At 33.0% G+C, this 72,089-nt stretch overlaps 1 protein-coding gene and 1 long non-coding RNA gene across 2 annotated transcripts; one reads left to right on the forward strand and one right to left on the reverse strand.

Moving 5' to 3' along the window:
* Nucleotides 1–4,889: 4,889 nt before the first annotated feature.
* LOC125779966 (uncharacterized) lies at nucleotides 4,890–7,917 on the reverse strand. Its single transcript, XR_007423480.1, has 3 exons — nucleotides 7,146–7,917; nucleotides 6,824–6,979; nucleotides 4,890–6,491 (listed from the first exon to the last, which is right to left on the reverse strand). It is a non-coding gene; the product is annotated as an uncharacterized LOC125779966 (long non-coding RNA).
* Nucleotides 7,918–26,956: 19,039 nt separating this feature from the next.
* LOC125779968 (uncharacterized) lies at nucleotides 26,957–28,942 on the forward strand. Its single transcript, XM_049461274.1, has one exon. The coding sequence runs from the start codon at nucleotides 26,957–26,959 to the stop codon at nucleotides 28,940–28,942; it is 1,986 nt and encodes a 661-aa protein (XP_049317231.1).
* The last annotated feature ends 43,147 nt before the right edge of the window (nucleotides 28,943–72,089 follow it).

The following is a 72,089-nucleotide window of genomic DNA, read 5'->3' on the forward strand; positions in this document are numbered from 1 at the left end:
CTGTCGTTATGGCTATGTGACATCTCCAATAACCTCAAAACAGCTAATTAGCATAAATATATATAGTTCATATTTTTACGCAACTTGGTATCGATTTCTTGGTGCATATGTACTACAAAATCGATCCTACACCTTAATATAAGATTGTGAAATTTTTCCTAACGCACTGTCGTTATGGCTATATGACATCTCCAATAACCTCAAAACAGCTAATTAGCATAAATATGTATAGTTCATATTTTTACGCAACTTGGTATCGATTGCTTAGTGCATATGTAATAAAAAATCGATTCTACACCTTAATATAAGATTGTGAAATTTTTCCAAATACACTGTCGTTATGGCTATATGACAACTCCAATAACCTCAAAACGGTTAATTAGCATAACTATGTATAGTTCATATTTTTACGCAACTTGGTATCGAGTGCTTAGTGCATATGTACTAAAAAATCGATTCTACACCTTAATATAAGATTGTGAAATTTTTCCAAATACACTGTCGTTACGGCTATATGACATCTCCAATAACCTCAAAACGGTTAATTAGCATAAATATGTATAGTTCATATTTTGACGCAACTTGGTATCGATTGCGTAGTGCATGTGTACTAAAAAATCGATTCTACACCTTAATATAAGATTGTGAAATTTTTCCAAATACACTGTCGTTATGGCTATATGACATCTCCAATAACCTCAAAACGGTTAATTAGCATAAATATGTATAGTTCATATTTTTACGCAACTTGGTATCGATTACTTAGTGCATATGTACTAAAAAATCGATTCTACACCTTAATATAAGATTGTGAAATTTTTCCAAATGCACTGTCGTTATGGCTATATGACAACTCCAATAACCTCAAAACGGTTAATTAGCATAAATATGTATAGTTCATATTTTTACGCAACTTGGTATCGGTTACTTAGTGCATATGTACTACAAAATCGATTCTACGCCTTAATATAAGATTGTGAAATTTTTCCAAATACACTGTCTTTATGGCTATACGACAACTCCAATAACCTCAAAACGGTTAATTAGCATAAATATGTTTAGTTCATATTTTTACGCAACTTGGTATCGATTGCTTAGTGCATGTGTACTAAAAAATCGATTCTACACCTTAATATAAGATTGTCAAATATTTCCAAATACAATGTCGTTATGGCTATAGGACAACTCCAATAACCCCAAAACAGCTAATTAGCATAAATATGTATAGTTCATATTTTTGCGCAACTTGGTATCGATTGCGTAGTGCATGTGTACTAAAAAATCGATTCTACACCTTAATATAAGATTGTGAAATTTTTCCAAATACACTGTCGTTATGGCTATATGGGAACTCCAATAACCTCAAAACGGTTAATTAGCATAAATATGTATAGTTCATATTTTTACGCAACTTGGTATCGAGTGCTTAGTGCATATGTACTAAAAAATCGATTCTACACCTTAATATAAGATTGTGAAATTTTTCCAAATACACTGTCTTTATGGCTATATGACAACTCCAATAACCTCAAAACGGTTAATTAGCATAAATATGTATAGTTCATATTTTTACGCAACTTGGTATCGATTGCTTAGTGCATATGTACTAAAAAATCGATTCTACACCTTAATATAAGATTGTGAAATTTTTCCAAATACACTGTCGTTATGGCTATATGACAACTCCAATAACCTCAAAACGGTTAATTAGCATAAATATGTATAGTTCATATTTTTACGCAACTTGGTATCGATTACTTAGTGCATATGTACTAAAAAATCGATTCTACAACTTAATATAAGATTGTGAAATTTTTCCAAATACACTGTCGTTATGGCTATATGACAACTCCAATAACCTCAAAACGGTTAATTAGCATAAATATGTATAGTTCATATTTTTACGCAACTTTGTATAGATTGCTTAGTGCAAATGTACTAAAAGATCGATTCTACACCTTAATATAAGATTGTGAAATTTTTCCAAATACACTGTCGTTATGGCTATATGACAACTCCAATAACCTCAAAACGGTTAATTAGCATAAATATGTATAGTTCATATTTTTACGCAACTTGGTATCGATTGCTTAGTGCATATGTACTACAAAATCGATTCTACGCCTTAATATAAGATTGTGAAATTTTTCCAAATACACTGTCGTTATGGCTATATGACAACTCCAATAACCTCAAAACGGTTAATTAGCATAAATATGTATAGTTCATATTTTTACGCAACTTGGTATCGATTGCTTAGTGCATATGTACTAAAAAATCGATTCTACACCTTAATATAAGATTGTGAAATTTTTCCAAATACACTGTCGTTATGGCTATATGACAACTCCAATAACCTCAAAACGGTTAATTAGCATAAATATGTATAGTTCATATTTTTACGCAACTTGGTATCGATTGCTTAGTGCATATGTACTAAAAAATCGATTCTACACCTTAATATAAGATTGTGAAATTTTTCCAAATACACTGTCGTTATGGTTACATGACAACTCCAATAACCTCAAAACGGTTAATTAGCATAAATATGTATAGTTCATATTTTTACGCAACTTGGTATAGATTGCTTGGTGCATATGTACTAAAAAATCGATTCTACACCTTAATATAAGATTGTGAAATTTTTCCAAATACACTGTCGTTATGGCTATATGACATCTCCAATAACCTCAAAACGGTTAATTAGCATAAATATGTATAGTTCATATTTTTACGCAACTTGGTATCGATTGCTTAGTGCATATGTACTAAAAAATCGATTCTACACCTTAATATAAGATTGTGAAATTTTTCCAAATACATTGTCGTTACGGCTATATGACATCTCCAATAACCTCAAAACGGTTAATTAGCATAAATATGTATAGTTCATATTTTTACGCAACTTGGTATCGATTGCTTAGTGCATATGTACTAAAAAATCGATTCTACACCTTAATATAAGATTGTGAAATTTTTCCAAATACACTGTCGTTATGGCTATATGACAACTCCAATAACCTCAAAACGGTTAATTAACATAAATATGTATAGTTCATATTTTTACGCAACTTGGCATCGATTGCTTAGTGCATGTGTACTAATATAAGATTGTGAAATTTTTCCAAATACACTGTCGTTATGGCTGTATGGCAACTCCAATAACCTCAAAACAGCTTATTAGCATAAATATGTATAGTTCGTATTTTTACGCAGCTTGGTATAGATTACTTAGTGCATATGTACTAAAAAATCGATTCTACAACTAAATATAAGATTGTGAAATTTTTCCAAATACACTGTCGTTATGGCTATATGACGACTCCAATAACCTCAAAACGGCTAATAAGCATAAATATGTATAGTTCATATTTTTGCGCAACTTGGTATCGATTGCTTAGTGCATCTGTACTAAAAAATCGGTTCTACACCTTAATATAAGATTGTGAAATTTTTCCAAATACACTATCGTGACGGCTATATGACATCTCCAATAACCTCAAAACGGTTAATTAGCATAAATATGTTTAGTTCATATTTTTACGCAACTTGGTATCGATTGCTTAGTGCATATGTACTAAAAAATCGATTCTACACCTTAATATAAGATTGTGAAATTTTTCCAAATACACTGTCGTTACGGCTATATGACAACTCCAATAACCTCAAAACGGTTAATTAGCATAAATATGTATAGTTCATATTTTTATGCAACTTGGTATCGAGTGCTTAGTGCATGTGTACTTAAAAAATCGATTCTACACCTTAATATAAGATTGTGAAATTTTTCCAAATACACTGTCGTTATGGCTATATGACAACTCCAATAACCTCAAAACGGTTAATTAGCATAAATATGTATAGTTCATATTTTTACGCAACTTGGTATCGATTGCTTAGTGCATCTGTACTAAAAAATCGATTCTACACCTTAATATAAGATTGTGAAATTTTTCCAAATACACTGTCGTTATGGCTATATGACAACTCCAATAACCTCAAAACGGTTAATTAGCATAAATATGTATAGTTCATATTTTTACGCAACTTGGTATCGATTTCTTAGTGCATATGTACTAAAAAATCGATTCTACACCTTAATATAAGATTGTGAAATTTTTCCAAATACACTGTCGTTATGGCTATATGACATCTCCAATAACCTCAAAACGGCTAATTAGCATATATATGTATAGTTCATATTTTTACGCAACTTGGTATCGATTGCTTAGTGCATATGAACTAAAAAATCGATTCTACACCTTAATATAAGATTGTGAAATTTTTCCAAATACACTGTCGTTACGGCTATATGACATCTCCAATAACCTCAAAACGGCTAATTAGCATAAATATGTATAGTTCATATTTTTACGCAACTTGGTATCTCAGGCATAATTAACATATATGAACTAAAAAATCGATTCTACACCTTAATATAAGATTGTGAAATTTTTCCAAATACACTGTCGTTATGGCTATATGACAACTCCAATAACCTCAAAACGGTTAATTAGCATAAATATGTATAGTTCATATTTTTACGCAACTTGGTATCGGTTGCTTAGTGCATATGTACTAAAAAATGGATTCTACACCTTAATATAAGATTGTGAAATTTTTCCAAATACACTGTCGTTACGGCTATATGACATCTCCAATAACCTCAAAACAGCTAATTAGCATAAATATGTATAGTTCATATTTTTACGCAACTTGGTATCGATTGCTTAGTGCATATGTACTACAAAATCGATTCTACACCTTAATATAAGATTGTGAAATTTTTCCAAATACACTGTCGTTATGGCTATATGACAACTCCAATAACCTTAAAACGGCTAATTATCATAAATATGTATAGTTCATATTTTTACGCAACTTGGTATCGATTGCTTAGTGCATATGTACTACAAAATCGATTCTACACCTTAATATAAGATTGTGAAATTTTTCCAAATACACTGTCGTTATGGCTATATGACAACTCCAATAACCTCAAAACGGTTAATTAGCATAAATATGTATAGTTCATATTTTTACGCAACTTGGTATAGATTGCTTAGTGCATATGTACTAAAAAATGGATTCTACACCTTAATATAAGATTGTGAAATTTTTCCAAATACACTGTCGTTATGGCTATATGACAACTCCAATAACCTCAAAACGGTTAATTAGCATAAATATGTATAGTTCATATTTTTACGCAACTTGGTATCGAGTGCTTAATGTATATGTACTAAAAAATGGATTCCACACCTTAATATAAGATTGTGAAACTTTTCCAAATACACTGTCGTTACGGCTATATGACATCTCCAATAACCTCAAAACGGGTAATTAGCATAAATATGTAAAGTTCGTATTTATACGCAACTTGGTATAGATTGCTTAGTGCATCTGTACTAAAGAATCGATTCTACACCTTAATATAAGATTGTGAAATTTTTCCAAATGCACTGTTGTTGTGGCTATATGACAACTCCAATAACCCCAAAACAGCTAATTAGCATAAATATGTATAGTTCATATTTTTACGCAAATTGGTATCGATTGCTTAATGTATATGTACTAAAAAATCGATTCTACACCTTAATATAAAATTGTAAAATTTTTTCAAACGCACTGTCGTTATGGCTATATGACAACTCTAATAACCTCAAAACAGCTAATTAGCATAAATATGTATAGTTCATATTTTTACGCAACTTGGTATCGAGTGCTTAGTGCATCTGTACTACAAAATCGATTCTACACCTTAATATAAGATTGTGAAATTTTTCCAAATACACTGTCGTTACGGCTATATGACATCTCCAATAACCTCAAAACGGGTAATTAGCATAAATATGTAAAGTTCGTATTTATACGCAACTTGGTATAGATTGCTTAGTGCATCTGTACTAAAAAATCGATTCTACACCTTAATATAAGATTGTGAAATTTTTCCAAATGCACTGTTGTTGTGGCTATATGACAACTCCAATAACCCCAAAACAGCTAATTAGCATAAATATGTATAGTTCATATTTTTACGCAACTTGGTATCGATTGCTTAATGTATATGTACTAAAAAATCGATTCTACACCTTAATATAAAATTGTGAAATTTTTTCAAACGCACTGTCGTTATGGCTATATGACAACTCCAATAACCTCAAAACGGTTAATTAGCATAAATATGTATAGTTCATATTTTTACGCAACTTGGTATAGATTGCTTAGTGCATCTGTACTAAAAAATCGATTCTACACCTTAATATAAGATTGTGAAATTTTTCCAAATACACTGTCGTTATGGCTATATGACATCTCCAATAACCTCAAAACGGTTAATTAGTATAAATTTGTAAAGTTCATATTTTTACGCAACTTGGTATCGGTTACTTAGTGCATATGTACTAAAAAATCGATTCTACACCTTAATATAAGATTGTGAAATTTTTCCAAATACACTGTCGTTACGGCTATATGACAACTCCAATAACCTCAAAACGGTTAATTAGCATAAATATATATAGTTCATATTTTTACGCAACTTCGTATCGGCTACTTAGTGCATATGTACTAAAAAATGGATTCTACACCTTAATATAAGATTGTGAAATTTTTCCAAATACACTGTCGTTACGGCTATATGATATCTCCAATAACCTCAAAACGGTTAATTAGCATAAATATATATATTTCATATTTTTACGCAACTTGGTATCGGCTACTTAGTGCATATGTACTACAAAATCGATTCTACAACTTAATATAAGATTGTGAAATTTTTATAAATACAGTGTCGTTACGCCTATATGACAACTCCAATAACCTCAAAACGGTTAATTAGCATAAATATATATAGTTCATATTTTTACGCAACTTGGTATCGGTTACTTAGTGCATATGTACTAAAAAATCGATTCTACGCCTTAATATAAGATTGTGAAATTTTTCCAAATACACTGTCGTTATGGCTATGTGACTACTCAAAATGGTTAATTAGCATAAATATGTATAGTTCATATTTTTACGCAACTTGATATAGATTGCTTAATGTATATGTACTAAAAAATGGATTCTACACTTTAATATAAGATTGTGAAATTTTTCCAAATACACTGTCGTTACGGCTATATGACATCTCCAATAACCTCAAAACGGTTAATTAGCATAAATATATATAGTTCATATTTTTACGCAACTTGGTATCGGCTACTTAGTGCATATGTACTAAAAAATCGATTCTACACCTTAATATAAGATTGTGAAATTTTTCCAAATACACTGTCGTTACGGCTATATGACATCTCCAATAACCTCAAAACGGTTAATTAGCATAAATATGTATAGTTCATATTTTTACGCAACTTGGTATCGATTGCTTAGTGCATATGTACTAAAAAATCGATTCTACACCTTAATATAAGATTGTGAAATTTTTCCAAATACACTGTCGTTACGGCTATATGACAACTCCAATAACCTCAAAACGGTTAATTAGCATAAATATGTATAGTTCATATTTTTACGCAACTTGGTATCGGTTACTTAGTGCATATGTACTAAAAAATCGATTCTACGCCTTAATATAAGATTGTGAAATTTTTCCAAATACACTGTCGTTATGGCTATATGACAACTCCAATAACCTCAAAACGGTTAATTAGCATAAATATGTATAGTTCATATTTTTACGCAACTTGGTATCGATTGCTTAGTGCATGTGTACTAAAAAATCGATTCTACACCTTAATATAAGATTGTGAAATTTTTCCAAATACACTGTCGTTATGGCTATATGACAACTCCAATAACCTCAAAACGGTTAATTAGCATAAATATGTATAGTTCATATTTTTACGCAACTTGGTATCGATTGCTTAGTGCATATGTACTAAAAAATCGATTCTACACCTTAATATAAGATTGTGAAATTTTTCCAAATACACTGTTGTTATGGCTATATGACAACTCCAATAACCTCAAAACGGTTAATTAGCATAAATATGTATAGTTCATATTTTAACGCAACTTGGTATCGATTGCTTAGTGCATATGTACTAAAAAATCGATTCTACACCTTAATATAAGATTGTGAAATTTTTCCAAATACACTGTCCTTATGGCTATATGACAACTCCAATAACCTCAAAACGGTTAATTAGCATAAATATGTATAGTTCATATTTTTACGCAACTTGGTATAGATTGCTTAGTGCATCTGCACTAAAAAATCGATTCTACACCTTAATATAAGATTGTGAAATTTTTCCAAATACACTGTCGTTATGGCTATATGACAACTCCAATAACCTCAAAACGGTTAATTAGCATAAATATGTATAGTTCATATTTTTACGCAACTTGGTATCGATTGCTTAGTGCATATGTACTAAAAAATCGGTTCTACACCTTAATATAAGATTGTGAAATTTTTCCAAATACACTGTCGTTATGGCTATATGACAACTCCAATAACCTCAAAACGGTTAATTAGCATAAATATGTATAGTTCATATTTTTACGCAACTTGGTATAGATTGCTTAGTGCATATGTACTAAAAAATCGATTCTACACCTTAATATAAGATTGTGAAATTTTTCCAAATACACTGTCGTTATGGCTATATGACAACTCCAATAACCTCAAAACGGTTAATTAGCATAAATATGTATAGTTCATATTTTTACGCAACTTGGTATCGATTGCTTAGTGCATATGTACTAAAAAATCGATTCTACACCTTAATATAAGATTGTGAAATTTTTCCAAATACACTGTCGTTATGGCTATATGACAACTCCAATAACCTCAAAACGGTTAATTAGCATAAATATGTATAGTTCATATTTTTACGCAACTTGGTATCGATTGCTAAGTGCATATGTACTAAAAAATCGATTCTACACCTTAATATAAGATTGTGAAATTTTTCCAAATACACTGTCGTTATGGCTATATGACAACTCCAATAACCTCAAAACGGTTAATTAGCATAAATATGTATAGTTCATATTTTTACGCAACTTGGTATCGATTGCTTAGTGCATATGTACTATAAAATCGATTCTACACCTTAATATAAGATTGTGAAATTTTTCCAAATACACTGTCGCTATGGCTATATGTCAACTCCAATAACCTCAAAACGGTTAATTAGCATAAATATGTATAGTTCATATTTTTACGCAACTTGGTATCGATTGCTTAGTGCATATTTGCTAAAAAATCGATTCTACACCTTAATATAAGATTGCGAAATTTTTCCAAATGCACTGTCGTTATGGCTATATGACAACTCCAATAACCTCCAAACGGATAATTAGCATAAATATGTATAGTTCATATTTTTACGCAACTTGGTATGGTATCGATTGCTTAATGTATATGTACTACCTTAATATAAGATTGTGAAATTTTTCCAAATACACTGTCGTTATGGCTATATGACAACTCCAATAACCTCAAAACGGGTAATTAGCATAAATATGTATAGTTCATATTTTTACGCAACTTGGTATCGATTGCTTAGTGCATATGTACTAAAAAATCGATTCTACACCTTAATATAAGATTGTGAAATTTTTCCAAATACACTGTCGTTATGGCTATATGACAACTCCAATAACCTCAAAACGGTTAATTAGCATAAATATGTATAGTTCATATTTTTACGCAACTTGGTATCGGTTACTTAGTGCATATGTACTAAAAAATCGATTCTACACCTTAATATAAGATTGTGAAATTTTTCCAAATACACTGTCGTTACGGCTATATGACAACTCCAATAACCTCAAAACGGTTAATTAGCATAAATATGTATAGTTCATATTTTTACGCAACTTGGTATCGATTGCTTAGTGCATATGGACTAAAAAATCGATTCTACACCTTAATATAAGATTGTGAAATTTTTCCAAATACACTGTCGTTATGGCTATATGACAACTCCAATAACCTCAAAACGGTTAATTAGCATAAATATGTATAGTTCATATTTTTACGCAACTTGGTATCGATTGCTTAATGTATATGTACTAAAAAATCGATTCTACACCTTAATATAAGATTGTGAAATTTTTCCAAATACACTGACTTTATGGCTATATGACAACCTCAAAACGGTTAATTAGCATAAATATGTATAGTTCATATTTTTACGCAACTTGGTATCGAGTGCTTAGTGCATATGTACTAAAAAATCGATTCTACACCTTAATATAAGATTGTGAAATTTTTCCAAATACACTGTCGTTATGGCTATATGACAACTCCAATAACCTCAAAACGGTTAATTAGCATAAATATGTATAGTTCATATTTTTACGCAACTTGGTATCGAGTGCTTAGTGCATATGTACTAAAAAATCGATTCTACACCTTAATATAAGATTGTGAAATTTTTCCAAATACACTGTCGTTATGGCTATATGACAACTCCAATAACCTCAAAACGGTTAATTAGCATAAATATGTATAGTTCATATTTTTACGCAACTTGGTATAGATTGCTTAGTGCATATGTACTAAAAAATCGATTCTACACCTTAATATAAGATTGTGAAATTTCTCCAAATACACTGTCGTTATGGCTATATGACAACTCCAATAACCTCAAAACGGTTAATTAGCATAAATATGTATAGTTCATATTTTTACGCAACTTGGTATCGATTGCTTAGTGCATCTGTACTAAAAAATCGATTCTACACCTTAATATAAGATTGTGAAATTTTTCCAAATACACTGTCGTTATGGCTATATGACATCTCCAATAACCTCAAAACGGTTAATTAGCATAAATATGTATAGTTCATATTTTTACGCAACTTGGTATCGATTGCTTAGTGCATATGTACTAAAAAATCGATTCTACACCTTAATATAAGATTGTGAAATTTTTCCAAATACACTGTCGTTATGGCTATGTGACAACTCAAAACGGTTAATTAGCATAAATATGTATAGTTCATATTTTTACGCAACTTGGTATCGGCTACTTAGTGCATATGTACTAAAAAATCGATTCTACACCTTAATATAAGATTGTGAAATTTTTCCAAATACACTGTCGTTATGGCTATATGACATCTCCAATAACCTCAAAACGGTTAATTAGCATAAATATGTATAGTTCATATTTTTACGCAACTTGGTATAGATTGCTTAGTGCATATGTACTAAAAAATCGATTCTACACCTTAATATAAGATTGTGAAATTTTTCCAAATACACTGTCGTTACGGCTATATGACAACTCCAATAACCTCAAAACGGTTAATTAGCATAAATATATATAGTTCATATTTTTACGCAACTTGGTATCGGTTACTTAGTGCATATGTACTAAAAAATCGATTCTACACCTTAATATAAGATTGTGAAATTTTTCCAAATACACTGTCGTTATGGCTATATGACAACTCCAATAACCTCAAAACGGTTAATTAGCATAAATATGTATAGTTCATATTTTTACGCAACTTGGTATCGATTGCTTAGTGCATATGTACTAAAAAATCGATTCTACACCTTAATATAAGATTGTGAAATTTTTCCAAATACACTGTCGTTATGGCTATATGACAACTCCAATAACCTCAAAACGGTTAATTAGCATAAATATGTATAGTTCATATTTTTACGCAACTTGGTATCGGTTGCTTAGTGCATATGTACTAAAAAATCGATTCTACACCTTAATATAAGATTGTGAAATTTTTCCAAATACACTGTCGTTATGGCTATATGACAACTCCAATAACCTCAAAACAGCTAATTAGCATAAATATGTATAGTTCATATTTTTACGCAACTTGGTATCGGCTACTTAGTGCATATGTACTAAAAAATCGATTCTACACCTTAATATAAGATTGTGAAATTTTTCCAAATACACTGTCGTTACGGCTATATGACATCTCCAATAACCTCAAAACGGCTAATTAGCATAAATATGTATAGTTCATATTTTTACGCAACTTGGTATCGATTTCTTAGTGCATATGTACTACAAAATCGATTCTACACCTTAATATAAGATTGTGAAATTTTTCCAAATACACTGTCGTTATGGCTATATGACAACTCCAATAACCTCAAAACGGTTAATTAGCATAAATATATATTGTTCATATTTTTACGCAACTTGGTATCGACTGCGTAATGTACATGTACTAAAAAATCGATTCTACACCTTAATATAAGATTGTGAAATTTTTCCAAATACACTATCGTTACGGCTATATGATATCTCCAATAACCTCAAAACGGCTAATAAGCATAAATATGTATAGTTCATGTTTTTACGCAACTTGTTATCAATTTCTTAGTGCATATGTACTAAAAAATGGATTCTACACCTTAATATAAGATTGTGAAATTTTTCCAAATACACTGTCGTTATGGCTATATGACAACTCCAATAACCTCAAAACGGCTTATAAGCATAAATATGTATTGCTCATATTTTTACGCAACTTGGTATCGATTTCTTAGTGCATATGCACTACAAAATCGATTCTACACCTTAATATAAGATTGTGAAATTTTTCCAAACGCACTGTCGTTACGGCTATATGACATCTCCAATAACCTCAAAATGGCTAATAAGCATAAATATGTATAGTTCATATTTTTACGCAACTTGGTATCGACTGCTTAATGTATATGTACTAAAAAATCGATTCTACACCTTAATATAAGATTGTGAAATTTTTCCAAATACACTATCGTTACGGCTATATGACATCTCCAATAACCTCGAAACAGCTAATTAGCATACATATGTATAGTTCATATTTTTACGCAACTTGGTATCTAGTGCTTATTGTATATGTACTAAAAAATGGATTCTACACCTTAATATAAGATTGTGAAATTTTTCCAAATACACTGTCGTTATGGCTATATGACAACTCCAATAACCTCAAAAGGGTTAATTAGCATAAATATGTATAGTTCATATTTTTACGCAACTTGGTATCGGCTACTTAGTGCATATGTACTAAAAAATCGACTCTACACCTAAATATAAGATTGAGAAATTTTTCCAAATTTACTGTCGTTACGGCTATATGACAACTCCAATAACCTCAAAACGGCTAATTAGTATACATTTGTAAAGTTCATATTTTTACGCAACTTGGTATCGAGTGCTTAGTGCATCTGTACTACAAAATCGATTCTACACCTTAATATAAGATTGTGAAATTTTTCCAAATACACTATCGTTACGGCTATATGACATCTCCAATAACCTCAAAACGGCTAATAAGCATAAATATGTATTGTTCATATTTTTACGCAACTTGGTATCGATTTCGTAGTGCATATGTACTAAAAAATGGATTCTACACCTTAATATAAGATTGTGAAATTTTTCCAAATACACTGTCGTTATGGCTATATGACAACTCCAATAACCTCAAAAGGGTTAATTAGCATAAATATGTAAAGTTCATATTTTTACGAAACTTGGTATCTAGTGCTTATTGTATATGTACTAAAAAATGGATTCTACACCTTAATATAAGATTGTGAAATTTTTTCAAACGCACTTTCGTTATGGCTATATGACAACTCTAATAACCTCAAAACAGCTAATTAGCATAAATATGTATAGTTCATATTTTTACGCAACTTGGTATCGAGTGCTTAGTGCATCTGTACTACAAAATCGATTCTACACCTTAATATAAGATTGTGAAATTTTTCCAAATACACTATCGTTACGGCTATATGACATCTCCAATAACCTCAAAACGGCTAATAAGCATAAATATGTATAGTTCATATTTTTACGCAACTTGGTATCGATTTCTTAGTGCATATGTACTACAAAATCGATTCTACACCTTAATATAAGATTGTGAAATTTTTCCAAATACACTGTCGTTATGGCTATATGACAACTCCAATAACCTCAAAACGGTTAATTAGCATAAATATGTATAGTTCATATTTTCACGCAACTTGGTATCGATTGCTTAGTGCATATGAACTAAACAATCGATTCTACACCTTAATATAAGATTGTGAAATTTTTCCTAATGCACTGTCGTTATGGCTATATGACAACTCCAATAACTTCAAAAAGGCTAATTAGCATAAATATGTCTAGTTCATATTTTTACGCAGCTTGGTATAGATTGCTTAGTGAATCTGTACCAAAAAATTGATTCTACACCTTATTATAAGATTGTGAAATTTTTCCAAATACACTATCGTTACGGCTATATGACATCTCCAATAACCTCAAAACGGTTAATTAGCATAAATATGTATAGTTCATATTTTTACGCAACTTGGTATCGAGTGCTTAATGTATATGTACTAAAAAATGGATTCTACACCTTAATATAAGATTGTGAAATTTTTCCAAATACACTGTCGTTATGGCTATGTGACAACTCAAAATGGTTAATTAGCATAAATATGTATAGTTCATATTTTTACGCAACTTGGTATCGGCTACTTAGTGCATATGTACTACAAAATCGATTCTACACCTTAATATAAGATTGTGAAATTTTTCCAAATTCACTGTCGTTACGGCTATATGACATCTCCAATAACCACAAAACGGTTAGTAAGCATAAATATGTATTGTTCATATTTTTACGCAACAAGGTATCGATTTCTTAGTGCATATGTGCTACAAAATCGATTCTTCGCCTTAATATAAGATTGTGAAATTTTTCCAAACGCACTGTCGTTATGGCTATATGACAACTCCAATAACCTCAAAACGGTTAATTAGCATACATATGTATAGTTCATATTTTTACGCAACTTGGTATCGACTGCTTAATGTATATGTACTAAAAAATGGATTCTACACCTTAATATAAGATTGTGAAATTTTTCCAAATACACTGTCGTTACGGCTATATGACATCTCCAATAACCTCGAAACAGCTAATTAGCATACATATGTATAGTTCATATTTTTACGCAACTTGGTATCTAGTGCTTATTGTATATGTACTAAAAAATGGATTCTACACCTTAATATAAGATTGTGAAATTTTTCCAAATACACTGTCGTTATGGCTATATGACAACTCTTATAATCTCAAAACGGTTAATTAGTATAAATATGTATAGTTCATATTTTTACGCAGCTTGGTATAGATTGCTTAATGTATATGTACTAAAAAATGGATTCTACACCTTAATATAAGATTGTGAAATTTTTCCAAATACACTGTCGTTATGGCTATATGACAACTCCAATAACCTCAAAAGGGTTAATTAGCATAAATATGTATAGTTCATATTTTTACGCAACTTGGTATCGGCTACTTAGTGCATATGTACTAAAAAATCGACTCTACACCTAAATATAAGATTGAGAAATTTTTCCAAATTTACTGTCGTTATGGCTATATAACATCTCCAATAACCTCAAAACGGTTAATTAGCATAAATATGTATAGTTCATATTTTTACGCAACTTGGTATAGATTGTTTAGTGCACATGTACTAAAAAATCGATTCTTCGCCTTAATATAAGATTGTGAAATTTTTCCAAATACACTGTCGTTATGGCTATATGACAACTCCAATAACCTCAAAACGGTTAATTAGCATAAATATGTATAGTTCATATTTTTACGCAGCTTGGTATAGATTGCTTAGTGAATCTGTACCAAAAAATTGATTCTACACCTTATTATAAGATTGTGAAATTTTTCCAAATACACTATCGTTACGGCTATATGACATCTCCAATAACCTCAAAACGGTTAATTAGCATAAATATGTATAGTTCATATTTTTACGCAACTTGGTATCGAGTGCTTAACGTATATGTACTAAAAAATGGATTCTACACCTTAATATAAGATTGTGAAATTTTTCCAAATACACTGTCGTTATGGCTATGTGACAACTCAAAATGGTTAATTAGCATAAATATGTATAGTTCATATTTTTACGCAACTTGGTATCGGCTACTTAGTGCATATGTGCTACAAAATCGATTCTACACCTTAATGAAAGATTGTGAAATTTTTCCAAATACACTGTCGTTATGGCTATATAACATCTCCAATAACCTCAAAACGGTTAATTAGCATAAATATGTATAGTTCATATTTTTACGCAACTTGGTATAGATTGCTTAGTGCACATGTACTTAAAAATCGATTCTTCGCCTTAATATAAGATTGTGAAATTTTTCCAAATACACTGTCGTTATGGCTATATGACAACTCCAATAACCTCAAAACGGTTAATTAGCATAAATATGTATAGTTCATATTTTTACGCAACTTGATATCGATTGCTTAATGTATATGTACTAAAAAATCGATTCTACACCTTAATATAAGATTGTGAAATTTTTCCAAATACACTGTCGTTATGGCTATATGACAACTCCAATAACCTCAAAACAGCTAATTAGTATAAATTTGTAAAGTTCATATTTTTCTGCAACTTGGTATCGGTTACTTAGTGCATATATAATACAAAATCGATTCTACGCCTTAACATAAGGTTGCGCAATTTTTCCAAATACATTATCGTTACGGCTATATGACATCTCCAATAACCTCAAAACACCTAATTAGCATAAATATGTATAGTTCATATTTTTACGCAACTTGGTATCGGCTACTTAGTGCATATGTACTACAAAATCGATTCTATACCTTAATATAATATTGTGAAATTTTTCCAAATGCACTGTCGTTATGGCTATATGATAACTCCAAAAACCTTAAAACGGCTAATTAGCATATATATGTATAGTTCATATTTTTACGCAACTTGGTATAGATTGCTTAGTGCATCTGTACTAAAAAATGGATTCTACACCTTAATATAAGATTGTGAAATTTTTCCAAATACACTGTCGTTACGGCTATATGACATCTCCAATAACCTCAAAACAGCTAATTAGCATAAATATGTATAGTTCATATTTTCACGCAACTTGGTATCGATTTCTTACTCCATATGTACTATAAAATCGATTCTACACCTTAATATAAGATTGTGAAATTTTTCCAAATACACTGTCGTTACGGCTATATGACATCTCCAATAACCTCGAAACAGCTAATTAGCATAAATATGTATAGTTCATATTTTTACGCAACTTGGTATCGGCTACTTAGTGCATATGTACTACAAAATCGATTCTACACCTTAATATAAGATTGTGAAATTTTTCCAAACGCACTGTCGTTATGGCTATATGACAACTCCAATAACCTCAAAACGGTTAATTAGCATAAATATGTATAGTTCGTATTTTTACGCAGCTTGGTATAGATTGCTTAGTGCATGTGTACTAAAATATCGATTCTCCGCCTTAATATAAGATTGTGAAATTTTTCCAAATACACTGTCGTTACGGCTATATGATAACTCCAAAAACCTTAAAACGGTTAATTTGCATATATATGTATAGTTCATATTTTTACGCAACTTGGTATCGATTGCTTAATGTATATGTACTACAAAATCGATTCTACACCTTAATATAAGATTGTGAAATTTTTCCAAATACACTGTCGTTATGGCTATATGACAACTCTTATAATCTCAAAACGGTTAATTAGCATAAATATGTATAGTTCATATTTTTACGCAACTTGGTATCGGCTACTTAGTGCATATGTACTACAAAATCGATTCTACACCTTAATATAAGATTGTGTAATTTTTCCAAATACACTGTCGTTACGGCTATATGACAACTCCAATAACCCCAAAACAGCTAATTAGCATAAATATGTATAGTTCATATTTTTACGAAACTTGGTATCGAGTGCTTAATGTATATGTACTAAAAAATAGATTCTACACCTTAATATAAGATTGTGAAATTTTTCCAAATACACTGTCCTTATGGCTATATGACATCTCCAATAACCTCAAAACAGCTAATTAACATAAATATGTATAGTTCATATTTTTACGCAACTTGGTATAGATTGCTTAATGCATCTGTACTAAAAAATGGATTCTACACCTTAATATAAGATTGTGAAATTTTTCCAAATACACTGTCGTTATGGCTATACGACAATTCTTATAATCTCAAAACAGTTAATTAGCATAAATATGTATAGTTCATATTTTTACGCAACTTGGTATCGAGTGCTTAATGTATATGTACTAAAAAATCGATTCTACACCTTAATATAAGATTGTGAAATTTTTCCAAATACACTGTCGTTACGGCTATATGATAACTCCAAAAACCTGAAAAGGGCTAATTAGCATATAACGGGTGATTTTTTTGAGGTTAGGATTTTCATGCATTAGTATTTGACAGATCACGTGGGATTTCAGACATGGTGTCAAAGAGAAAGATGCTCAGTATGCTTTGACATTTCATCATGAATAGACTTACTAACGAGCAACGCTTGCAAATCATTGAATTTTATTACCAAAATCAGTGTTCGGTTCGAAATGTGTTTCGCGCGCGTGTTTTGTTCAGCGATGAGGCTCATTTCTGGTTGAATGGCTACGTAAATAAGCAAAATTGCCGCATTTGGGGTGAAGAGCAACCAGAAGCCGTTCAAGAACTGCCCATGCATCCCGAAAAATGCACTGTTTGGTGTGGTTTGTACGCTGGTGGAATCATTGGACCGTATTTTTTCAAAGATGCTGTTGGACGCAACGTTACGGTGAATGGCGATCGCTATCGTTCGATGCTAACAAACTTTTTGTTGCCAAAAATGGAAGAACTGAACTTGGTTGACATGTGGTTTCAACAAGATGGCGCTACATGCCACACAGCTCGCGATTCTATGGCCATTTTGAGGGAAAAGGACAACAATTCATCTCAAGAAATGGACCCGTAAGTTGGCCACCAAGATCATGCGATTTAACGCCTTTAGACTATTTTTTGTGGGGCTACGTCAAGTCTAAAGTCTACAGAAATAAGCCAGCAACTATTCCAGCTTTGGAAGACAACATTTCCGAAGAAATTCGGGCTATTCCGGCCGAAATGCTCGAAAAAGTTGCCCAAAATTGGACTTTCCGAATGGACCACCTAAGACGCAGCCGCGGTCAACATTTAAATGAAATTATCTTCAAAAAGTAAATGTCATGAACCAATCTAACGTTTCAAATAAAGAACCGATGAGATTTTGCAAATTTTATGCGTTTTTTTTTTTAAAAAAGTTATCAAGCTCTTAAAAAATCACCCTTTATATGTATAGTTCATATTTTTACGCATCTTGGTATAGATTGCTTAGTGCATCTGTACTAAAAAATCGATTCTACACCTTAATATAAGATTGTGAAATTTTTCCAAATACACTGTCGTTACGGCTATATGACATCTCCAATAACCTTAAAACAGCTAATTAGCATAAATATGTATAGTTCATATTTTCACGCAACTTGGTATCGATTTCTTACTCCATATGTACTATAAAATCGATTCTACACCTTAATATAAGATTGTGAAATTTTTCCAAATACACTGTCGTTATGGCTATACGACAACTCTTATAATCTCAAAACGGTTAATTAGCATAAATATGTATAGATCATATTTTTACGCAACTTGGTATCGAGTGCTTAATGTATATGTACTAAAAAATCGATTCTACACCTTAATATAAGATTGTGAAATTTTTCCAAATACACTGTCGTTATGGCTATATGACAACTCCAAAAACCTCAAAACGGCTAATTAGCATAAATATGTATAGTTCATATTTTTACGCAACTTGGTATAGATTGCCTAGTGTACTAAAAAATGGATTCTACACCTTAATATAAGATTGTGAAATTTTTCCAAATACACTGTCGTTACGGCTATATGACATCTCCAATAACCTCAAAACAGCTAATTAGTATAAATATGTATAGTTCATATTTTTACGCAACTTGGTATCGATTTCTTACTCCATATGTACTACAAAATCGATTCTACACCTTAATATAAGATTGTGAAATTTTTCCAAATACACTGTCGTTATGGCTATATGACATCTCCAATAACCTCGAAACGGTTAATTAGCATAAATATGTATAGTTCATATTTTTACGCAACTTGGTATCGGCTACTTAGTGCATATGTACTAAAAAATCGATTCTACACCTTAATATAAGATTGTGAAATTTTTCCAAATACACTGTCGTTATGGCTATATGACAACTCCAATAACCTCAAAACGTTTAATTAGCATAAATATGTATAGTTTATATTTTTACGCAACTTGGTATCGATTGCTTAATGTATATGTACTAAAAAATGGATTCTACACCTTAATATAAGATTGTGAAATTTTTCCAAATACACTGTCGTTATGGCTATATGACAACTCCAATAACCTCAAAACGGTTAATTAGCATAAATATGTATAGTTCATATTTTTACGCAACTTGGTATCGATTGCTTAGTGCATATGTACTAAAAAATCGATTCTACACCTTAATATAAGATTGTGAAATTTTTCCAAATACACTGTCGTTACGGCTATATGACAACTCCAATAACCTCAAAACGGTTAATTAGCATAAATATGTATAGTTCATATTTTTACGCAACTTGGTATCGGCTACTTAGTGCATATGTACTAAAAAATCGATTCTACACCTTAATATAAGATTGTGAAATTTTTCCAAATACACTGTCGTTATGGCTATATGACAACTCCAATAACCTCAAAACGGTTAATTAGCATAAATATGTATAGTTCATATTTTTACGCAACTTGGTATAGATTGCTTAGTGCATATGTACTAAAAAATCGATTCTACACCTTAATATAAGATTGTGAAATTTTTCCAAATACACTGTCGTTATGGCTATATGACAACTCCAATAACCTCAAAACAGCTACTTAGCATAAATATGTATAGTTCATATTTTTACGCAACTTGGTATCGGCTTCTTAGTGCATATGTACTAAAAAATCGATTCTACACCTTAATATAAGATTGTGAAATTTTTCCAAATACACTGTCGTTATGGCTATATGACAACTCCAATAACCTCAAAACGGTTAATTAGCATAAATATGTATAGTTCATATTTTTACGCAACTTGGTATCGATTGCTTAGTGCATATGTACTACAAAATCGATTCTACACCTTAATATAAGATTGTGAAATTTTTCCAAATACACTGTCGTTATGGCTATATGACAACTCCAATAACCTCAAAACGGTTAATTAGCATAAATATGTATAGTTCATATTTTTACGCAACTTGGTATCGGCTACTTAGTGCATATGTACTACAAAATCGATTCTACACCTTAATATAAGATTGTGAAATTTTTCCAAATACACTGTCGTTATGGCTATATGACAACTCCAATAACCTCAAAACGGTTAATTAGCATAAATATGTATAGTTCATATTTTTACGCAACTTGGTATCGATTGCTTAGTGCATATGTACTAAAAAATCGATTCTACACCTTAATATAAGATTGTGAAATTTTTCCAAATACACTGTCGTTATGGCTATATGACAACTCCAATAACCTCAAAACGGCTAATTAGCATAAATATGTATAGTTCATATTTTTACGCAACTTGGTATAGATTGCTTAATGCATCTGTACTAAAAAATGGATTCTACACCTTAATATAAGATTGTGAAATTTTTCCAAATACACTGTCGTTATGGCTATATGACAACTCCAATAACCTCAAAACAGTTAATTAGCATAAATATGTATAGTTCATATTTTTACGCAACTTGGTATCGAGTGCTTAATGTATATGTACTAAAAAATCGATTCTACACCTTAATATAAGATTGTGAAATTTTTCCAAATACACTGTCGTTATGGCTATATGACAACTCCAAAAACCTCAAAACGGCTAATTAGCATATATATGTATAGTTCATATTTTTACGCAACTTGGTATCGATTGCTTAGTGTACTATAAAATCGATTCTACACCTTAATATAAGATTGTGAAATTTTTCCAAATACACTGTCGTTACGGCTATATGACATCTCCAATAACCTTAAAACAGCTAATTAGCATAAATATGTATAGTTCATATTTTCACGCAACTTGGTATCGATTTCTTACTCCATATGTACTATAAAATCGATTCTACACCTTAATATAAGATTGTGAAATTTTTCCAAATACACTGTCGTTATGGCTATATGACATCTCCAATAACCTCGAAACGGTTAATTATCATAAATATGTATAGTTCATATTTTTACGCAACTTGGTATCGGTTACTTAGTGCATATGTACTACAAAATCGATTCTACACCTTAATATAAGATTGTGAAATTTTTCCAAATACACTGTCGTTATGGCTATATGACAACTCCAATAACCTCAAAACGGTTAATTAGCATAAATATGTATAGTTCATATTTTTACGCAACTTGGTATCGATTGCTTAATGTATATGTACTAAAAAATCGATTCTACACCTTAATATAAGATTGTGAAATTTTTCCAAATACACTGTCGTTATGGCTATATGACAACTCCAATAACCTCAAAACGGTTAATTAGCATAAATATGTATAGTTCGTATTTTTACGCAACTTGGTATAGATTGCTTAGTGCATGTGTACTAAAAAATCGATTCTACACCTTAATATAAGATTGTGAAATTTTTCCAAATACACTGTCGTTACGGCTATATGACAACTCCAATAACCTCAAAACGGTTAATTAGCATAAATATGTATAGTTCATATTTTTACGCAACTTGGTATCGATTGCTTAATGTATATGTACTACAAAATCGATTCTACACCTTAATATAAGATTGTGAAATTTTTCCAAATACACTGTCGTTATGGCTATATGACAACTCCAATAACCTCAAAACGGTTAATTAGCATAAATATGTATAGTTCATATTTTTACGCAACTTGGTATAGATTGCTTAGTGCATGTGTACTAAAATATCGATTCTACGCCTTAATATAAGATTGTGAAATTTTTCCAAATACACTGTCGTGACGGCTATATGATAACTCCAAAAACCTCAAAACGGTTAATTAGCATACATATGTATAGTTCATATTTTTACGCAACTTGGTATCGAGTGCTTAATGTATATGTACTAAAAAATGGATTCTACACCTTAATATAAGATTGTGAAATTTTTCCAAATACACTGTCGTTATGGCTATATGACAACTCTTATAATCTCAAAACGGTTAATTAGCATAAATATGTATAGTTCATATTTTTACGCAACTTGGTATCGGCTACTTAGTGCATATGTACTACAAAATCGATTCTACACCTTAATATAAGATTGTGAAATTTTTCCAAATACACTGTCGTTACGGCTATATGACATCTCCAATAACCTCAAAACACCTAATTAGCATAAATATGTATAGTTCATATTTTTACGCAACTTGGTATCGAGTGCTTAATGTATATGTACTAAAAAATCGATTCTACACCTTAATATAAGATTGTGAAATTTTTCCAAATACACTGTCGTTATGGCTATATGACAACTCCAATAACCTCAAAACGGCTAATTAGCATAAATATGTATAGTTCATATTTTTACGCAACTTGGTATCGATTGTTTAGTGCATATGGACTAAAAAATCGATTCTACACCTTAATATAAGATTGTGAAATTTTTCCAAATACACTGTCGTTATGGCTATATGACAACTCTTATAATCTCAAAACAGTTAATTAGCATAAATATGTATAGTTCATATTTTTACGCAACTTGGTATCGGCTACTTAGTGCATATGTACTACAAAATCGATTCTACACCTTAATATAAGATTGTGAAATTTTTCCAAATACACTGTCGTTACGGCTATATGACATCTCCAATAACCTCAAAACACCTAATTAGCATAAATATGTATAGTTCATATTTTTACGCAACTTGGTATCGAGTGCTTAATGTATATGTACTAAAAAATCGATTCTACACCTTAATATAAGATTGTGAAATTTTTCCAAATACACTGTCGTTACGGCTATATGACAACTCCAATAACCTCAAAACGGCTAATAAGCATAAATATGTATAGTTCGTATTTTTACGCAGCTTGGTATAGATTGCTTAGTGCATGTGCACTAAAATATCGATTCTACACCTTAATATAAGATTGTGAAATTTTTCCAAATACACTGTCGTTACGGCTATATGACATCTCCAATAACCTCAAAATGGCTAATAAGCATAAATATGTATAGTTCATATTTTTACGCAACTTGGGATCGGTTACTTAGTGCATACGTACTAAAAAATCGATTCTACGCCTTAATGTAATATTGTGAAATTTTTCCAAATACACTGTCGTTACGGCTATATGATAACTCCAAAAACCTTAAAACGGTTAATTTGCATATATATGTATAGTTCATATTTTTACGCAACTTGGTATCGATTGCTTAATGTATATGTACTACAAAATCGATTCTACACCTTAATATAAGATTGTGAAATTTTTCCAAATACACTGTCGTTATGGCTATATGACAACTCTTATAATCTCAAAACGGTTAATTAGCATAAATATGTATAGTTCATATTTTTACGCAACTTGGTATCGGCTACTTAGTGCATATGTACTACAAAATCGATTCTACACCTTAATATAAGATTGTGAAATTTTTCCAAATACATTATCGTTACGGCTATATGACATCTCCAATAACCTCAAAACACCTAATTAGCATAAATATGTATAGTTCATATTTTTACGCAACTTGGTATCGAGTGCTTAATGTATATGTACTAAAAAATCGATTCTACACCTTAATATAAGATTGTGAAATTTTTCCAAATACACTGTCGTTATGGCTATATGACAACTCCAATAACCTCAAAACGGCTAATAAGCATAAATATGTATTGTTCATATTTTTACGCAACTTGGTATAGATTGCTTAATGCATCTGTACTAAAAAATGGATTCTACACCTTAATATAAGATTGTGAAATTTTTCCAAACGCACTGTCGTTATGGCTATATGACAACTCCAATAACCTCAAAACGGTTAATTAGCATAAATATGTATAGTTCGTATTTTTACGCAACTTGGTATAGATTGCTTAGTGCATGTGTACTAAAATATCGTTTATCCGCCTTAATATAAAATTGTGAAATTTTTCCAAATACACTGTCGTTACGGCTATATGATAACTCCAAAAACCTTAAAACGGTTAATTTGCATATATATGTATGTGGGATTGCAACCATGAACTGCGCACGCATGCAACTCTGAATATACACCTTGACTGAACGGACTCAACGGACAAACATATGAACTGCGCACGCATGCAACTCTAAACATACACCCTAAATGAACGGACTCAACGAATAGCCATGAACGCCGACAGCGACAGTTAGAATAACATTGAGAGCAAATTGGTCGTTAAACCAATTATTTAATATTACCCTTGTATTTAACCCTACGTTCATAACCGGTGTAATCCAATAAATCGTTTTATATACATACATTAAAGCAAACTAAGACGTTTAATTTAAAAAAAAAAACAATAGCCTACAAAGTGGTGTCAGAAGTGGGATGCAAATCCCTTCGCGAATAAAAGTGACAAAAGTGTCGGAAAGTGGCAGAAGTGCCGAGTAGTCTGAATTTTGTGAACTATAGAAAGATTGTCCGGGTGAACAAAGAGCGAAAATTTTGTGTTTTTGAAAAATAGCTTTCTAAAAGTGGCAGAAGTGTCGTGGCAGAAGTGCCAAGTAATTCGAATTTTGTGAACTTTAAAAGGATTGTCCGGGTGAACAAGGAGCGAGATTGTACTCGTTCGTACGTTCTAGAAAGTGGCAGAAGTGTCGTGGCAGAAGTGCCAAGTAATTCGAATTTTGTGAACTATAAAAGATTATCCGAGTGAACAAGGAGAGGCCTTGATTATACTGTGGTTTTTGAGAAATAACGTTCTGGAAAGTGGCAGAAGTGTCGTGGCAGAAGTGCCGAGTAATTTCAACTTTGTGAACCATATAGAATTTGTGAAGCGATCTTGGGTCTACCGTTCTTTTTAAATAAAAAAAACAACAACATACACGTTCTAGAAATTGCCAGAAGTGACCGGTGTCGACCGTTAAGGGCACCGTTAACTTATAAGACCATACGAAGAATTTGTAAAAAGGGTACAGTATCAGGTACTCTGATATTTGCGTAAAGTGACCGGTGTTGACCATTAAGCGCACCGTTAACTTATAAGCAAAGTGCACAAACAGACTTGTTGTTAAAAGAACTTTCTAGAATTTCGCAAAGGGTACAGTGCCGGGTACACTCGACTTGGCGTGGCGTGACCTGTGTCTCCGTTAAGGGCACCGTTAACTCAAACCGTTGTGACGCTGATTCGGCGTCGTCAAGCGCAGTCGAGAGTGAGCAGCATCTGAGAGATTTTGCGGTAGCAGAGAGTGAGCAGCACCTGAGTGATTTTGCGGTAGCAGAGAGTGAGCAGCGATCCAGATTTTGCGGTAGCAAAGAGTAAGCAGCGATCCAGATTTTGCGGTAGCAAAGAGTAAGCAGCGATCCATATCTTGCGGTAGCAAAGAGTAAGCAGCGGAGCGGAGCAGTTCAGCGTATGTATGTGTAGAGTAAGCATATAACAGGTATGTGTTAAACATTAACTAATTGTAATCTTTTGGTAAAGTTATCGATAATATTGTATGAATTTTTTTTGTATCGATAACCTATAAGTAAACTCGAAAACAAAATTCAAAATATGTAATGGAATTTATATTCTAAATTTGTATTATTATTAGAATTGTAAATCAAATTGTAAGTTAATTCAAATGAGCTTTGAATTAAACAAAATTGAACTAAGTTTCAAAAAGATAAATTCTGAAAATTAATTGTCTTAAATTTAAATTTAAATCATAAGAATTAATTCTGTATTCAAGTTGTTATACAAAAGAAAAATTGTTAACGTATACTTTAAAGTTTACTTTTACTTATTATAGTTATATTAAATACCTCAATTGTATTCTGAATTATATACCATTTGCATTTGATAACAGTTGACATGGATAGGCAACAGATTTTTTTACTGACAGTGAACGGGTTAAAGGAAAAATTGTTGGCACTGGGTTTATCGACAAATGGCCGTAAAGCCACGTTACAGGACAGACTTTGTGAGCATTTTGGACTGACTGTAGATGCTGAAGAGGACAGCTCGGACAGTGAAACAAGCTCAGTGCAAAACAACATGTTACCGGCGATGGGGTCCGGGTCTCCAGTCTTCACCCTACGCGATCTTGAGGAATCTCTTACAACTTTTAGTGGTACGGGGCAACACGCAGTCGAGGAGTGGCTCGATGAGTTTGAATCAAACGCCATGGCAGTTCGTTGGGGAGATTTACAAAAGTTTATATACGGGAAACAATTATTGAAAGGTGCCGCGAAAATTTTCGTTCGCAGTCAACGGGACATAACTAGTTGGAGTGCACTTAAACAATGTTTGCAAAAAGAATTCGGAGTAGTAACATCGTCAATCGAAGTGCATCGGGCACTTAAGAATCGGCGAAAGCGCCCAAACGAAGATTATCGCGAGTATCTTTATAGCCTTATGGACTTAGGTAGGCCAATAAAGCTAGACGAAAGAAGTCTCATCGAATATTTTGTAGAGGGAATCCCAGATTCCAGACCAAACAAAGCTAACTTGTATCAGGCTAGTTCGATAGAAGAATTAAAAGCTCAGATCCTTGTTTATGAAAAAGTTCGCTCGGGGCGTCAACCCAATGTGAGTACATTTCAAAACAAGCGTGAAGACAATAATTCTGTGACTAAAGATCAGGGACCCAGTAGGAAAATTTGTTATAGGTGTGGAGAAGCGGGTCATTTGGCGAATACCTGCAAACAGCAACGACTATCAAAGTGTTTTGGGTGTAATCAGCCAGGGCATCGTATTGCAGACTGCCCAAAGAAGAGAACGGAGGTAAAAAGCGAGGGGACAAGGGTAAATACGCTTGAAATGATGCGTATGGCGTCCCTTGGCAGCGTAGTTTACAAAGAATTAATTATTAACGGGTTTACGTTGTCAGCATTGCTGGACACTGGTTGCGATCTGTGCCTCATGCGTTACGATGTGTTGATGAAATTAGGAAGGATTGATTTGTCCAATGATATAAATCACCTTCGTGGAATAGGAAACAGTATACTTACAACTATTGGCAGTTTCATAATCAAAGTTAGCGTAGATGGAGTCAAAGTGGATATCAATTTCCATGTTGTGCGTGAACGCGACCTTATTTACGAGGCAATAATCGGGAATAGTGTATTGAAACAGGTTGACTTGGTTATAAAGGAAGGCGAGGTAGAATTTAAAGCAAAGGTGAAGGAAACGAATGTTCAAAACCCCATGGTAGAGAAAAATGAAGGTAAAATAGAAGTTCTTAATGAGTTCGAAGATATGTGTATGGCCGCGGAAGTAATGTCAGGGAAAACTTTACAGGTAGATTTGTCGCATCTCAGAGGAGAACAAGAAAAGGCAATAGAAGCCATTGTTTGTGATTACTCGCCTAGTAAGCAGCATGATTCCCCGGTTTCTATGAAAATTTGTTTGACGGATGATACTCCGGTATTCCAAGGGCCAAGACGAATGTCGTACTCCGATAAGTGCATTGTCGATAAACAGATTGCAGAATGGATGGAGTATGCATCGCCGATCGTATTGGTGGGAAAAAAAGACGGAACCAAACGTCTGTGTTGCGACTACCGACGTTTGAACGAGAAAATCATGAGGGATAATTTTCCAATGCCACTCATAGATGACGTTATAGAGAGATTACAAGGCGCAAAAGTATTTACAACGTTAGATTTACGGAATGGGTTTTTCCATGTGCCGATAGAAGCAGGTTCGCGGAAATATACGTCATTTGTGACCCATCAAGGTCAATACGAATTCATTTACGTTCCTTACTTCCAATTCCCCAGCAGTGTTCACTCGATACATTTTCGCAGTGTTTCGAGACTTAGTGAAGGATGGCATCGTGGTAACTTACATGGATGATCTTATAATTCCTTATATTAGTTATGACGAGGGTATATATAAGTTGAAAGCTGTGTTGAACAGGGCGGCATGTTATAACATAAGGATTAAGTGGGAGAAATGCCAGTTCCTGAAGACGACTGTTGATTTTCTGGGGTATATTATAGAATGTGGTACAATAAGGCCATCTGAAGCAAAAACGCAGGCAGTAAGGAATTTTCCGATACCTATGGATAAGAAAGCGGTGCAAATATTCTTAGGGCTTACTTCTTATTTTCGCCGTTTCATAGAAGGGTATGCAGTAGTCGCTAAACCACTGTCTGACCTGTTGCGTAAGGATGTAGCTTTTGTGTTTGGGATCGAACAGCAAGCCTCGCTGCAGCAATTAAAGGCAGCTCTGGCTAGTTCACCAGTGTTACGGTTGTACAATCCGAAGGCTCTAACTGAAGTGCATACGGACGCCTCGATACATGGAAAAGGACAGCGAAGATTTGCATTTTCACCCAATCCAGTACATGAGTCGGAAGACAAAGCCAGCAGAAGAAAAGTACCATTCGTATGAGTTAGAGGTGTTAGCGATTGTTGAAGCACTTAAGAAGTGAAGAGTATATCTTTTAGGATTGCATTTCAGAATCGTTACTGATTGCAACGCGTTCGCAATGACAATGAAAAAGAAGGATATTCCGCTAAGAGTGTCTCGTTGGGCGTTGCTATTACAAGATTTTGACTATGAAATAGAACATCGAAATGGTTCCAAGATGCGTCACGTCGATGCGTTAAGCAGAGTAGCGTGTCTTATGTTGGAAGATTCTTTGCTGCATAGGCTGAGGCAAGCTCAGCAACAGGACGAATGGATTCGGACAGTGTGCAAAGTCTTGGAAGCAACTGAATACGAAGATTTCTACTTGAAGCATGGGCTACTACATAAGGATCCAATAAGAGGGCTTATAGTAGTTCCATCGCTGATGGAGGATGAAATAATTCGGACGGCACATAAACAGGGACACTTCTCAGCAAATAAGACGCAGTTAGCAATTCAAAAGACATTTTTTATTCCTCGGTTAGGCCAAAAGTAATTAGAATTGTGAATAGTTGTATCGAATGCATCATGACAGATTCAAAGATAGGAAGGAAAGAAGGTTTATTAAATCCAATACCTAAGGAAGATCAGCCATTAAGCACTTTTCACTTAGATCATGTCGGTCCCATGGAACAAACCAAGAAGGCGTATAACTATATTCTTGTTGCGGTAGATGCTTTTTCAAAGTTTGTGTGGTTGTACCCGGTTAAAAACACTGGAGCCGAGGCAGTCGTTGATCGACTCGGGAAACAAGCCGCTGTTTTCGGTAATCCACGGCGTATTATAACGGATAGAGGTGTTGCGTTCACGGGAAATCTCTTTAAAGATTATTGTGTGAGGGAAGGTATAGAGCATTTGGTAATAGCTACAGGTGTCCCACGGGGCAACGGACAAGTTGAACAGATACATCAAATTGTAGTACCGATTATTTCTAAGATGTGTCGAGAAGAGCCTGGGAATTGGTATAGGCACGTAAATAGGGCACAACAAATTATTAACAACGCGTAGTACCAAGTTTTCTCCATTTTAAATTTTAACTGGCATAGAGATGAGGATTTCGGGTACGACAGAAGTAAATGAGTTGATAGAAAACGCCGCCTTGAATGAATTAGATTCAGACCGACAAGGGACAAGGGATCAGGCCAAGCGAAATATTGCACTGATACAAAAGGAAAACAAACAAAATTTTGACAGAAAAAGGAAGGAATCAACAAAGTACAAACTGGACGAATTAGTCGCCATTAAGCGAACTCAGTATGGGAGCGGGCTTAGGTTGAGGCCTAAATATTTTGGTCCATATAAGATTTCGAAGGTTTTAGGACGAGATAGGTATGAGGTCGAGAAGGTAGGCGAGGGTGAGGGTCCTGGTTACACGACCACCATCGCCGAATTCATGAAGAGGTGGAGACCTTCGTTCGAGCCGAACGAATAAGTCAGGAAGGCCGAATGTGGGATTGCAACCATGAACTGCGCACGCATGCAACTCTGAATATACACCTTGACTGAACGGACTCAACGGACAAACATATGAACTGCGCACGCATGCAACTCTAAACATACACCCTAAATGAACGGAATCAACGAATAGCAATGAACGCCGACAGCGACAGTTAGAAATACAGACACTTGATTTTGAAACGCTATACCACACGGACGTGCACGCTAAATAACATTGAGAGCAAATTGGTCGTTAAACCAATTATTTAATATTACCCTTGTATTTAACCCTACGTTCATAACCAGTGTAATCCAATAAATCGGTTTATATACATACATTAAAGCAAACTAAGACGTTTAATTTAAAATAAAAAACAATAGCCTACATGTATAGTTAATATTTTTACGCAACTTGGTATCGAATGCTAAGTGCATATGTACTAAAAAATCGATTCTACACCTTAATATAAGATTGTGAAATTTTTCCGAACGCACTGTCGTTATGGCTATATGGCAACTCCAATAATCTTAAAACGGTTAGTTAGCATAAATATGTATAGTTCATATTTTTACGTAACTTGGTATAGATTGCTTAGTGCATATGTACTAAAAAATCGATTCTACACCTTAATATAAGATTGTGAAATTTTTCCAAATACACTGTCGTTATGGCTGTATGGCAACTCCAATAATCTCAAAACGGTTAATTAGCATAAATATGTATAGTTCATATTTTTACGCAACTTGGTATCGATTGCTTAGTGCATATGTACTAAAAAATCGATTCTACACCTTAATATAAGATTGTGAAATTTTTCCAAATACACTGTCGTTATGGCTATATGACAACTCCAATAACCTCAAAACGGTTAATTAGCATAAATATGTATAGTTCATATTTTTACGCAACTTGGTATCGGTTACTTAGTGCATATGTACTAAAAAATCGATTCTACGCCTTAATGTAATATTGTGAAATTTTTCCAAATACACTGTCGTTATGGCTATATGACAACTCCAATAACCTCAAAACGGTTAATTAGCATAAATATGTATAGTTCATATTTTTACGCAACTTGGTATCGATTGCTTAGTGCATATGTACTAAAAAATCGATTCTACACCTTAATATAAGATTGTGAAATTTTTCCAAATACACTGTCGTTATGGCTATACGACAACTCCAATAACCTCAAAACGGTTAATTAGCATAAATATGTATAGTTCATATTTTTACGCAACTTGGTATCGATTGCTTAGTGCATATGTACTAAAAAATCGATTCTACACCTTAATATAAGATTGTGAAATTTTTCCAAATACACTGTCGTTATGGCTATATGACAACTCCAATAACCTCAAAACGGTTAATTAGCATAAATATGTATAGTTCATATTTTTACGCAACTTGGTATCGATTGCTTAGTGCATATGTACTAAAAAATCGATTCTACACCTTAATATAAGATTGTGAAATTTTTCCAAATACACTGTCGTTATGGCTATATGACAACTCCAATAACCTCAAAACGGTTAATTAGCATAAATATGTATAGTTCATATTTTTACGCAACTTGGTATCGATTGCTTAGTGCATATGTACTAAAAAATCGATTTTACACCTGAATATAAGATTGTGAAATTTTTCCAAATACACTGTCGTTATGGCTATATGACAACTCCAATAACCTCAAAACGGTTATTTAGCATAAATATGTATAGTTCATATTTTTACGCAACTTGGTATCGATTGCTTAGTGCATATGTACTAAAAAATCGATTCTACACCTTAATATAAGATTGTGAAATTTTTCCAAATACACTGTCGTTATGGCTATATGACAACTCCAATAACCTCAAAACGGTTAATTAGCATAAATATGTATAGTTCATATTTTTACGCAACTTGGTATCGATTGCTTAGTGCATATGTACTACAAAATCGATTCTACACCTTAATATAAGATTGTGAAATTTTTCCAAATACACTGTCGTTATGGCTATATGACAACTCCAATAACCTCAAAACGGTTAATTAGCATAAATATGTATAGTTCATAGTTTTACGCAACTTGGAATAGATTGCTTAGTGCATATGTACTAAAAAATCGATTCTACGCCTTAATATAAGATTGTGAAATTTTTCCAAATACACTGTCGTTATGGCTATATGACAACTCCAATAACCTCAAAACGGTTAATTAGCATAAATATGTATAGTTCATAGTTTTACGCAACTTGGTATAGATTGCTAAGTGCATATGTACTAAAAAATCGATTCTACACCTAAATATAAGATTGTGAAATTTTTCCAAATACACTGTCGTTATGGCTATATGACAACTCCAATAACCTCAAAACGGTTAATTAGCATAAATATGTATAGTTCATATTTTTACGCAACTTGGTATCGATTGCTTAGTGCATATGTACTAAAAAATCGATTCTACACCTTAATATAAGATTGTGAAATTTTTCCAAATACACTGTCGTTATGGCTATATGACAACTCCAATAACCTCAAAACGGTTAATTAGCATAAATATGTATAGTTCATATTTTTACGCAACTTGGTATAGATTGCTTAGTGCATATGTACTAAAAAATCGATTCTACACCTTAATATAAGATTGTGAAATTTTTCCAAATACACTGTCGTTATGGCTATATGACAACTCCAATAACCTCAAAACGGTTAATTAGCATAAACATGTATAGTTCATATTTTTTTCGCAACTTGGTATCGATTGCTTAGTGCATATGTACTAAAAAATCGATTCTACACCTTAATATAAGATTGTGAAATTTTTCCAAATACACTGTCGTTATGGCTATATGACAACTCCAATAACCTCAAAACGGTTAATTAGCATAAATATGTATAGTTCATATTTTTACGCAACTTGGTATCGATTGCTTAGTGCATATGTACTAAAAAATGGATTCTACACCTTAATATAAGATTGTGAAATTTTTCCAAATACACTGTCGTTATGGCTATATGACAACTCCAATAACCTTAAAACAGCTAATTAGCATAAATATGTATAGTTCATATTTTTACGCAACTTGGTATCGATTGCTTAGTGCATATGGACTAAAAAATCGATTCTACACCTTAATATAAGATTGTGAAATTTTTCCAAATACACTGTCGTTATGGCTATATGACAACTCCAATAACCTCAAAACGGTTAATTAGCATAAATATGTATAGTTCATATGTTTACGCGCCTTGGTATCGATTGCTTAATGTATATGTACTAAAAAATGCATTCTACACCTTAATATAAGATTGTGAAATTTTTCCAAATACACTGTCGTTATGGCTATATGACAACTCCAATAACTTCAAAAAGGCTAATTAGCATAAATATGTTTAGTTCATATTTTTACGCAACTTGGCATCGGCTACTTAGTGCATATGTACTAAAAATCGATTCCACACCTTAATATAAGATTGTGAAATATTTCCAAATACACTGTCGTTATGGCTATATGACAACTTCAATAACCTCAAAACAGCTAATTAGCAAAAATATGTATAGCTCATATTTTTACGCAACTTGGTATCGTTTGCGTAGTGCATATGTACTAAAAAATCGATTCTACACCTTAATATAAGACTGTGAAATTTTTCCAAATACACTGTCGTTACGGCTATATGACATCTCCAAAAACCTCAAAACAGCTAATTAGCATAAATATATATAGTTCATATTTTTACGCAAATTGGTTTCGATTGCTTAGTGCATATGTACTAAAAAATCGATTCTACACCTTAATATAAGATTGTGAAATTTTTCCAAATACACTGTCGTTATGGCTATATGACAACTCCAATAACCTCAAAACGGTTAATTAGCATAAATATGTATAGTTCATATTTTTACGCAACTTGGTATCGATTGCTTAGTGCATATGTACTAAAAAATCGCTTCTACACCTTAATATAAGATTGTGAAATCTTTCCAAATACACTGTCGTTATGGCTATATGACAACTCCAATAACCTCAAAACGGTTAATTAGCATAAATATGTATAGTTCATATTTTTACGCAACTTGGTATCGATTGCTTAGTGCATATGTACTAAAAAATCGATTCTACACCTTAATATACGATTGTGAAATTTTTCCAAATACACTGTCGTTATGGCTATATGACAACTCCAATAACCTCAAAACGGTTAATTAGCATAAATATGTATAGTTCATATTTTTGCGCAACTTGGTATCGACTGCTTAGTGCATATGTACTAAAAAATCGATTCTACACCTTAATATAAGATTGTGAAATTTTTCCAAATACACTGTCGTTATGGCTATATGACAACTCCAATAACCTCAACACGGCTAATTAGCATAAATATGTATAGTTCATATTTTTACGCAACTTGGTATCGATTGCTTAGGTCATATGTACTAACAAATCGATTCTACACCTTAATATAAGATTGTGAAATTTTTCCAAATACACTGTCGTTATGGCTATATGACAACTCCAATAACCTCAAAACGGTTAATTAGCATATATATGTATAGTTCATATTTTTACGCAGCTTGGTATCGATTGCTTAGTGCATATGTACTAAAAAATCGATTCTACACCTTAATATAAGATTGTGAAATTTTTCCAAATACACTGTCGTTATGGCTATATGACAACTCCAATAACCTCAAAACGGTTAATTAGCATAAATATGTATAGTTCATATTTTTACGCAACTTGGTATCGATTGCTTAGTGCATATGTACTAAAAAATCGATTCTACACCTTAATATAAGATTGTGAAATTTTTCCAAATACACTGTCGTTATGGCTATATGACAACTCCAAAAACCTCAAAACGGTTAATTAGCATAAATATGTATAGTTCATATTTTTACGCAACTTGGTATCGATTACTTAGTGCATATGTACTAAAAAATCGATTCTACACCTTAATATAAGATTGTGAAATTTTTCCAAATACACTGTCGTTATGGCTATATGACAACTCCAATAACCTCAAAACGGTTAATTAGCATAAATATGTATAGTTCATATTTTTACGCAACTTGGTATAGATTGCTTAGTGCATATGTACTAAAAAATCGGTTCTACACCTTAATATATAATTGTGAAATTTTTCCAAATACACTGTCGAGTGCTTAATGTATATGTACTAAAAAATTTTCCAAATTTTCCAAATACTTTTTTTTGTTTTTTTCCAAATACACTGTCGTTATGGCTATATGACAACTCCAATAACCTCAAAACAGCTAATTAGTATAATTTTGTAAAGTTCATATTTTTCTGCAACTTGGTATCGGTTACTTAGTGCATATGTACTAAAAAATCGATTCTACACCTTGATATAAGATTGTGAAATTTTTCCAAATGCACTGTTGTTATGGCAATATGACAACTCCAATAACCTCAAAACAGCTAATTAGCATAAATATGTATAGTTCTTCTTTTTTCTGCAACTTGGTATCGGTTACTTAGTGCATATGTACTAAAAAATCGATTCTACATCTTAATATAAGATTGTGAAATTTTTCCAAATACACTGTCGTTATGGCTATATGACAACTCCAATAACCTCAAAACGGTTAATTAGCATAAATATGTATAGTTCATATTTTTACGCAGCTTGGTATCGATTGCTTAGTGCATATGTACTAAAAAAGGGATTCTACACCTTAATATAAGATTGTGAAATTTTTCCAAATACACTGTCGTTATGGCTATATGACAACTCCAATAACCTCAAAACGGTTAATTAGCATAAATATGTATAGTTCATATTTTTACGCAACTTGGTATAGATTGCTTAGTGCATATGTACTAAAAAATCGATTCTACACCATAATATAAGATTGTGAAATTTTTCCAAATACACTGTCGTTATGGCTATATGACAACTCCAATAACCTCAAAACAGCTAATTAGCATAAATATGTACAGTTCATATTTTTACGCAACTTGGTATAGATTGCTTAGTGCATATGTACTAAAAGATCGATTCTACACCTTAATATAAGATTGTGAAATTTTTCCAAATACACTGTCGTTATGGCTATATGACAACTCCAAAAACCTCAAAACAGCTAATTAGCATAAATATGTACAGTTCATATTTTTACGCAACTTGGTATCGATTGCTTAGTGCATATGTACTAAAAAATCGATTCTACACCTTAATATAAGATTGTGAAATTTTTCCAAATACACTGTCGTTATGGCTATATGACAACTCCAATAACCTCAAAACGGTTAATTAGCATAAATATGTATAGTTCATATTTTTACGCAACTTGGTATCGAGTGCTTAGTGCATATGTACTAAAAAATCGATTCTACACCTTAATATAAGATTGTGAAATTTTTCCAAATACACTGTCGTTATGGCTATATGACAACTCCAATAACCTCAAAACGGTTAATTAGCATAAATATGTATAGTTCATATTTTTACGCAACTTGGTATAGATTGCTTAGTGCATATGTACTAAAAAATCGATTCTACACCTTAATATAAGATTGTGAAATTTTTCCAAATACACTGTCGTTATGGCTATATGACAACTCCAATAACCTCAAAACGGATAATTAGCATAAATATGTACAGTTCATATTTTTACGCAACTTGGTATCGAGTGCTTAGTGCATATGTACTAAAAAATCGATTCCACACCTTAATATAAGATTGTGAAATTTTTCCAAATACACTGTCGTTATGGCTATATGACAACTCCAATAACCTCAAAACGGATAATTAGCATAAATATGTATAGTTCATATTTTTACGCAACTTGGTATCGGTTACTTAGTGCATATGTACTACAAAATCGATTCTACGCCTTAATATAAGATTGTGAAATTTTTCCAAATACACTGTCGTTATGGCTATATGACAACTCCAATAACCTCAAAACGGTTAATTAGCATAAATATATATAGTTCATATTTTTACGCAACTTGGTATAGATTGCTTAGTGAATATGTACTAAAAAATCGATTCTACACCTTAATATAAGATTGTGAAATTTTTCCAAATACACTGTCGTTATGGCTATATGACAACTCCAATAACCTCAAAACAGCTAATTAGTATAAATATGTATAGTTCATATTTTTACGCAACTTGGTATCGATAGCTTAGTGCATATGTACTAAAAAATGGATTCTACACCTTAATATAAGATTGTGAAATTTTTCCAAATACACTGTCGTTATGGCTATATGACAACTCCAATAACCTCAAAACGGTTAATTAGCATAAATATGTATAGTTCATATTTTTACGCAACTTGGTATCGATTGCTTAGTGCATATGTACTAAAAAATCGATTCTACACCTTAATATAAGATTGTGAAATTTTTCCAAATACACTGTCGTTATGGCTATATGACAACTCCAATAACCTCAAAACGGTTAATTAGCATAAATATGTATAGTTCATATTTTTACGCAACTTGGTATCGATTGCTTAGTGCATATGTACTAAAAAATCGATTCTACACCTTAATATAAGATTGTGAAATTTTTCCAAATACACTGTCGTTATGGCTATACGACAACTCCAATAACCTCAAAACGGTTAATTAGCATAAATATGTACAGTTCATATTCTTACGCAACTTGGTATCGATTGCTTAATGTATATGTACTAAAAAATGGATTCTACAGCTTAATATAAGATTGTGAAATTTTTCCAAATACACTGTCGTTATGGCTATATGACAACTCCAATAACCTCAAAACGGTTAATTAGCATAAATATGTATAGTTCATATTTTTACGCAACTTGGTATCGATTTCTTAGTGCATATGTACTAAAAAATCGATTCTACACCTTAATATAAGATTGTGAAATTTTTCCAAATACACTGTCGTTATGGCTATATGACAACTCCAATAACCTCAAAACGGTTAATTAGCATAAATATGTATAGTTCATATTTTTACGCAACTTGGTATCGATTGCTTAGTGCATATGTACTAAAAAATGGATTCTACACCTTAATATAAGATTGTGTAATTTTTCCAAATACACTGTCGTTATGGCTATATGACAACTCCAATAACCTCAAAACGGTTAATTAGCATACATATGTATAGTTCATATTTTTACGCAACTTGGTATAGATTGCTTGGTGCATATGTACTAAAAAATCGATTCTACACCTTAATATAAGATTGTGAAATTTTTCCAAATACACTGTCGTTATGGCTATATGACAACTCCAATAACCTCAAAACACCAAATTAGCATAAATATGTATAGTTCATATTTTTACGCAACTTGGTATCGATTGCTTAGTGCATATGTACTAAAAAATCGATTCTACACCTTAATTTAAGATTGTGAAATTTTTCAAAATACACTGTCGTTATGGCTATATGACAACTCCTATAATCTCAAATCGTTTAATTAGCATATATATGTATAGTTCATATTTTTACGCAACTTGGTATCGATTGCTTAGTGCATATGTAAAAAATCGATTCTACACCTTAATATAAGATTGTGAAATTTTTCCAAATACACTGTCGTTATGGCTATATGACAACTCCAATAACCTCAAAACGGTTAATTAGCATAAATATGTATAGTTCATATTTTTACGCAACTTGGTATCGATTGCTTAGTGCATATGTACTAAAAAATCGATTCTACACCTTAATATAAGATTGTGAAATTTTTCCAAATACACTGTCGTTATGGCTATATGACAACTCCAATAACCTCAAAACGGTTAATTAGCATAAATATGTATAGTTCATATTTTTACGCAACTTGGTATCGATTGCTTGGTGCATATGTACTAAAAAATGGATTCTACACCTTAATATAAGATTGTGAAATTTTTCCAAATACACTGTCGTTATGGCTATATGACAACTCCAATAACCTCAAAACGGCTAATAAGCATAAATATGTATAGTTCATATTTTTACGCAACTTGGTATCGGTTACTTAGTGCATACGTACTAAAAAATCGATTCTACACCTTAATATAAGATTGTGAAATTTTTCCAAATACACTGTCGTTATGGCTATATGACAACTCCAATAACCTCAAAACAGCTAATTAGCATAAATATGTACTGTTCATATTTTTACGCAACTTGGTATAGATCGCTTAGTGCATATGTACTTAAAAAATCGATTCTACACCTTAATATAAGATTGTGAAATTTTTCCAAGTGCACTGTCGTTATGGCTATATGACAACTCCAATAACCTCAAAACGGTTAATTAGCATAAATATGTATAGTTCATATTTTTACGCAACTTGGTATCGATTGCTTAGTGCATGTGTACTAAAATATCGATTCTACACCTTAATATAAGATTGTGAAATTTTTCCAAATACACTGTCGAGTGCTTAATGTATATGTACTAAAAAATTTTCCAAATTTTTCCAAATACTTTTTTTTGTTTTTTTTCCAAATACACTGTCGTTATGGCTATATGACAACTCCAATAACCTCAAAACAGCTAATTAGCATAAATATGTATAGTTCATATTTTTACGCAACTTGGTATCGATTGCTTAGTGCATATGTACTAAAAAATCGATTCTACACCTTAATATAAGATTGTGAAATTTTTCCAAATACACTGTCGTTATGGCTATATGACAACTCCAATAACCTCAAAACGGTTAATTAGCATAAATATGTATAGTTCATATTTTTACGCAACTTGGTATCGATTGCTTAGTGCATATGTACTAAAAAATCGATTCTACACCTTAATATAAGATTGTGAAATTTTTCCAAATACACTGTCGTTATGGCTATATGACAACTCCAATAACCTCAAAACGGTTAATTAGCATAAATATGTATAGTTCATATTTTTACGCAACTTGGTATCGATTGCTTAGTGCATATGTACTAAAAAATCGATTCTACACCTTAATATAAGATTGTGAAATTTTTCCAAATACACTGTCGTTATGGCTATATGACAACTCCAATAACCTCAAAACGGTTAATTAGCATATATATGTCTAGTTCATATTTTTACGCAACTTGGTATCGATTGCTTAGTGCATATGTACTAAAAAATCGATTCTACACCTTAATATAAGATTGTGAAATTTTTCCAAATACACTGTCGTTATGGCTATATGACAACTCCAATAACCTCAAAACGGTTAATTAGCATAAATATGTATAGTTCATATTTTTACGCAACTTGGTATCGATTGCTTAGTGCATATGTACTACAAAATCGATTCTACACCTTAATATAAGATTGTGAAATTTTTCCAAATACACTGTCGTTATGGCTATATGACAACTCCAATAACCTCAAAACGGTTAATTAGCATAAATATGTATAGTTCATATTTTTACGCAACTTGGTATCGGCTGCTTAGTGCATATGTACTACAAAATCGATTCTACACCTTAATATAAGATTGTGAAATTTTTCCAAATACACTGTCGTTATGGCTATATGACAACTCCAATAACCTCAAAACGGTTAATTAGCATAAATATGTATAGTTCATATTTTTACGCAACTTGGTATCGATTGCTTAGTGCATGTGTATTAAAAAATCGATTCTACACCTTAATATAAGATTGTGAAATTTTTCCAAATACACTGTCGTTATGGCTATAAGATAACTCCAATAACCTCAAAACGGTTAAGTAGCATAAATATATATAGTTCATATTTTTACGCAACTTGGTATCGGCTACTTAGTGCATATGTACTAAAAAATGGATTCTACACCTTAATATAAGATTGTGAAATTTTTCCAAATACACTGTCGTTATGGCTATATGAAAACTCCAAAAACTTCAAAAAGGCTAATTATCATAAATATGTATAGTTCATATTTTTACGCAACTTGGTATAGATTGCTTGGTGCATATGTACTAAAAAATCGATTCTACACCTTAATATAAAATTGTGAAATTTGTCAAAATACACTGTCGTTATGGCTATATGACAACTCCAATAACCTCAAAACGGTTAATTAGCATAAATATGTATAGTTCATATTTTTAAGCAACTTGATATAGATTGCTTAGTGCATCTGTACTAAAAAATCGATTCTACACCTTAATATAAGATTGTGAAATTTTTCCAAATACACTATCGTTATGGCTATATGACAACTCCAAAAACCTCAAAACGGTTAATTAGCATAAATATGTATAGTTCATATTTTTGCGCAACTTGGTATCGAGTGCTTAATGTATATGTACTAAAAAATCGATTCTACACCTTAATATAAGATTGTGAAATTTTTCCAAATACACTGTCGTTATGGCTATATGACAACTCCAATAACCTCAAAACGGTTAATTAGCATAAATATGTATAGTTCGTATTTTTACGCAACTTGGTATAGATTGCTTAGTGCATATGTACTAAAAAATCGATTCTACACCTTAATATAAGATTGTGAAATTTTTCCAAATACACTGTCGTTATGGCTATATGACAACTCCAATAACCTCAAAACGGTTAATTAGCATAAATATGTATAGTTCATATTTTTACGCAACTTGGTATCGATTGCTTAGTGCATATGTACTAAAAAATCGATTCTACACCTTAATATAAGATTGTGAAATTTTTCCAAATACACTGTCGTTATGGCTATATGACAACTCCAATAACCTCAAAACGGTTAATTAGCATAAATATGTATAGTTCATATTTTTACGCAACTTGGTATCGGTTACTTAGTGCATATGTACTACAAAATCGATTCTACACCTTAATATAAGATTGTGAAATTTTTCCAAATACACTGTCGTTATGGCTATATGACAACTCCAATAACCTCAAAACGGTTAATTAGCATAAGTATGTATAGTTCATATCTTTACGCAACTTGGTATCGATTGCTTAGTGCATGTGTACTAAAAAATGGATTCTACAACTTAACATAAGATTGTGAAATTTTCCCAAATACACTGTCGTTATGGCTATATGACAACTCCAATAACCTCAAAACGGTTAATTAGCATAAATATGTATAGTTCATATTTTTACGCAACTTGGTATCGATTGCTTAGTGCATATGTACTAAAAAATCGATTCTACACCTTAATATAAGATTGTGAAATTTTTCCAAATACACTGTCGTTATGGCTATATGACAACTCCAATAACCTCAAAACGGTTAATTAGCATAAATATGTATAGTTCATATTTTTACGCAACTTGGTATCGATTGCTTAGTGCATATGTACTAAAAAATCGATTCTACACCTTAATATAAGATTGTGAAATTTTTCCAAATACACTGTCGTTATGGCTATATGACAACTCCAATAACCTCAAAACGGTTAATTAGCATAAATATGTATAGTTCATATTTTTACGCAACTTGGTATCGATTGCTTAGTGCATATGTAAAAAATCGATTCTACACCTTAATATAAGATTGTGAAATTTTTCCAAATACACTGTCGTTATGGCTATATGACAACTCCAATAACCTCAAAACGGTTAATTAGCATAAATATGTATAGTTCATATTTTTACGCAACTTGGTATCGATTGCTTAGTGCATCTGTACTAAAAAATCGATTCTACACCTTAATATAAGATTGTGAAATTTTTCCAAATACACTGTCGTTATGGCTATATGACAACTCCAATAACCTCAAAACGGTTAATTAGCATAAATATGTACAGTTCATATTTTTACGCAACTTGGTATCGATTGCTTAGTGCATATGTACTAAAAAATCGATTCTACACCTTAATATAAGATTGTGAAATTTTTCCAAATACACTGCCGTTATGGCTATATGACAACTCCAATAACCTCAAAACGGTTAATTAGCATAAATATGTATAGTTCATATTTTTACGCAACTTGGTATCGATTGCTTAGTGCATATGTACTAAAAAATCGATTCTACACCTTAATATAAGATTGTGAAATTTTTCCAAATACACTGTCGTTATGGCTATATGACAACTCCAATAACCTCAAAACGGGTAATTAGCATAAATATGTATAGTTCATATTTTTACGATACTTGGTATCGATTGCTTAGTGCATATGTACTACAAAATCGATTCTACACCTTAATATAAGATTGTGAAATTTTTCCAAATACACTGTCGTTATGGCTATATGACAACTCCAATAACCTCAAAACGGTTAATTAGCATAAATATGTATAGTTCATATTTTTACGCAACTTGGTATCGATTGCTTAGTGTATATGTACTAAAAAATCGATTCTACACCTTAATATAAGATTGTGAAATTTTTCCAAATACACTGCCGTTATGGCTATATGACAACTCCAATAACCTCAAAACGGTTAATTAGCATAAATATGTATAGTTCATATTTTTACGCAACTTGGTATCGATTGCTTAGTGCATATGTACTAAAAAATCGATTCTACACCTTAATATAAGATTGTGAAATTTTTCCAAATACACTGTCGTTATGGCTATATGACAACTCCAATAACCTCAAAACGGTTAATTAGCATAAATATGTATAGTTCATATTTTTACGCAACTTGGTATCGATTGCTTAGTGCATATGTACTAAAAAATCGATTCTACACCTTAATATAAGATTGTGAAATTTTTCCAAATACACTGTCGTTATGGCTATATGACAACTCCAATAACCTCAAAACGGTTAATTAGCATAAATATGTATAGTTCATATTTTTACGCAACTTGGTATCAATTGCTAAGTGCATATGTACTAAAAAATCGATTCTACACCTTAATATAAGATTGTGAAATTTTTCCAAATACACTGTCGTTATGGCTATATGACAACTCCAATAACCTCAAAACGGTTAATTAGCATAAATATGTATAGTTCATATTTTTACGCAACTTTGTATAGATTGCTTAGTGCATATGTACTAAAAAATCTATTCTACAACTTAATATAAGATTGTGAAATGTTTCCAAATACACTGTCGTTATGGCTATATGACAACTCCAATAACCCCAAAACGGTTAATTAGCATAAATATGTATAGTTCATATTTTTACGCAGCTTGGTATCGAGTGCTTAGTGCATCTGTACTAAAAAATCGATTCTACACCTTAATATAAGATTGTGAAATTTTTCCAAATACACTGTCGTTATGGCTATATGACAACTCCAATAACCTCAAAACGGTTAATTAGCATAAATATGTATAGTTAATATTTTTACGCAACTTGGTATAGATTGCTTAGTGCATCTGTACTAAAAAATCGATTCTACACTTTAATATAAGATTGTGAAATTTTTCCAAATACACTGTCGTTATGGCTATATGACAACTCCAGTAACCTCAAAACGGTTAATTAGCATAAATATGTATAGTCCATATTTTTACGCAACTTGGTATCGATTGCTTAGTGCATATGTACTAAAAAATCGATTCTACACCTTAATATAAGATTGTGAAATTTTTCCAAATACACTGTCGTTATGGCTATATGACAACTCCAATAACCTCAAAACAGCTAATTAGCATAAATATGTATAGTTCATATTTTTACGCAACTTGGTATCGACTGCTTAATGTATATGTACTAAAAAATGGATTCTACACCTTAATATAAGATTGTGAAATTTTCCAAATACACTGTCGTTACGGCTATATGACAACTACAATAACCCCAAAACGGTTAATTAGCATAAATATGTATAGTTCATATTTTTATGCAATTTGGTATCGAGTGCCTAATGCATATGTACTAAAAAATGGATTGTACACCTTAATATAAGATTGTGAAATTTTTCCAAATACACTGTCGTTATGGCTATATGACAACTCCAATAACCTCAATACAGCTAATTAGCATACATATGTATAGTTCATATTTTTACGCAACTTGGTATCGACTGCTTAATGTATATGTACTAAAAAATCGATTCTACACCTTAATATAAGATTGTGAAATTTTTCCAAATACACTGTCGTTATGGCTATATGACAACTCCAATAACCTCAAAACGGTTAATTAGCATATGTATGTATAGTTCGTATTTTTACGCAGCTTGGTATCGGTTACTTAGTGCATATGTACTAAAAAATCGATTCTACACCTTAATATAAGATTGTGAAATTTTTCCAAATACACTGTCGTTATGGCTATATGACAACTCCAATAACCTCAAAACGGCTTATTAGCATAAATATGTATAGTTCATATTTTTACGCAACTTGGTATCGATTGCTTAGTGCATATGTACTAAAAAATCGATTCTACACCTTAATATAAGATTGTGAAATTTTTCCAAATACACTGTCGTTATGGCTATATGACAACTCCAATAACCTCAAAACAGCTAATTAGCATAAATATGTATAGTTCATATTTTTACGCAAATTGGTTTCGATTGCTTAGTGCATATGTACTAAAAAATCGATTCTACACCTTAATATAAGATTGTGATTTTTTTCCAAATACGCTGTCGTTATGGCTATATGACAACTCCAATAACCTCAAAACGGTTAATTAGCATAAATATGTATAGTTCATATTTTTACGCAACTTGATATCGATTACTTAGTGCATATGGACTAAAAAATCGATTCTACACCTTAATATAAGATTGTGAAATTTTTCCAAATACACTATCGTTACGGCTATTTGACAACTCCAATAACCTCAAAACGGCTAATTAGCATGAATATGTATAGCTCATATTTTTACGCAACTTGGTATCGATTGCTTAGTGCATATGTACTAAAAAATCGATTCTACACCTTAATATAAGATTGTGAAATTTTTCCAAATACACTGTCGTTATGGCTATTTGACAACTCCAATAACCTCAAAACGGCTAATAAGCATGAATATGTATAGCTCATATTTTTACGCAGCTTGGTATCGATTTCTTAGTGCATATGGACTAAAAAATCGATTCTACACCTTAATATAAGATTGTGAAATTTTTCCAAATACACTGTCGTTACGGCTATATGACATCTCCAATAACCTCAAAACGGTTAATTAGCATAAATATGTATAGTTCATATTTTTACGCAACTTGGTATAGATTGCTTAGTGCATGTGTACTAAAAAATCGATTCTACACCTTAATATAAGATTGTGAAATTTTTCCAAATACACTGTCGTTATGGCTATATGACAACTCCAATAACCTCAAAACGGTTAATTAGCATAAATATGTATAGTTCATATTTTTACGCAAATTGGTATCGATTGCTTAGTGCATATGTACTAAAAAATCGATTCTACACCTTAATATAAGATTGTGAAATTTTTCCAAATACACTGTCGTTATGGCTATATGACAACTCCAATAACCTCAAAACGGTTAATTAGCATAAATATGTATAGTTCATATTTTTACGCAACTTGGTATCGATTGCTTAGTGAATATGTACTAAAAAATCGATTCTACACCTTAATATAAGATTGTGAAATTTTTCCAAATACACTGTCGTTATGGCTATATGACAACTCCAATAACCTCAAAACAGCTAATTAGCATAAATATGTATAGTTGATATTTTTACGCAACTTGGTATCGATTGCTTAGTGCATATGTACTAAAAAATCGATTCTACACCTTTATATAAGATTGTGAAATTTTTCCAAATGCACTGTCGTTATGGCTATATGACAACTCCAATAACCTCAAAACAGTTAATTAGCATAAATATGTATAGTTCATATTTTTACGCAACTTGGTATCGATTGCTTAGTGCATATGTACTAAAAAATCGATTCCACACCTTAATATAAGATTGTGAAATTTTTCCAAATACACTGTCGTTATGGCTACATGACATCTCCAATAACCGCAAAACGGCTAATAAGCATAAATATGTATTGAAAAAGTTTCAAGTGTTTTTGAAACACGATAAATAGTTAGGGATGCGCAATTTTAAATCACCCCAATTACCTGTCGCGAAAAATACTTATAAATTGTCCGGTAACGAAAAAGCGTGCGTTCGGTTCAACGGTTCTGATACAATAGCATCTTTATTTTATTTCATTTAGTTGCTTAGCCTAAATCTTAAACTAACGGCTTAAACTAGTGGTAATGTTCATATGTATAAAAAAGGGGTAAATATAATTATCTTCAACTTTTCGTTAACTATTGTAATAGATTATGGTAAGTATTAAGGTAAGTAGTAGATTAGTAGAATGAATGCATAATTAAGGTAAGTATACAATAATTTAAATAATTCAATATTTTATAATTTTTTATGATTCATTTTTCTTAATTTTAATTTCAGGTTTAAATATACATATATATCATGTCGCTTGACGCAACACCGGCCACCTTGACACGATCAGATTCCTTCAATATCCAGTGGAAGGACAGCCAGTTTGTGGATGGGGCGCTTAATCGTGCCCGCCTTAGTCGTCACGTCTGCGACTCGCACCTTGCCGTCTTGCCCTTCGACGGTGGCGACGACGCGGCCGAGTACCCACTGCTGTGGCGGCACGTTGTCCTCGTGGACGAGGACGAGGTCGTTGAGCTGCAGATTGCGAGTGGGGTGCAGCCACTTGTTGCGTTCCTGAAGGCCCGTCAGATATGTTTTGGACCACTGTCGCCAAAACAGTTGCTTGAGAGAGCAAACAAGTTGCCATCTCTCGCAACAACGAACCGGATCCACTGGCATCTTCTCTGGGGGTAAAGCCCGCAGGGAGCATCCTATTAGTAGATGCGCTGGGGTTAGTGCCTCGCCGTCGTTGGGGTCCTGGCTCAACGGTGTTAGGGGGCGAGAATTGAGGATGGCCTCCACTTCTGCCAGTAGTGTTGACAGTTCCTCTGCGGTCAGTAGCGCGTTGCCGATTACGCGAACGACGTGATGCTTGGCGGACTTCACCGCGGCTTCCCATAACCCGCCGAAGTGCGGCGCCCGCGGTGGTATAAAGGTGAAGCTGCACCCTTCGTCTGCTGCGAATCTCTGCAGTTCTGGGCCCATTGCAAGAAATGCCTCCTTCAATTCGCGCAGCTTGCGATCGGCGCCGACGAAATTGGTGGCGTTGTCGCTGAATATCTTCGTCGGCATCCCTCGGCGTCCAATGAACCTTTTTAGGGCGAGAATAAATGAATTAGAAGATAGGTCCGAAACTAATTCTAAATGTACTGCTTTTGAAGTGAAGCAAACGAAAACTGCAATATATGTTTTTACGGGTGGTCGACCGCGTATTTTTAGAGTTGTGTATATCGGACCACAAAAATCTACGCCACATATAAGAAAGGGCCGTAGTGCTCGAAGTCTTTCGACTGGCAAATTTCCCATTATTTGGTTTTGCAACTTCGGCTTGTAATGGAAACAATGTATACAGTTTCTTACGGTTCTACTGCAAGCTTCTCGGGCATTAATTAGCCATATGCGTTCTCGAAGAAGCGCAACCAACGCTTTAGCCCCAGCGTGGTGATTTCGAATATGCAGGAACCGTAAGTACGTTATAACGAAGTGCGAACTTTTATTTAATAAAAGCGGAAATTTGGCATCGTATGGGAGAGGTGCATTTAATAAGCGACCTCCTACTCGGATTAATTTGAATGACAGCGACATATCCGAGTATTCATGCAAAAACGGGTTGAGTTTTTGCAAGTTTGCGGGTAGGGTGGTGCCTTTATGCAATTTTTGAATAACATCCGAAAATTCTGAATGTTGGACCACCTGTGCAATTTTTAGAAAGCTCAAGTTTAGCTCTTCTGAAGTCAGATCTTGGCCTCTGGAGGATTTTGGTGGTCGCCTGATCCATCGTAATATATATGCGACCACACGAAGCAATTTTTTATGAGAAGAAAATTTTTCAATAAGGTCCAATATTGAATTTTTCTCAGTAGTCGAAAGTAATGTAAATGTATTTTTCTTCTTCTCTAATGCTTCGTCTTCTGGTGAGAGCTGGAAGTGGTTATTAATTGGCCATAATGCAGGGTCTTCTAGGAGGAACTGTGGACCGCCAAACCATATTGAATTATTCAATTCATCCACATTACAACCCCGAGACACTTGATCCGCAGGATTTTGTTTCGTTGGCACATGTCGCCAATGTACTTTGTCAGTCAACTCTTGGATTTCGGACACTCTGTTTGCGACGAAGGTTTGTAGTGAAGATGGATGTGTTTTAATCCAATGTAAAACGATTTCAGAGTCTGTCCAAAATGTAATATTTTCGAAATGTCGACTCAACATAGGCGCTACTCTTGACCATAATTTCGAAAGAAGATGTGCTGCCGAGAGCTCAAGACGCGGAAGAGATTTGGTCTTCAGCGGAGCCACTCTAGACTTTGCAGTAAGCAGCATGCATTTAATACCACTAGCAGATTGGCTTCGTATGTATATGCAGCATCCGTACGCCCTTATTGAGGCGTCGGAGAAGCCATGTATTTGGCAGATGGCACTCGACTGAACGTTTACGTAACGAGGAATGCTTATTGATGAGAGCTGCATTAGGTTGGCTTTAAAGTTCTGCCAGCTAGTGTCAAGGCGCAATGGAATCGACTCATCCCAATCTAGTTTTTGGATCCAAAGCTCTTGCAATAAGATTTTTGCTTTGGTAACTAGTGGGGCTAGTAATCCAAGAGGATCAAAAAGGCGAGCAGAAACTGACAATATGTTTCGTTTGGTGGCTCGCATATCATTAAAATTGTCATCTAAAACAAATCGAAACAAATCCTCTTTCGGCAACCAATGGATTCCTAACGTTTTAGTGGAACTTTTGTCATTGAAGCTTAATGACTTTTCAGTGCAATCACTGTCGAAAAATTTAGGGTGGTTCGAAAACCACTTCGTTAAGGAGAATTCTGCCGAGTTTAATATTTTAATTACCTCACTTCTCAAAAGATCTAGAGACTCAAAACTTTCGGACCCTGTTAATAAATCATCAACATAAAAGTCTCTTTTGATGGCCAATGAACCGAGTGGATATTTCATTGTATTGGCATCACTGAGCATTTGCAAACACCGTGTTGCGAGAAATGGAGCAGGCGCAGTGCCGTATGTTACGGTGTTAAGACGAAAAATTTGAATTTGCTCAGAAGGATGCTCTCTCCACACAATAAGTTGACAATTTCTGTCTTCTTCATGCATCATTATTTGACGGTACATTTTAGTAATGTCCGCTGTTAGTGCATACTTATGTAATCGAAAACGAAGAAGAGTTGAATATAATTCTTCTTGGATGGTTGGACCTACCATCAAAAGTTCATTCAACGCTATTTGAGTTGAAGATCGACTCGAGGCATCAAATACAACACGTAATTTGGTTGTTGTGCTCTCGGGCCTTAAAACGCATTGATGCGGAATGAAGTAGTGTGGCTCACTCGGGATCTTATTGTTCGTTGGGCTCATGTGACCCAAGGCTCTATATTCATTCATAAAGTCCAGATACATTTTGCGAAGTTCTGGATCTTTTAATGTCCTTCTCTCCAGGGCCTGAAACCGCCGAACTGCGGTTTCATATGAGTGACCGAGTAACTTACGGTCAGCTTTAAAGGGCATTCTGACTTGAAGCCGTCCTGAAGGCAATACTTGAGTAGTATTAACGAAAAAATTTTCACACTCTTGTTGCTCTGGTGTGAATTTGATGCCATTTGATTCTGAAGGTAATTCTTCTAGAGCCCAAAATTTTTGGACTACTGAATCGATTGACGTTAAGTCTTCTTCAGCTTGGCATAATGTGCTATGTAATCTGGGAGGAGAACTTATATTACTGGCGTATTTGCCAGACACAATCCATCCTAAAAGGGTTTTCTGAAGTGTTGGTTGGTTAGGACCATTTTTAATTTGGCCAACAGCTAAAAGGTCGAAAAATGTTTCAGCACCCAATAGGATATCCACTTTTTTAGATTTGTGGAATTCTGGATCCGCCAATTCAATATTGTGCGGAATTTTCCAGCCACTAACATTGATGTTATGGTCTGGATGATTTGCCGAAATGCATCGCATTACCCAGAAGTCCGCCGAAAATTCAAAATTATTTAACCGGGACTTGACAAACGCGTTTAGTTTTGACCCCACTTTTGTATTGGAATTGCCAATTCCAATTACGCTTAATGTTTTATGCTGACGTCGAATCCGCAACTTTTGTGCCAAGTCCTCCGTCATAAAGTTGACCTGGGAGCCTGAGTCCAGCAAGGCTCTCGCAGGCAGGTAATCTCCACAGCTGGTCCTCACTAGAATTACTGCTGTTGCCAACATGACCCGATCCGGCATACTGGCTGTATGCATGGCATGTGTGGTTGATGGTTGCGGATGAGGTGCAGCGGGGAAGGAAACCGGATACTGGTGCAATAATGTGTGATGCGATCGGTTGCACACACGACATCTATCCGCTCTGCATTTCGAGACGGTATGTCCCTTACGCAAGCAATTTATGCATAAGGGTACCGATTTGACGAACTCAAACCTCTGTTGCACCGGAAGAGCCTTGAAGGTGGGGCAGGCAGTCAAATGGTGATCCCTCGATTTGCACTGTTGGCAAAGAGGCTGCCTCGTATCTGCAGCAACCAGCGCCGATTTGGTCCTGTCCATATGTTGTTGTTTCCCATGATGCGCATTGCTTGTAGGTATGGGCTTCGTCCTAGAGTGTGATGCTCCTTCCGCTGACAGCTGCTGGTATCTTCGATTTAAGGTGGCCTCACAGTCCTTCCACAGTGGCAGTTTGTCATAGTCCAGCGCTTCTTCCCATTTGGATCGGGTGGCAGGGTCAACCTTTGTCATTACAATATGTATGATTATTGCGTTCGTTATTTGTTTTTCATCGCCCAGCGATAGCAATGAATCATATACCGCGGACACTTCGTCAATCATTGAACGCAGGGAAGGCGCAGAAGGCTTTGGGATTGTTGGCAGCTCAAAAAGTTTAGATATTGTATTGAAAAATATCAAACATTTATTATCATAAACTTTTTTGAGACTTGCCAACGCTTTCGGATAATTTTCATCCGACATCTGAAACGCTTTAACTGTTCCCAACGCCTCTCCAGATAGACAATTTACCAAATGGTTAAATTTTTCTATATCTGGGATATTTGGATCATTATGAACCAATCTCTCAAACAAACTCATAAAGTTTTTAAATTCTGAATATTCTCCCTTGAATTTCGGCAAATTCATTTTAGGGAGCCTTGAGCTGTGAGAAGCTACAAAAGATGTTTCGGCAAGTGAAGTTCTATTTTTCGCTAAAATTGATTTTATTATGGACTTCGTTTCAACGATTATGTCCTCTAACTCCCCTCGGGCCATGTCGTCTTCATCAATTTCTTCAATCTTTGATTGGCACTTCATTAATTTTTCACTATGTGAATTTAATATATCTAGACGACATTCCAATTCGATTGGATCTAAAGACATTGTCTTTTCAAGAAGGCCCGTTTTAATGCGCAAAATACTACTCTTCGCAACCGTTCTTTGACGTCTTAACGATTTTAAGTCCGTCAACTCCTTACTTGGAGACAGGCTTGCGAGAGTTGGCTTTGGCTTGCTCATTTTGCTTGTTTAAATTAAATTTACGAAAAAAGACTATAACGGTTGGCAACAGATATACTAAGAATCGATAACGAAAACGAAAAATAAATGTCGATTCCCAAATATACGAAAGCCAAACTAATCGCAATAAAAGTTGGCAACAAATATATTTGGAATCGGTGACGAAAACGAAAAAAAAATAATATCGATTCTCAAGTATACGAAAGCCAAACCGATAAATGCGCAAAATGAGCAATAGCACAAAAAGGTAATTTAATCGGAAAATGTCCGAACGAAAATCGACAAAAATTGCGAAAAAACGACCGATAATTCCAAACGCGGTTCGAAAAAATTGCGAAAAAATATATAATAATTTAATTTTGAAATAAGAATTTTTTCACCTTTATTTTAAAATAAAGGGCTACGCAAAATCCCAAAATCCCTTTGATTCACTTCAAATTTATACATTTAGATGTAAACATACGTGGGGTTCAATTGTATAATATATAATATATGTATATATTGTTATATATGTATGTATGTAAGAATGTCAATATAGTGAAAAAAAGGGAGAGCCAAAAATTGAAAGCGTGCACTTTGTTGTTTATTTGAATTTTCGTTTGTTTGCACCACTTTCAATAATCCGCACTCGTTACCTGGTGCGTCGGCTGTTTGCCGGCGCTCACTTCCCTTTTGCACAGAATGCAGCGGCAGCTCATTCCCACGACGGCAGCGGCGTTGATGGCAGCAGCGGGTTGATGGTAGTAGCGACGATGGTAGCAGCGGCAGAGTGATGGCAGCGACAGAGTGATGGCAGCGACAGAGTGATGGCAGCGGATTGATGGCAGATGTAGCAGTATTAGAGATGAAAACGTTACGTTCTGGTTTCCTCTATTGCGGCACTGGACACGGCACTTTTAACACAACGGACACTTAGTAGCAATTGCGGTTTTAGCGGTTTTTTTTTTTTTATATTAGCGTTAGACCGGCACTTTTGTCACGAAACTGTTCAAACACTTTGGTAGAACTTTTTTGGAACTCACTGTTGGTGTATTAACACAGCCACCGCTTCCTTATGCCCACAATATATTTGTATGTTTTTCTTGCTTGTTTCTTTTCCACTATGCACTTGCACTCTCTTTAATTTGTTAGTATTTACATACATGTAATCTCTTTTAATCTCTTTTTTTTGTTTCTTTTTTTTTTTTCTTTTTCGAAATTTGGTAGCACAGGTAAGTTTTTGCACACACTCTTTATCACGTATGTCTGTATGTAATTTAGTATGTATATTTTAATATTAATTTTTCCTCTTTTTTTTTTTACAATTTCTTTTGTTTAGTTTTTAACGATTTTCTGCTGCACACTTCACTTCACTCACTCGAATGTAGATATAAATATATGTATGTATTTAAATTTTGTTTTCTTAGGAATCACTCCACTTTAAAGTAACACCTTTACTTTAACGTAAGTATATATGTATGTAAGCTAGTATTACTTTTTGTTTTTTAGGTTAGTATATATTTTGCTTTTTCAGCTTTTTTCTTTTAACGTGTTTAAATATATAACACGAGTGTTATATTATATATATTTTTTATACTTATTTGGTCACCACTTTCACTTCGCGGAAAGCCGAACACCGAAAACCGAGATCCGAAAGAAATTAAAGACAGGTAATTGGTTCGAAAGAATTATTAATTAATGCACTTATTATATATTTTTTTTTAAATGTATTTTAGTTTTAACTTTTTAATTACGCACTTGTCCCTGCTCGGGCGCCATGAAAAAGTTTCAAGTGTTTTTGAAACACGATAAATAGTTAGGGATGCGCAATTTTAAATCACCCCAATTACCTGTCGCGAAAAATACTTATAAATTGTCCGGTAACGAAAAAGCGTGCGTTCGGTTCAACGGTTCTGATACAATAGCATCTTTATTTTATTTCATTTAGTTGCTTAGCCTAAATCTTAAACTAACGGCTTAAACTAGTGGTAATGTTCATATGTATAAAAAAGGGGTAAATATAATTATCTTCAACTTTTCGTTAACTATTGTAATAGATTATGGTAAGTATTAAGGTAAGTAGTAGATTAGTAGAATGAATGCATAATTAAGGTAAGTATACAATAATTTAAATAATTCAATATTTTATAATTTTTTATGATTCATTTTTCTTAATTTTAATTTCAGGTTTAAATATACATATATATCATGTCGCTTGACGCAACATGTATAGTTCATATTTTTACGCAACTTGGTATCGAGTGCTTAATGTATGTGTGCTAAAAAATGGATTCTAAACCTTAATATAAGATTGTGAAATTTTTCCAAATACACTGTCGTTACGGCTATATGACATCTCCAATAACCTCAAAACGGCTAATAAGCATAAATATGTATAGTTCATATTTTTACGCAACTTGGTATCTAGTGCTTATTGTATATGTACTAAAAAATGGATTCTACACCTTAATATAAGATTGTGAAATTTTTCCAAATACACTGTCGTTACGGCTATATGACAACTCCAATAACCTCAAAACGGTTAATTATCATAAATATGTATAGTTCATATTTTTACGAATTTAGTTATCTAGTGCTTATTGTATATGTACTAAAAAATGGATTCTACACCTTAATATAAGATTGTGAAATTTTTCCAAATACACTGTCGTTACGGCTATATGACATCTCCAATAACCTCAAAACAGCTAATTAGCATAAATATGTATAGTTCATATTTTCACGCAACTTGGTATCGATTGCTTAGTGCATGTGTACTAAAATATCGATTCTCCGCCTTAATATAAGATTGTGAAATTTTTCCAAACGCACTGTCGTTATGGCTATATGACATCTCCAATAACCTCAAAACAGCTAATTAGTATAAATATGTATAGTTCATATTTTTACGCAACTTGGTATCGAGTGCTTAATGTATATGTACTAAAAAATGGATTCTACACCTTAATATAAGATTGTGAAATTTTTCCAAACGCACTGTTGTTATGGCTATATGGGAACTCCAATAACCTCAAAACGGTTAATTAGCATAAATATGTATAGTTCATATTTTTACGCAACTTGGTATCGAGTGCTTAATGTATATGTACTAAAAAATGGATTCTACACCTTAATAACAGATTGTGAATTTTTTCCAAATATACTGTCGTTATGGCTATATGACAACTCCAATAACCTCAAAACAGCTAATTAGCATAAATATGTATAGTTCATATTTTTACGTAACTTGGTATCGGTTACTTAGTGCACATGTACTACAAAATCAATTCCACGCCTTTATATAAGATTGTGAAATTTTTCCAAATACACTGTCGTTATGGCTATATGACATCTCCAATAACCTCAAAACAGCTAACTAGCATAAATATGTATAGTTCATATTTTTACGCAACTTGGTATCGGGTGCTTAATGTATGTATATGTACTAAAAAATGGATTCTACACCTTAATATAAGATTGTGAAATTTTTCCAAATACACTGTCGTTATGGCTATATGATAACTCCAAAAACCTTAAAACGGCTAATTAGCATATATATGTATAGTTCATATTTTTACGCAACTTGGTATCGGTAACTTAGTGCATATGTACTAAAAAATCGATTCTACACCTTAATATAAGATTGTGAAATTTTTCCAAACGCACTGTCGTTATGGCTATATGACATCTCCAATAACCTCAAAACAGCTAATTAGTATAAATATGTATAGTTCATATTTTTACGCAACTTGGTATCGATTGCTTAATGTATATGTACTAAAAAATGGATTCTACACCTTAATATAAGATTGTGAAATTTTTCCAAACGCACTGTCGTTATGGCTATATGACAACTCCAATAACCTCAAAACGGCTAATTAGCATAAATATGTATAGTTCATATTTTTACGCAACTTGGTATAGATTGCTTAGTGCATGTGTACTAAAATATCGATTCTCCGCCTTAATATAAGATTGTGAAATTTTTCCAAATACACTGTCGTTATGGCTATATGATAACTCCAAAAACCTTAAAACGGTTAATTTGCATATATTTGTATAGTTCATATTTTTAATAAACTTGGTATAGATTGCTTATTTAATCTGTTGTAAAAAATCGTTTCTACACCTTAATATAAGATTGTGAAATTTTTCCAAATACACTGTCGTTATGGCTATATGACAACTCCAATAACCTCAAAACAGCTAATTAGCATAAATATGTATAGTTAATATTTTTACGCATCTTGGTATAGATTGCTTAGTGCATCTGTGCTAAAAAACTGATTCTACAACTTAATATAAGATTGCGAAATTTTTCCAAATACACTGTCGTTATGGCTATATGACAACTCCAATAACCGCAAAACACCTAATTAGCATAAATATGTATAGTTCATATTTTTACGCAACTTGGTATAGATTGCTTAGTGCATATGTACTAAAAAATCGGTTCTACACCTAAATATAAGATTGTGAAATTTTTCCAAACGCACTGTTGTTATGGCTATATGACATCTCCAATAACCTCAAAACGGTTAATTAGCATAAATATGTATAGTTCATATTTTTACGCAACTTGGTATCGAGTTCTTAATGTATGTGTGCTAAAAAATGGATTCTACACCTTAATATAAGATTGTGAAATTTTTCCAAATACACTGTCGTTATGGCTATATGACAACTCCAATAACCTCAAAACGGTTAATTAGCATACATATGTATAGTTCATATTTTTACGCAACTTGGTATAGATTGCTTAGTGCATATGTACTAAAAAATCGATTCTACACCTTAATATAAGATTGTGAAATTTTTCCAAATACACTGTCGTTACGGCTATATGACATCTCCAATAACCTCAAAACAGCTAATTAGCATAAATATGTATAGTTCATATTTTTACGCAACTTGGTATAGATTGCTTAGTGCATCTGTACTAAAAGATCGATTCTACACCTTAATATAAGATTGTGAAATTTTTCCAAATACACTGTCGTTATGGCTATATGACAACTCCAATAACCTCAAAACGGTTAATTAGCATACATATGTATAGTTCATATTTTTACGCAACTTGGTATCGACTGCTTAATGTATATGTACTAAAAAATGGATTCTACACCTTAATATAAGATTGTGAAATTTTTCCAAATACACTGTCGTTACGGCTATATGACATCTCCAATAACCTCAAAACAGCTAATTAGCATAAGTATGTACAGTTCATATTTTTACGCAACTTGGTATAGATTGCTTAGTGCATCTGTACTAAAAGATCGATTCTACACCTTAATATAAGATTGTGAAATTTTTCCAAATACACTGTCGTTATGGCTATATGATAACTCCAAAAACCTTAAAACGGCTAATTAGCATATATATGTATAGTTCATATTTTTACGCAACTTGGTATCGGTTACTTAGTGCATATGTACTAAAAAATCGATTCTACACCTTAATATAAGATTGTGAAATTTTTCCAAACGCACTGTCGTTATGGCTATATGACATCTCCAATAACCTCAAAACAGCTAATTAGCATAAATATGTATAGTTCATATTTTTACGCAACTTGGTATCGGCTACTTAGTGCATATGTACTAAAATATCGATTCTACACCTTAATATAAGATTGTGAAATTTTTCCAAATACACTTTCTTACGGCTATCTGACATCTCCAATAACCTCAAAACAGCTAATTAGCATAAATATGTACAGTTCATATTTTTACGCAACTTGGTATCGAGTGCTTAATGTATATGTACTAAAAAATCGATTCTACACCTTAATATAAGATTGTGAAATTTTTCCAAATACACTGTCGTTACGGCTATATGATAACTCCAAAAACCTTTAAACGGCTAATTAGCATATATATGTATAGTTCATATTTTTACGTAACTTGGTATCGGTTACTTAATGCATATGTACTAAAAAATCGATTCTACACCTTAATATAAGATTGTGAAATTTTTCCAAACGCACTGTCGTTATGGCTATATGACATCTCCAATAACCTCAAAACAGCTAATTAGTATAAATATATATAGTTCATATTTTTACGCAACTTGGTATCGATTGCTTAATGTATATGTACTAAAAAATGGATTCTACACCTTAATATAAGATTGTGAAATTTTTCCAAACGCACTGTCGTTATGGCTATATGACAACTCCAATAACCTCAAAACGGCTAATTAGCATAAATATGTATAGTTCATATTTTTACGCAACTTGGTATAGATTGCTTAGTGCATGTGTACTAAAATATCGATTCTCCGCCTTAATATAAGATTGTGAAATTTTTCCAAATACACTGTCGTTATGGCTATATGACAACTCCAAAAACCTTAAAACGGCTAATTAGCATATATATGTATATTGCATATTTTTACGCAACTTGGTATCTAGTGCTTATTGTATATGTACTAAAAAATCGATTCTACACCTTAATATAAGATTGTCAAATTTTTCCAAATTTACTGTCGTTATGGCTATATGATAACTCCAAAAACCTCAAAACGGTTAATTAGCATAAATATGTATAGTTCATATTTTTACGCAACTTGGTATCGATTGCTTAATGTATATGTACTAAAAAATGGATTCTACACCTTAATATAAGATTGTGAAATTTTTCCAAATACACTGTCGTTACGGCTATATGACATCTCCAATAACCTCAAAACAGCTAATTAGCATAAATATGTATAGTTCATATTTTTACGCAACTTGGTATCGATTGCTTAGTGCATATGTACTAAAAATCGGTTCTACACCTTAATATAAGATTGTGAAATTTTTCCAAATACACTGTCGTTATGGCCATATGACAACTCCAATAACCTCAAACCAGCTAATTAGCATAAATATGTATAGTTCATATTTTTACGCAACTTGGTATCGAGTGCTTAATGTATGTGTGCTAAAAAATGGATTCTACAACTTAATATAAGATTGTGAAATTTTTCCAAATACACTGTCGTTACGGCTATATGACATCTCCAATAACCTCAAAACAGCTAATTAGCATAAATATGTATATTGCATATTTTCACGCAACTTGGTATCTAGTGCTTATTGTATATGTACTAAAAAATGGATTCTACACCTTAATATAAGATTGTGAAATTTTTCCAAATACACTGTCGTTATGGCTATATGATATCTCCAAAAACCTCGAAACAGCTAATTAGTATAAATATGTATAGTTCGTATTTTTACGAAATTTGGTATCTAGTGCTTATTGTATATGTACTAAAAAATGGATTCTACACCTTAATATAAGATTGTGAAATTTTTCCAAATACACTGTCGTTATGGCTATATGACAACTCCAATAACCTCAAAACGGTTAATTAGCATAAATATGTATAGTTCATATTTTTACGCAACTTGGTATAGATTGCTTAGTGCATATGTACTAAAAAATCGATTCTACACCTTAATATAAGATTGTGAAATTTTTCCAAATACACTGTCGTTATGGCTATATGACAACTCCAATAACCTCAAAACGGCTAATTAGCATAAATATGTATAGTTCATATTTTTACGCAACTTGGTATAGATTGCTTAGTGCATCTGTACTAAAAAATCGATTCTACACCTTAATATAAGATTGTGAAATTTTTCCAAATACACTGTCGTTATGGCTATATGACATCTCCAATAACCTCAAAACGGTTAATTAGCATAAATATGTATACTTCATATTTTTACGCAACTTGGTATCGACTACTTACTGCATATGTAATACAAAATCGATTCTACACCTTAATATAAGATTGTGAAATTTTTCCAAATACACTGTCGTTATGGCTATATGACATAAATATGTATAGTTCATATTTTTACGCAACTTGGTATCGATTGCTTAGTGCATATGTACTACAAAATCGATTTTAACCTTAATATAAGAATGTGAATTTTTCCAAATACACTGTCGTTATGGCTATATGACATCTCCAATAACCTCAAAACTGTTAATTAGCATAAATATGTATACTTAATATTTTTACGCAACTTGGTATCGATTGCTTAGTGCATATGTACTAAAAAATCGATTCTACACCTTAATATAAGATTGTCAAATATTTCCAAATACACTGTCGTTATGGCAATATGACAACTCCAATAACCTCAAAAGGGTTAATTAGCATAAATATGTATAGTTCATATTTTTACGCAACTTGGTATCGGTTACTTAGTGCATATGTACTAAACAATCGATTCTACATCTAAATATAAGCTTGTGAAATTTTTCCAAATGCACTGTCGTTATGGCTATATGACAACTCCAATAACCCCAAAACGGCTAATTAGCATAAATATGTATAGTTCATATTTTTACGCAACTTGGTATCGAGTGCTTAGTGCATATGTACTAAAAAATGGATTCTACACCTTAATATAAGATTGTGAAATTTTTCCAAATACACTGTCGTTATGGCTATATGACAACTCCAATAACCTCAAAACAGCTAATTAGCATAAATATGTATAGTTCATATTTTTACGCAACTTGGTATCGATTGCTTAGTGCATATGTACTAAAAAATCGATTCTACACCTTAATATAAGATTGTGAAATTTTTCCAAATACACTGTCGTTATGGCTATATGACAACTCCAATAACCTCAAAACGGTTAATTAGCATAAATATGTATAGTTCATATTTTTACGCAACTTGGTATAGATTGCTTAGTGCATGTGTACTAAAATATCGATTCTCCGCCTTAATATAAGATTGTGAAATTTTTCCAAATACACTGTCGTTACGGCTATATGATAACTCCAAAAACCTTAAAACGGTTAGTTAGCATAAATATGTATAGTGCATATTTTTACGCAACTTGGTATAGATTGCTTAGTGCATATGTACTAAAAAATGGATTCTACACCTTAATATAAGATTGTGAAATTTTTCCAAATACACTGTCGTTATGGCTATATGACAACTCCAATAACCTCAAAACACCTAATTAGCATAAATATGTATAGTTCGTATTTTTACGCAACTTGGTATCGGTTACTTAGTGCATATGTACTAAAAAATCGATTCTACGCCTTAATATAAGATTGTGAAATTTTTCCAAATACACTGTCGTTATGGCTATATGACAACTTCAATAACCTTAAAACTGCTAATTAGCATATATATGTATAGTTCATATTTTTACGCAACTTGGTATCGAGTGCTTAATGTATGTGTGCTAAAAAATGGATTCTACAACTTAATATAAGATTGTGAAATTTTTCCAAATACACTGTCGTTACGGCTATATGACATCTCCAATAACCTCAAAACGGCTAATAAGCATAAATATGTATAGTTCATATTTTTACGCAACTTGGTATCTAGTGCTTATTGTATATGTACTAAAAAATGGATTCTACACCTTAATATAAGATTGTGAAATTTTTCCAAATACACTGTCGTTACGGCTATGTGACATCTCCAATAACCTCAAAACGGTTAATTAGCATAAATATGTATAGTTCATATTTTTACGAAACTTGGTATCTAGTGCTTATTGTATATGTACTAAAAAATGGATTCTACACCTTAATATAAGATTGTGAAATTTTTCCAAATACACTGTCGTTACGGCTATATGACATCTCCAATAACCTCAAAACAGCTAATTAGCATAAATATGTATAGTTCATATTTTCACGCAACTTGGTATCGATTGCTTAGTGCATATGTACTACAAAACAGATTCTACACCTTAATATAAGATTGTGAAATTTTTCCAAATACACTGTCGTTACGGCTATATGACAACTCCAATAACCTCAAAACAGCTAATTATCATAAATATGTATAGTTCATATTTTTACGCAACTTGGTATCGATTGCTTAATGTATATGTACTAAAAAATGGATTCTACACCTTAATATAAGATTGTGAAATTTTTCCAAATACACTGTCGTTACGGCTATATGATAACTCCAAAAACCTTAAAACGGTTAATTTGCATATATATGTATAGTTCATATTTTTACGCAACTTGGTATCGATTGCTTAATGTATATGTACTACAAAATCGATTCTACACCTTAATATAAGATTGTGAAATTTTTCCAAATACACTGTCGTTATGGCTATATGACAACTCCAATAACCTCAAAACAGCTAATTAGCATAAATATGTATAGTTCATATTTTTACGCAACTTTGTATAGATTTCTTAGTGCATCTGTTTTAAAAGATCGATCCTACACCTTGATATAAGATTGTGAAATTTTTCCAAATACACTGTCGTTACGGGTATATGATAACTTCAAAAACCTTAAAACGGCTAATTAGCATATATATGTATAGTTCGTATTTTTACGCAGCTTGGTATAGATTGCTTAGTGCATGTGTACTAAAATATCGATTCTCCGCCTTAATAAAAGATTGTGAAATTTTTCCAATTACACTGTCGTTACGGGTATATGATAACTTCAAAAACCTTAAATTGGCTAATTAGCATATATATGTATAGTTCATATTTTTACGCAACTTGGTATAGATTGCTTAGTGCATCTGTACTAAAAAATCGGTTCTACACCTTAATATATAATTGTGAAATTTTTCCAAACGCACTGTCGTTATGGCTATATGACATCTCCAAAAACCTCAAAACAGCTAATTAGCATAAATATGTATAGTTCATATTTTTACGCAACTTGGTATCGGTTACTTAGTGCATATGTACTAAAAAATCGATTCTACACCTTAGAATAAGATTGCGAAATTTTTCCAAACGCACTGTCGTTATGGCTATATGACAACTCCAATAACCTCAATACACCTAATTGGTATAAATATGTAAAGTTCATATTTTTACGCAACTTGGTATCGGTTACTTAGTGCATGTGTGCTAAAAAATGGATTCTACACCTTAATATAAGATTGTGAAATTTTTCCAAACGCACTGTCGTTATGGCTATATGACAACTCCAATAACCTCAAAACGGCTAATTAGCATAAATATGTATAGTTCATATTTTTACGCAACTTGGTATAGATTGCTTAATGTATATGTACTAAAAAATCGATTCTACACCTTAATATAAGATTGCGAAATTTTTCCAAATACACTGTCGTTATGGCTATATGATAACTCCAAAAAACTTAAAACGGTTAAATTGCATATATATGTATAGTTCATATTTTTACGCAACTTGGTATCGATTGCTTAATGTATATGTACTACAAAATCGATTCTACACCTTAATATAAGATTGTGAATTTTTTCCAAATAAACTGTCGTTATGGCTATATGACAACTCCAATAACCTCAAAAGGCTTAAATAACATAAATATGTATAGTTCATATTTTTACGCAACTTTGTATAGATTTCTTAGTGCATCTGTACTAAAAGATCGATCCTACACCTTGATATAAGATTGTGAAATTTTTCCAAATACACTGTCGTTACGGCTATATGAAAACTCCAATAACCTCAAAACAGCTAATTAGCATAAATATGTATAGTTCATATTTTTACGAAACTTGGTATCGATTACTTAGTGCATATGTACTAAAAAATCGATTCTACACCTTAATATAAGATTTTAAAGTTTTTCCAAATACACTGTCGTTACGGCTATATGACATCTCCAATAACCTCAAAACAGCTAATTAGCATAAATATGTATAGTTCATATTTTTACGCAACTTGGTATCGATTGCTTAGTGCATATGTACTACAAAACAGATTCTACACCTTAATATAAGATTGTGAAATTTTTCCAAATACACTGTCGTTACGGCTATATGACATCTCCAATAACCTCAAAACAGCTAATTAGCATAAATATGTATAGTTCATATTTTTACGCAACTTGGTATCGATTGCTTAGTGCATATGTACTACAAAACAGATTCTACACCTTAATATAAGATTGTGAAATTTTTCCAAATACACTGTCGTTATGGCTATATGACAACTCCAATAACCTCAAAACAGCTAATTAGCATAAATTTGTAAAGTTCATATATTTACGCAACTTGGTATCGGCTACTTAGTGCATATGTACTAAAAAATCGGTACTACACCTTAATATATAATTGTGAAATTTTTCCAAACGCACTGTCGTTATGGCTATATGACATCTCCAAAAACCTCAAAACAGCTAATTAGCATAAATATGTATAGTTCATATTTTTACGCAACTTGGTATCGACTGCGTAATGTATATGTACTAAAAAAACGGATTCTACACCTTAATATAAGATTGTGAAATTTTTCCAAATACACTGTCGTTATGGCTATATGACATCTCCAATAACCTCAAAACACCTAATTAGCATAAATATATATAGTTCATATTTTTACGCATCTTGGTATCGATTGGTTAATGTATTTGTACTAAAAAATGGATTCTACACCTTAATAAAAGATTGTAAAATTTTTTCAAACGCACTGTCGTTATGGCTATATGACAACTCCAATAACCTCAAAACAGCTAATTAGCATAAATATGTATAGTTCATATTTTTACGCAACTTGGTATAGATTGCTTAGTGCATGTGTACTAAAATATCGATTCTCCGCCTTAATATAAGATTGTGAAATTTTTCCAAATACACTGTCGTTATGGCTATATGATAACTCCAATAACCTCAAAACGTTTAATTAGCATAAATATATATAGTTCATATTTTTACGCAACTTGGTATAGATTGCTAAGTGCATATGTACTAAAAAATCGGTTCTACACCTTAATATAAGATTAAGAAATTTTTCCAAATACACTGTCGTTATGGCTATGTGACAACTCCAATAACCTCAAAACAGCTAATTAGCATAAATATGTATAGTTCATATTTTTACGCAACTCAGTATCGATTACGTAGTGCATATGTACTAAAAAATCGATTCTACACCTTAATATAAGATTGTGAAATTTTTCCAAATACACTGTCGTTATGGCTATATGACAACTCCAATAACCTTAAAACACCTAATTAGCATAAATATGTATAGTTCATATTTTTACGCAACTTGGTATAGATTGCTTAGTGCATATGTACTAAAAAATCGGTTCTACACCTTAATATAAGATTGTGAAATTTTTCCAAATACACTGTCGTTACGGCTATATGACATCTCCAATAACCTCAAAAGGGTTAATTAGCATAAATATGTATAGTTCATATTTTTACGCAACTTGGTATAGATTGCGTAGTGCATCTGTACTAAAAAATCGATTCTACGCCTTAATATAAGATTGTGAAATTTTTCCAAATACACTGTCGTTATGGCTGTATGGCAACTCTTATAATCTCAAAACGGTTAATTAGCATAAATATGTATAGTTCATATTTTTACGCAACTTGGTATCGATTGCTTAATGTATATGTACTAAAAAATCGATTCTACACCTTAATATAAGATTGTGAAATTTTTTCAAACGCACTGTCGTTATGGCTATATGACATCTCCAATAACCTCAAAACAGCTAATTAACATAAATATGTATAGTTCATATTTTTACGCAACTTGGTATCGGCTACTTAGTGCATATGTACTAAAAAATGGATTCTACACCTTAATATAAGATTGTGAAATTTTTCCAAATACACTGTCGTTATGGCTATATGACAACTCTTATAATCTCAAAACGGTATTTTTTTTTTTTTTTTTGCGTTCAGAAGTCTAAGTGTACGGTCAACAATCGAGTGTGCTCCTCAATTTGTGTTAACTTACGTGAATTCCAGGCTGTGAAAGCTTACAGGCAGATTCGCTGGAGATCCTGTTCATCGTTGGCACCTCGCGCATAACAATTTGCTTGGTGCATTGGTGTTTGGAATCCATAAATGTTTGATTGTAAAATCTTAGAATTATAAAACAAAACAAAAAAAAAAAAAAAAAACAAAAAACACTCAATTAATTTTTGCGGAAAAATTCTCCTTCGCATATCGGAAGTGCTTATCAGCTATTTCTGTCACACGGCAAATCATCTGTCTACGCAGAGTTGTAAGTGGTCAGGATCATTTCTACACCCACAGTCGGTAAAGCAGTTGATAAGGCAGTTCATATAACTGAACATAACCTGAGAACGTTAAACATAAAGAAACACTTACGTGTCTCTTAAAATAAAAAAAAAAAAAAAATAATAATAATAATAATAATAAATAAATAAATATTAATAATAATAATAAATAAATAAATAATAATAATAATAATAAAAAAAAAAAAAAAAAAAATTAAATGATTCAATGATCATGAGCCAAAGCGATATCCGTGCCCAGAGACAACGCGAACAAGATGCACGCCGGCTCTCCGTCCAGCGCAACAATGCATACTTTTCGATCAGGTCTCAGAGTGACAGTGAAAGCGCAAAATCAAACTCATCGTCCACGCTTCAACCCCCTCCAAATTTGAAAGTCCGATCTTGTTCAATGTCAACGATTCCAACGCCAGAGCTCGTTATGGCTGATGTTCTACAAGTTGAGGTCGGTGCATGCTCTGACTCCGTCAACAAAGCGCAAGATAAGAAAACCCAAACTCCTAAAAAAGTGGCTATACAGACCGGAATGGATCGGTACATTACCATTAAGCGTAAGCTTAGTCCGCAAAACTCATCAAACGCTAAGCAAAAAATAAGCCGAGGAAATACATCTGAGCCATTAAGCACAAATCGATTTGCGCTTTTAAGTGACAGCTTTGACTGTGAGATTAACAAAACTCCTGAAAGTCTTGCAAAAGTCACCAAACCTCCGCCAATATACGTAAGAGAGGAAAACTCTGGCGCTCTCGTTAAAATATTTACTGAACTTATCGGCAATAATAACTTTCATATAGTTCCGCTGTCGAAGGGAAACATTCGAGAAACGAAAGTGCAAATATACTCCGAACATAACTTTCGTACATTGTCAAAATACCTAAATGAGAAAAAGATTAAATTCTACACTTATCAACTTAAAAGTGCGAGAGGCCTGCAAGTTGTTATTAAAGGTATTGAGCCAAGTGTAGAACCCATGGAAATTCACGAAGCACTTAAGGATCACGGTTTTAACCCCAAAAATGTTGCAAATATTTTTAATAAAAAGAAAATCCCACAGCCTATGTTCAAAGTTGAGTTAGAACCAGAAAACAAACAACTTGAAAAAAATTGTGTGCACCCCATTTACAAACTACAATATTTGCTACATCGTAGGATCACGGTGGAGGAACCGCATAAAAGAAACGGCCCTGTACAATGCGCCCATTGCCAAGAGTATGGTCACACCAGGTCTTACTGTACACTTCGCGCAGTATTTGTAGCTTGTGGAGAGTTGCATGATTCTGCCACCTGCACGTCAAACAAAAAAGACCCAAATGCAAAAAAGTGTGGAAACTGCGGTGGAAACCACACAGCAAACTACAGAGGATGTCCAGTCTACAAGGAGCTAAAAAAATCGGATCAACCAACGTGTAGTCTCCGAACGCAATCATAATATACCGAACGTTGTATCCTCCAATATGAATCCGCTGACAACTCCATCAAAAACCGTCACGGGCGTATCGTTTGCAAACGTCCTAAAAACAGGCCTAGGAAGACCCATAACTACAGCAACAGCGAGTCTTATTGAGCCGCAAGAACAGCAGCCCCACGTTCAATCTGGTAGTCAATCGAATATCGAAGCAATGATAGCGTCAATACAAAATAGCATGATGAACTTCATAACATTCATGCAGAACACAATGCAAGAACTCATGCGAAATCAAAACACATTGCTGCAACTGCTTGCTAACCAAAGTTCAAAATAATGAGCTCGCTTAAAATTGTTTTATGGAATGCAAATGGTATACCTCGCCATAAACTGGAGCTGGCAAAATTTCTCAACGACAAGGAAATAGATATAATGCTTCTTGCAGAAACTCACCTAACCAATAAATACAACTTTAATGTATCGGGATATACCTTCTATTGTACGAATCATCCAGATGGAAAGGCGCATGGTGGAACTGGTATCTTAATCAGAAGTCGCATTAAACACCATTCTTTAACTGGAACTGCTGAAAATTATCTGCAAGCAACATCAATATGCGTGCAGACAAAGCAAGGTGACATTACTTTGTCCGCCGTTTATTGTCCCCCACGTTTCCCGATTACAGAAAAGCAATTTATAGATTTCTTCAGCTCGCTGGGAGAGTACTTTCTTGCTGCAGGTAACGAAACACCCTCACTGGGGTTCCCGGTTATGTAATCCTAAAGGCAAGCAATTATATAACGTCCTTATATGTAAAAGAAACAAACTGGACTACGTATCTCCCGGAAAGCCTACATATTGGCCGACAGACCCGAATAAGCTGCCAGATTTAATTGACTTCACAACAACTAGGAAAATTCCTCATAGCCTTATTAGTGCAAAAACAAGGGCAGACATCGCATCAGACCACTCACCAGTTCTCTTCACTTTACAGTATAAGTCACACTATAAAGAGTTACTCTATATGCTCACGTCAAAAGCTACAAACTGGTTAAAAATACGTCAGCACACACATAAATAAAACTCGAACCAAATTTAGATACACCGGCCGATATTAAAACATCATCGTAGCATTTAAATTAACCATCATAACAGCCGCCAAATTTTCAACTCCTCAAAAAGGGTTATATGGAAAACAAAAAGCATAACTTAACTAATAGGGTAATTGAAATACTCGTATTACAAAAACGACGCCTATGACGGGAATGGAAGGTTCATAGAACACCACCCTTTAAACAGCTGTTGAGAGCGGCCACACATGCACTGACGAGAGCCCTCAGAAGTGAGGAATAGCGTGCGCAGTACCAATATATTCAAAATCTGTCACCGACTAGTACAAAGCACCCATTGTGGAAAGCACATCAAACTCTAAGTGCGCCAATAGAGTGTGAAATGCCAATACGTGACAATAATGGCAAATGGGCTCGGAGTGATGCAGAAAAGTCAGCAACTTTCGCTGCTCACCTAAAAAATGTCTTCCAGCCAAACCCAGAAACTAATGACTTTACACTTCCAACCGTACCCTATTTGATGGAATCTGAGCCAGTGAAATTCGTACCTGAAGAGATATCAAAAATAATTATGGAGAAATTAAATCCAAGAAAAGCTCCTGGGCACGACTTAATTACTCCAAAAATGATTATTGAGCTACCAAATTGTGCTATAATCTGTATCTGTATGTTTTTCAATGCAATCACAAAACAAGCTCACTTTCCTCAACAATGGAAAAAGTCAACTATAGTGATGATACCTAAGCCTGGAAAGGACAAAACGCAGCCATCGTCCTATAGGCCCATCAGCTTGTTATCGTGCATGTCGAAATTATTTGAAAGACTTCTTATGCTCCGCATTAAGCCGCATCTTGAAACCCACAACATAATACCATCTCACCAATTTGGCTTCAGGGAAAAGCACGGAACAATCGAGCAAGTACATAGGATCACATCTGAAATTCGAACAGCTTTTGAAAAAGGGGAATATTGTTCTGCAATATTTCTTGATGTCGCGCAGGCTTTTGATCGAGTATGGTTAGATGGTCTTATGTACAAAATAAAAACGCTTCTCCCGCAAAACACCCACGAACTGTTTAAGTCCTACCTTTATGATCGAAATTTTGTAGTTCGATGTAACACCACTACATCTGAAGCCCAAACGATTGAAGCTGGTGTACCACAAGGTAGTGTTCTTGGCCCAATGCTATATGTTTTATTCACTTCAGATATCCCAGTAAGCGACCGCTTGACTATGTCTACTTTTGCCGATGACACTGCAATAATCAGCCGCTCCAAGTGCCCAATTCATGCAAATGCGCTGCTAGGAAATCATATCGTAGCTGTGGCCAACTGGCTCGCAAACTGCAGGATAAAGGTTAACGAGCAAAAATGTAAGCAAGTTACATTTACCCTAAACAAGAGCAGCTGTTCGCCTTTGACACTGAACAGCGTACAAATACCACAAAGAAATCATGTTACTTACCTAGGGGTCCATCTGGATAGGCGACTTACTTGGCGAAACCACATAGAGGCTAAAAGGACTTACCTTAAGTTAAAGGCACGTTCTTTGCACTGGCTTATTAACTCTCGCTCAGCCCTGAGTCTGGAGTATAAAATCATTATATACAACACTGTTTTAAAACCAATCTGGACCTATGGGTGTGAGCTGTGGGGCAACGCGAGTAGCAGCAACATCGAAATTCTTCGTCGTGCGCAATCAAAAATTCTTCGTAAAATCACCGGAGCACCGTGGTATATCCGAAATGAGAACATCCAACGCGACTTAAGAATTCCAGACGTACGAACTGAAATAGAGCAACGAAGCTTAGCATAAATATGTATAGTTCATATTTTTACGCAACTTGGTATCGAGTGCTTAATGTATGTGTGCTAAAAAATGGATTCTACACCTTAATATAAGATTGTGAAATTTTTCCAAATACACTGTCGTTATGGCTATATGACATCTCCAATAACCTCAAAAAGGCTAATTAACATAAATATGTATAGTTCATATTTTTACGCAACTTGGTATCGAGTGCTTAATGTATGTGTGCTAAAAAATCGATTCTACACCTTAATATAAGATTGTGAAATTTTTCCAAATACACTGTCGTTACGGCTATATGACATCTCCAATAACCTCAAAACGGTTAATTAGCATAAATATATATAGTTCATATTTTTACGCAACTTGGTATCGATTGCTTAATGTATATGTACTAAAAAATGGATTCTACACCTTAATATA

This window comes from Bactrocera dorsalis, unplaced genomic scaffold (assembly GCF_023373825.1).
Source record: "Bactrocera dorsalis isolate Fly_Bdor unplaced genomic scaffold, ASM2337382v1 BdCtg019, whole genome shotgun sequence".
NCBI classification, from domain to species: domain Eukaryota; kingdom Metazoa; phylum Arthropoda; class Insecta; order Diptera; family Tephritidae; genus Bactrocera; species Bactrocera dorsalis.

Excerpts from the sequence above, each read along its gene's own strand:
- LOC125779968 (XM_049461274.1), top strand. The coding sequence starts at position 26,957 with ATGGATAGGCAACAGATTTTTTTACTGACAGTGAACGGGTTAAAGGAA.